This window comes from Lissotriton vulgaris, chromosome 3_1, assembly GCF_964263255.1.
Source record: "Lissotriton vulgaris chromosome 3_1, aLisVul1.2, whole genome shotgun sequence".
NCBI lineage: Eukaryota > Metazoa > Chordata > Amphibia > Caudata > Salamandridae > Lissotriton > Lissotriton vulgaris.
Genome location: NC_141689.1, coordinates 481,855,703 through 481,927,791, shown reverse-complemented (window position 1 = coordinate 481,927,791; position 72,089 = coordinate 481,855,703).

The following is a 72,089-nucleotide window of genomic DNA, read 5'->3' as shown; positions in this document are numbered from 1 at the left end:
GCCTTCGTCCTCATCCACCACAACTGCTCCACGTTAAGATAGGCAGAATTCAATTCTCGTGGCCCCTGTGTTGAACAGGGTGGTGCTCCTGGGTCTGCCACACAAAATGTTGGGGCTCATCAGAGCTTGGGAACATACAGGGCGGCAGTTAAGAAAGTGCATTGAGGACTTAGAACTTCAACACCCATAATGCTGCGTGCATGTATGGCTCAATTATTAGCATATGGGAATGTTTGCACGTGATCTTCGTCATCAATGCCTCCCGCAATGAACAACAGCGAGCATTGTGGGACATGCAGTCCTTGATTCCTGGACTGCATAAGAGGACCGCTTTACATCTGGGAGCGGAGCATGGTGAGCTCAACAGCGTTTAAGGCAGGACTATCCACATCGCAGCTGAGAAGCATTTTGAGGAGGGGCGCTGAGGAAGGCAGACATGCCGAAATGCATTTGCCATGGACATGTTTACAATAAAGTCCTTATTTAATCCTACCTTGGGGTTACTGCTCGTTCTTTGGAAGGAGGTGAAGGTCACAAATTAATGCGCTTCGCCAGTGCGCATTTCAGCGTTCCCCCGCTGTGCAAGTGGTACGAACATTCTGGCTGGCTCCTTGGAGCATTTCTTCATTTAATTGCGTTGGCAATATTGTTTGTGAACCCACCCCGACGCTGGGAAAAGACTGTGGTAAGTAGGTGATTCCACTTCCTTTTTGGGCAACCTGGATTCCTGTGCTGGCCCCCGTGTTATATTCCTGGCTGAAGGGTTGCGGCGGTGACAAGGTGGAGTTGAGGGGGCACCGGACTGTTTACGTGCCTTACCTCCCAGGATGCTACTACACCTGCGCCTGTCCTTTACACCTACTCTGGATGTGTCACCCCGCGGAACATCTCTGCTCCCGAAATGAACAACAGCGAGCATTGTGGAACATGCAGTCCTTGATTCCTGGACTGCATAAGAGGGCCGCTTTACATCTGTGGGCGGAGCATGGTGAGCTCAACAGCGTTTAAGGCAGGACTATCCACATCGCAGCTGAGAAGCATTTTGAGGAGGGCGCTGAGGAAGACAGACACGCCGAAATGCATTTGCCATAGGCATGTTTACAATTGAGTGCTTCTTTAACCCTACCTTGGGGTTGCTGCTCGTTCTTTGGAAGGAGGTGAAGGTCATATATATATATATATATATATATATATATATATATATATATATATATATATATATATATATATATATATATATATATATATATATATATATATATATATATATATATATATATATATATATATATATATATATATATATATATATATATATATCCTTCACCTCCTTAAATCTAGCTGTATGTGGACCACTTTCTAGCACCCATGGTCACCACACTGAACTCCTATATTAAAGACAAAGGAGACTTTCCCAGACTTCTAGCAGGCACAGAATGGCAGAGTGGCTTATTACTTGTTACTATAGATTTAGTTTCACTTTACACCTCCATAAGCCACGAAGTGGGTCTTAAAGCCTTGAAGTATTGCTTGGCACAAAAACATCCAATGTCTCAGAAATTCAGATCTTCCAGTTTAAATTATTGATAAATATCCTGAACACCTCTAAAAGGAATCGTAATGTGCTCAGGAGTGTTTTTCAGGATGATTTATTGAAACGCCACCATCAAACTGATAGACAGGTTTCGGCCTCACTGGCCTTAATTAATGTCAGCGTCTTAGTTATCGTGTAACCATTTATTTGAAACAATCAGTCCCTTTCTGGCGGCATGAAAATAATAGCCACAAACAACAGGCTTCAGTTGATGGTACGTTCACTATGGGTACTACTGGCGCGACCATCATAACAGGGTCATTCTTGTTCTGTTAAATGTTTTGCTTATTGCGTGGACCATAAATTAGAAAGAGTATAGTTCCTATTAATGCATCCAACATTACCATAACAATAACACTGGTTATTTTCATACAATTCATGTATGAGACCAAAAACATCCAATTATTAACATCCATAATTAAGTTAACATCATGCAACTGATTTTGCCCTGTAAGGGAATATTTATGTTGCTATTGCCAACCTTATAGACATTAGATCTTATTGTTCTTATTAAATCTTTATACTGTAAAACAATATTCTTAGGTACTCTTATAAAACCTACCTGACGACAAAGGTTATAAATATGTTATTAAAAATGGAATCAGAGATGTAATGATTCAATTATAACAACCAAATATTGCACAATAATTATGCCCGCACTGGGCATTGATAAAGTGACATCGTGCTCACCTGGCCAAATATTGCACGAAAATTGCTCCCTGAATGGGCAATATATGAATAATACCCATGCAAAACCCCTTTGACCCTTTTTTTCACTTTGTCGATAAAGTATAGGATGGGATTAAATGGGAATTCAAGTTTTTGTTCTTATGATAAAACTGAAATGGTGGTCCCCAGGGGCTGGGCAGAAGAGCCGGATGCACTGATTATTTTCTAGGTTTTTTTTGTATGTCAGTCACCAAATTTCTGAGGCAGCGAGGATCTAATTGTTTCGAGATAGCTGACTGTTAGTCAGTATGAAACCGTTGTTAAACCTGTACTTCTTTTAGCCTTTCGGGTATCAATAGCGTGACGAAGGTAGCACACATTTCAGATGCAAAAGAAAAGCAATCTTGCTAGGAAGGGTACATTGTAAGAGTTATACCTACTTTTCTGATTGTATTAGATTTATAGTACTTTCATAATAATCCTCCATGTGTGCATTTATCCTATATCATTCACATATGATTATTCACCATGGCAATTGTTGCATAATGTTGCAATGCATGTTAAGAATCCCTTGCATAGGTTCTACCTAAAAGGATAAAACCTAAGGGATTTTGCCTCGATCACCATTATTTCAGTGAAAGGTTATGTTATGTTATGTTATGTTATGTTATGTTATGTTATGTTATGTTATGTTATGTTATGTTATAGGGGGGTTTTGTATAGCGCTCAGCTACTCCAAAGTAGTGTCCCGGCGCTTTCAGACCAACAGGTCAGCAGCTAACACACAACACAACAGGAAATAGGACCGGCAAAAAAGAAAACAAAAAAACTAAAGACAGAACAACCAGGTTTTAAGTCCCTTTCTAAAAGCAAGCAAATTGGCAGTGCTGCAGAGTGATAAGGGAAGAGTGTTCCAGAGCTGAGGAGCAAGCCGTTTGAAGGAGCGTCCACCAGTCCGGGCTTTCTTCACCGCTGGCACCACCGCAAGAGAGAGAGTTTCTGATCTCAGGGCCCTAGTAGGTTTGTAAAAGGCTAGCCTTTTCCGAATATAGGTTGCTCCCGTAGAATAGAGCGCCTTGTGGGCCAGAGTAAGGGTCTTAAAGGCAATGCGCTTTCTGACAGGGAGCCAGTGCAAGGTGGATAAAAGGTCAGAGGCACTGGCACGGCGGGGAAGACCATAAATGGCGCGGGCCGCCAAGTTCTGGACTACCTGAAGACGCTGCAGCAGGTAGTCGGGCAGACCCAGGTAGAGAACATTAGAGTAGTCCAGCCTCGAGCCAATGAGGGCATGGACGGTAATTTTGCGATGGTCAATTGAGAGCAGAGGGAGAAACCTCCGAAGCATCCTAAGCAGGCCAAAGCAAACGCCTACAAGGGCAAGAACTTGGGCTTTCATCGTCAGGCCGTTATCAATTTTGACCCCCAGATTTTTCGCCACGGTGGAGGAAGATACCGGTGGAAACATGTCATGTGGCCACCACTCCTGCCAACTCGGGTCAAATTGGCACCCAAAAAAGAGCACCTCAGATTTCCCAGGGTTACACTTAAGACTATTACCCTGAAACCATTCAAATACCGCTCCCAGGCAACCACGAATACTCTCTCCATCGAACTCAGCCCCCTTTGCACACGTGAAAAGGAGCTGGGTGTCGTCGGCGTATGATATTATCTGGGCCCCAAAGGACTCAGCCAGCACCGCCAAAGGGGTCAGAAAGATATTAAAGAGTGTGGGGCTCAACACGGAGCCCTGCGGTACTCCATCCTCCAGCGGCGGCACTTCGGCTGAGTAAGGGGGGCCCAGACCACCTGCCGGCGACCAGACAGGTAAGATTGAAGCCACCTCAACACCGTCCCACGCAGACCAATCTCATACAGTCTGCGGAGAAGACCTTCATGAGCGACGGTGTCGAAGGCGGCCGACAGATCGAGCATGACCAACATGGCCCTACCCCCTGAATCCAGCACATCCTTGATAGCCTCACTGACTTTGAGAAGCGCAGTTTCAGTGCTAACGTTGGTACGGAAGCCAGACTGGGTGGCATGCAGCAGGCTATGTGACTCATGAAGGGCAGAGAGGACCTTATGGACATGCTTCTCAACGATTTTGGCAAAAGCAGGTAGGAGAGAGATCGGGCGATAGTTAGCATGAAGGTCAGGATCAAGGCCCGGTTTTTTGAGAAGCGGAACCACCCTCGCCTCTTTCCAAACACCAGGAACAACGCCGCTGGTCAAGGAACAATTCAGCACAGGATTCACAAGAGGATTGACCACCACCGCCGTCCTTGCCAAAAACCTGGCAGGACACGGGTCAGCAGGTGAACCTGATTTAAGCTGAGAAAGCAAATCAAGCGACGCAGTGATCGATAAAGGTGGAAATTCAGACAAAGTACGCTCAGAATCTTCTGCCAAATTCCCGTGGATCTCCTGGCACAACCTAGTCCCGATGACAGGGGCTGGGAAAGAGTCCTGGATCAGCTTGATCTTATCATGAAAGAAGCTGGCCAATGCGGTCACCCACGGTTCAGAGAACTCGTGCTGAGATGCAATTGCTTTGGGTGACATAAACTCCTTCACAATGGCGAAGATCTCCTTACAGGAGCTAGAGGCTGACTCTATTCGGGCCGCGAAGTAGTGCCGTTTTTCCCGAAGAATGTCAGCATGATAGGCTTTTATAGCCATCTTGTATTCCGTCTTAGCCGCATCCTCGTACTTATGGCGCCACCGTCTTTCAGCACTCTTACAGGCGCGTCTGGAAGAGGCCAGAGCCTCGGTAAACCAAGGTGCAGAGGACCGCCTAGGGGTTTTACTAGGAGAGGACTCGGGAGCAAGTTCATTAGGTCGCTCCCTGATCCAAACTTGCAGCTGGACAAGGTCGGACTCCAGGTCTCCCGACAACCGGCAGGGATAGTCTAGGCAGGCCTGTCCTAAATCTTCAAGGGAGATCTTATGATAGGCTCGTCGGGGCTGCCTCGATGGACAAGTGGCGACACACACAGGCTTACCGACCGCAACAATTTGAAAGGATATCAAAAAGTGATCTGACCAGAGCACCGGGATCGGATGGGCCATGATGAGAGGCAAAGTGGAAAACACTTGGTCAAGAGTATGACCTCTATTGTGGGTCGGCACAGCCAAATAGGGAATAAGGCCAAGAGAGGCGGTGACTTCTAAGATTTTAATCGTGTCACCCTCATCTCCTTGGTCCATATGAATGTTTAGATCGCCCAAGACCAGACAATGTTTACCCTTCAAACATAACTCTATGGCCCTTGCCTGTAGATCCTCATGAAAAGAACCAAGGGGCCCCGGGGGGCGGTAAACAAGAAGCCCCGTAAAGGATTGGTGAGCAGAGAGAGTTATAGAGAAAGCTAAGGCCTCACAACCCGGAAGGGGCTCTATCGGGACTACAGCACAAGTGGCCGATCTCCGAACCACAATCGCCACACCACCACCTCTCCCTTTCACTCTATCTTGACGTAAGATGACATAATCGGAAGGGATGGCGGCTGCGAGATCTGGGTTAGATGTTGCCCTCAACCAGGTTTCAGTCAACATTGAACATAGCGGCCTCTCTGATACCAGGAGCTCAAAGATATTGGGCGCGTGCCTGCCCAAGGAACGTGTATTGAGAAGCAAGCACAGATGGTTATTAGTCACCTCAGGGGCCATAGGTGTCTCTACGCGAATATTACTTGGGAGCCAGCCGCAGCCAGGGCAGCGCCGTTTCCCACAGTGGCGACCCGGGAAAACAGGTCGACATGCTCCCCTCCGCGTCCTCATAGCCAGCAGCTCACCTGCCGTATATAATAACCTAGGGTCAGCGCCTCCCGCCGCCGCGGACGGGCGCAGACGGGCTTTCATCTGCACGCTAGCATATCTGAGGTTAAATAGTAAATAGCAGGGTCCCTAGAAAGACTGTACCACTAACCGGCAAGGCAGCTTGTGATGGGAATAATGTGCTTATAGCAATGAATGTAGCAGAATATGTATAGATTAAGGTGCACTGAACCAGATCTTAAATTACCCTGCAAAGTTTCAGATAAGCTCAAATGCGCAAGCACACAGGCGCACCCAAAGACACACACATACACACACGCTTTCTCTCCCTCTCTCTCACTCTCACTCTCTCTCTCGATGAGAAGTGGAATTATTTCCCTATTATCATATTTGCCACCATGGCTTTGTAAGATCTCTTCTGCAACATATTCCATTATACTAAACTATCATTGATTGCATTGTAGCTAAATTCAGGCCCACATTAAAATCAAATTCTATGACTATAAATGCACTCATTACGAAAATCATGAAAATATGGGTTTGGATGATAGAAAGAGTTACCAGCTGAATCAGAATTAGAAGTTGTGCAGTTCAAATCAACACACCCAATTTTCCCCTGTCATCTTTCACTAAGAAATACTTTCCATGTCTTCATTGGAAATAACTAAGAATTGAGGGAAACACCGATTACTGGGGTTAGTCCCCATTCTTAAAAGGCAAACTTGATAATTGTGCAGCACCTTAGAAATTACCTCACCCTATGGTATTAGGGTTTCAGGGTGTGATATCATAGATTGAGAGTATCCCTGTCAGGAAGGCCATAATCGTTTGAAATTGTAGCAACAATATCACCGATAAGCTCATGTCCTAATTACTGCTTTAACAGCTCTTGGTACTATATTAGTAGGTTCCTTGAAAGGTATTGTAGAACATAAGAGTAGATACCTTTCCTTGTCGTAATGTGTTAACATTTGCTGACTAGGTGAAGACTCACTGTTGAGGGTCATAAAGTTAATGGCAGATATGAGATCACCATAATTATGTAACCACACAAACTCCTTCTCCTAATAGATTTTATTGCAGCTCATCTAATTTCATAACCGATCCAATTAGATTACAGAACAAAAGTGATGCCAAGAAATACCCTGCCGCAGTTAACACAGAGTACTTGTGGAACACTTTGCTTTCAAAATCTTCCCTCTTATTGTTCAGTGCAGAGCGCCACTCATTTGCCAATCACTGGAGCTCAAGACAGCCAGAGGATTTAAAGGGATCAGCTGAGGAAAATCTTGCATTAATCCTCAAAGCTCATGAATCACAGCGGGCAACCTGAGGCCGAAGGGTCATCATCATTATAATGAAAAGAAGACGAGGCAAAAACAACCAAGCTTTCTTGCATTAAAGGAGTATATCTTCTTTCCATTTTCTGCATAATTGAATTACCCTAGTTCAGCTGCTGCCCCGCCCACCTCTTTGTCCCATAATTGCGTCTGTCTGGAAATAAGGTACTGAGTTCACATAGGGTTTGTAAAGCATTGTGACTGTGCAGGTGATGAAACATTTCTAGTGGATATAAGGTATTGAAATAGAACCTGGAAACATTTCACAAAAACTTAGGACTAGACTTACAAACACTTTACTCAAACCCGACACAAAGTGTATTGGTGGTTTTTACAATCCAACACAAGTTGCGATTTGCATTTCTTTATAACGGAAAGTAACACAAGGATGCACAGTGCACTGCCTTGCATTACTTTGCATCAAGGATGCATTCCATGGCTAGCACATGGTGTTCCCATGCAGCCACTCATGGGTTTGGTGCAAATCCCTATCTACAAAGAATGATATGCAGGGTTTTAAGTCAAAATCCTATGCCTCCTTAAGGCATGCATAAGGAGGAGAAGTGTTTGCATTTCTCTTCTCTTTTCCCTCTTTGCATGTGTGCTATATTCTAAAGCCCACATACAAGTGGGAAACACATGAAAGCATAGTTTCTGTACTGGAAGGGACCTCTTCCTGTTCAAAAACTATGCTTCCCAAAATGCATACTCCATTGCACTATGGGGCAATGATATCTACGTTGGCACAACACAGCCAACAGAGTGCCAACATAGGAAGAGAGCAGAACAGCTCTACATCTTATTAGATATGGTGCTGATCTGCTCTTTCCCATTCATGCAACACAATGTAGAAATTTTACTTGCTGCAGTAGGTGATTTTTTCTTAGTAAATCGGGGCTACAGTAGTGGGGCAAACAAACAGAACAAATCAATTCAAACCAGTGTTTTGCTTGTTTGCTTAGTTTTACAGTGTGGGTACAGCAAAGAGATCTTTCTCCAATCCATATCACAGAAGCATTATCACTCTGGGACAAAATGGAAAATGTTTATATTCAAACCATATGCAACACATCTAAATTATTTGAAGTGATTCATTGAGAGTGTTCATGATATAACTTAATCAAGAAATAACCTGCAGTAAAACCACTTATTTTGCAGTACTTTTGCTGCTCTTATGATAAAACAAAGAAAAAAATTATTACGTGACGGTGGGGAAATGTATTTTATCAAATAGAATGAAAAGTGAGAAGACTGCAGGCGGCAAAAGGCTGAAAGAACTAGTTTACAATCCTGAAGAGCTTTTTCTTGTTGTATTTTTTTATCATTGTGTCATTAAACAGATGTTTACACTTTTGGTGGCACACATCCTTTAGCTCATGGCTCTGAAGCAGCCTGTAAAGTTGAGGATGCCAGTGATCAATGAGTCTCTAAGATATATTTCATTGTTCTAAACATACTGACGGAGGGAGCAGGGTCAGCTTTAGCGCTGGTGGCACTTGGTGCAAACATCTTTTTTGCCAAACCCAATGGCAGCCTTCTTCACAAATTCCCTCATTACCACCCACAAAATTGCCCTTCTTCTCCCCTTAGTCCCTCTTTAGCATACATTTTATAATTTTATAGCGCTACTCATAGTTCTCTTACACTAATTTCTGTGATCTGCATCGTACATGTTCTTTGCAGCAGACGCATTAACCTTCTGCGCTACTTTATGATGAGTCAAAACTGCCACTAGACAAAACACCGATCTCTGTCCAGCAGGAACATGAATCACCAGAGTTACCTTGATATTTTTATTGTCACCTGAAAATTGCTAGACACCAGGAACCCGCTACTGGACGCATTGAACTCAGCCGCTAGGCTCATCACTGGATTGCGGTGATTCCACATCAGAACCTTGGACCTCAGCCATTTAAATTGGCTCCCTTTTGAAGATAGATTCCAGCTGAAGATAGCGTGCATGACTCATAAGGCCCTTCACCATAACACACCTGTCAAACTGGCCCAAAAACTTGAACTATCTGGGGGTAATCGCTCCTCAAGAAGCTCTAAATCCCAACAGCTGAACCCACAGAAGTTGAAAAAAAAGAAGGTTTACAACCGCTCCTTCTCCAGTTTTGCCCCAAGAATATAGAACGCACTGCATCCGTCAACTAAGGGAAAAACCCTCCTGTACATTGTTAAAAAAATAAGTAAAAAAAGCTTCTGTTTAATGCTCTCCTCTACTAGCTATACTTTCTCACTGTCCTTGATCATTTACATGTGGACTCCTTTTGGATCATGGACCTACCAAGCCCCTAGGGTTTACTGTATCTGTTTAGGTCGAGCCTACAGCGCTTGTGCTGTTGCGATCTGTCATATGTACTTGTGGGGTCTGACTTCTCCCCCGCTTTTAGACTGGTTTTTGTGTGTGTTGCTTGAAAATCGGAGACTCCAGTTGACATTGACAGGCTCGGAGCCAGATGGCGTTTGTGAACCTCTCCTGCTGCTCACTGCTCCACTCCCACATCGATTGATAATTAGTTGGCTACAAAGCCTGAGCCGCACAAGGCTCTCAAATCGGAACCTGGTCTGATGGTGGAGAACCACAAAAACTGCTGTTGTGACTCTGGTCAGCCTGGAAATAACAGAAGCCGTATCCAAAAGCTGTGCATAAATCAAAGGGTTTACTTTACCTGGCCTCCGTGGTGACCCTAAAGCTGACTCGGTGGTTCTTTTGTCTTCTCTCCGACTTCGTGGCTCAGAGAGGAGGGCAGATCGAGGAGATGACAGGCAGAGAAACTAAAGCCGCAAAGTTGAGACCTCAGTCTGCAGCGGCCATTTCTGCGTCATCAACCGTGGCAGCCAAGCCACCTGTACCTGTCACAACGCAAGTCTCGAAGGGCCGCAACTTTAACAGAGAAGACAAAGGCAGAAAGAAGGGAGATGAAGGTCCGAGCAAAGGGAAGCCAGAGGCTGATACTGGGAAAAAGTCGACTCTGCGGCCAGCCCGTGGAATAAACTCTGCAGAGCCTGGACGAAGGGGGCATCCTTTGATAGTGGAATTGTTTTCTCTCACTAAAAGCAGAGGAGCAAAAATCTCCTATCCAGCCTTGGACATTCCTAAACCCACCCTCGACGGGGGCCAGATTACAATCCAGAAGAAGCTGAGAGATGAAAAGAATGGCAATACTTCAAGTATCTCATCCACAGCTGGTCAAGAACTGGTGGCCCACAAGGGCCTGTGGGGCAAGGGGCACCTTCTACCACATGCTATGGGATTGCTCCCATATTCAAAAGTACTGGAAAGAAATAACCCTGATAATGGTTCAGGTAGTGGGACAAGAAGTCCCTACGAATGCCAAATGGCAGATATTATGTGTGACAGGAGAAGATAGATGGCTTAAATATGTAACACTTTGGCTTAAAACAGTAGACAATATAGCCAAAAGGAACATAGCAAGGGCATGGGGAATGAACCAACCACCAACTGTGACTCTGTGGTCCGATCACCTGGACTGGTGCTGTGCAACCAAAAAAGTGGTGTTTCAGAGCAGAAGTTGCCCTAATAAATGGGATAAAATTTGGGGTTGTTGGACAAAGTTTAGAGAACACTGAGGCCTTTCTTTTTTATAATGCAAGAAGTGTGTCATGCTAAAGTCAGGAAACAGAGGAGTGCTGTGGATGACTTGAACTCGTTAATGCAATACTGTATTATAAATGTATTGAGAGAGAATGCTATCCCTATATATGTACGAAGACAGTAATCTGCTGTATGATATCTAAATGTATTGCCAAGTTTGTTAATAAAGATAATTTAAAAAAAAATAGATACCAAAGGTCCTAAATAAAAAAACATGTGGATAAAAAAAACCTGGTTGTTCCCGAAGTTTCATCAGAGGGAGTAACTTCATTGCAATCAGTGCATAACCTTGCACATCATGGTCAGGAGACTTGTCATCAGGGGTCTGTTCTGGCGGTACCCCCTGGAGAATGTAATCATCCTAAACCAGTGCACGGTAAGTCCAGGGGGAGAAAACAGAAACAATATTTTCTCCTGATATAGTGAGCGATAAATTTGTCTCACTGACAAGTCCCGCCTTTTCAGTCTCGAGCAATCTAATGGAGTAATCAGTATTATCAACATGTAGAAAAAGCTGTGAAGGAAAAATATCATCACCAAAAAAGAAAAAGAAAAGGAATGGGGAAAAAAGGAGTTCCCGACTAAATGAAATGGATCGAAGAGGCACTCCGAAATTGAGATGGGATTACTCCACAACACAGTTGAATAATCCAGAAGGGGAAAAAAACATTGAGAAAGGGGACAATGATGGTCAGCCACAATATGTATAGGAAAATAAAAGAGAGAGACCCCTTGTGAGAAGCAGCCACAATATGTAGCCAGTACAACAGGATCAGGATCAACTAATGAGGTAGAGCCTTCCTTTGCGTTAATTCTCTCATCCATCAAACAAATGCAAGAGGAGGTTCGAAATGGCAGTCATCTGGCTCGACAAGCATCAAAAAAGTTGAAAGGTAAGGTAAGGAATATAAATAAGACCTGTTCTGATATAGCAGAAAGGATGACAATGGTGGAAGCACAGACAGCGTCTCTTGAAATTGAGTTTGCAGCTTTAAAAACCCAGAAGGGAGTCCAATATCCTAAACTGATTGATATGATGTGGAAACTGGAAGACCAGGCAAAGGAAATAACCTGAGACTTCTGGAGATACCCAAAGGTAGCGATGGAGGAATGTTAGAGGATTCATGGTGAATGTCTTAAAGAGCGCATTTCTAGAACTTATTGAATAAGATTGAAAGAAAAAAATCCAAAGGGTGCATCGCTTCTCTCTAATGCTCAACATCAATTTGCAGGTAATTCAGTAAGGCTATGTGCAGTACTTTTGTATTTTGGTAACTTCCTGTTAAGACGTGTATTCAGGATCTGGTTCGCCAAATTCCAAAAGAGGACATGAGGGGGTTGCTTACTTTGCAAAACCTGATTTTGCCCACGCTACAGTGGAGCAGAGATAGCGTTTGCGTCAAAGGAATACTCCCTTTCAGAAATTAGGTGCCATCGGTATATTTAGAAAACTCAGCAAGACTCAAAGTTATATTTAAGGGGCGCACCTGCAGTTTTGTGTCTGAAAGTCAGGCCGAGGAGTATTTAAAAGAATTGGTGGGGGCATCAAGATGAAAAATGAAATGAAATGGATAAAAAAAGGATATATATATATACCATTGAAATTCGCATATATAGTTAGTTGCACTAACTATATATCGCGCACCCGCAATCCACTGCTGATCATGTCACATATTACATCATTCATGACATGGTCAGTGACATCACTGATGACATCACTGATGACATCTCAAATGACATCACTGATAACATCACTGATGACATCTCAAATGACATCACTGATGACATCGCTGATGACATCTCAAATGACATCACTGATGACATCTCATTTGACATTACTGATCACATCACTGATGACATCATTCATGTGATAATACGATGAACCTCTTCAGACTCTAATATAACCTTAGATACACTCGGTGTAAACAGACACTCACAGACTGTCACTCATCCATGGAGTTACTCACACACCTAGTCAGTCATGCAAAGAATCAATCACACCTCCATTTCCTCAACTATACAGTTATACACACCTTACTTATTCAAACATATACTAACACATATTTACTCTCTTATACAATCCCTGATACAAGGTCACAATGATCCATACAGCCACTCACACATTCACTGGCTCTTATGCACAGTTATTTATATATGTCAACTCTCACATGTACTGTGTTTTACATATGTACTTACTTTGACATGTAGCACTCAGATATCCATTCACTCACCAATACACTCATGCACACAGTCAACCGCCCATACAGCTGTTTCCACATGCACTTTTGAACCCATACATCTAGTGAATCAACTGCTCACACATCTATGCACAGAGTCATACACCGCCCAGCCACCCACACACACACTCAGTCTCCCATAAAAGTACTTGGGCAACCAATCAATAACCCATATAGTTACTCATATAGCTACTGATCCACACATGCAGCAGTTTACAGAACAACAGACATAATGATGCACAAATTAAGACAGTTTAGTCACTAACCCATGCACTCAGTGAGACATATTTAATCACTCACTAATACAGTCAGTCATGCACCTACTATATCCTTCATCCAGACACTTATACATCCACTCATTCTTCAATATGTAAGACATATTTTAACTTTACAGAAACATACAGTCACTGGATGTTGTCATCAGTGATGTCATCAGTGATGTCATTTGAGATGTCATCAGTGATGTCATCAGTGATGTCACTGACCATTTTTTTTAATTTTTTTTAAATTTTTTTAAATATATTTTTATTGCAGGAATCAGTAAAAAAATTACAAAGTGGACCAGCATTATAAGTTCAGACGAAAATAGTAGAACATATCCCATCCCCCCTCAGTAAGATATTCAGGTACACAGCCATTCAGCCCACAACCCGAGGGTCGGGCGGCGATTATCAGTGAGGGCCCAATAGGAGGTCGAGGCCGGTCCGGATGAACCACAGTCCGTCATCTGCTTTTCCAAACCATCCTACAAAAAAGAAGCGAAAGAAAAACCCCACCCAAAAACCCTATGAACTAAACAGAACCCTCCCCAACCCCGCCATCAGTGTATGGTAATAGATGTAGAAGGAGCCATGGGAGAATCCCCCGGGAATGCTACAGACATGTAAAGTACCATTGTCTATCGGGACTCGGGCCGAGCTGCATCCTCACTTTCAGAGTTGCTGGAAGCGCAATAATCCCTAAGGGCCTGCACCAATGTCTCCCATTCTAACGCTGCCTCCTGCGCCTTCTCGTTGTGTTGCCTCCTAGCCAACTGGTATCGCAGAGTGCTTTCCCCTGCCGCCCACTTCAAAAGTTCGCTGTGCCCCCGAACCCCCGTTGGACCAACCCTTGCCTTCCAGTTCCTGGTCACCTCCCGTTTAGCGAGGAGAAGCCCTAGATCGATGAATTTACTAGAGATTTTATTTTTGGGGGTATGCGGAAACCAGTGCAGGAGCCCCACTGCCGCATCAACCGATAAGGATCTCCCCGTCACCCTCTGCAGGGTGTCCCCCACTTCGAGCCAATAGGATGACAACCCCGGGCAAGACCACAGCATGTGGAGAAGGTCTGCTCCAGGCGCTCGGCACATGGGGCAGTCCGCAGAGTCCGTGGCAAAGTATTGCTGGATCTTCGCCGGGGTCAAATATGCTCTGTGGAGTACATAGAAGTGGACCAATTGAAAGCGGGCGTGGCGCGTACCCTTCCAGGCCCGCCTCATGAGTTGTGACCAGGTCGTCTCCGGAATCTCCTTCCCTACGTCCGCCTCCCAGCGGGATCTTAAGGCGGTGAGGGGGGTTAACCCCTCGTTGACCAGTCTGTTGTACAGGCATGTGACCGCCTTAACCGTGCCCGCGGACATCATAACATACTGGCACACCGGGGATGTAGGAGGTTCCTCCAGTCCGTTCTTCCAGTGCACCTGAATCGCTCGGACCAGGGCCGCGTGCAGAAGAAAGTCGCCACGAGGAACATCAAAGCGGTCAATGAGCTCCTGAAAGGGTAGTAACGCCCCATCCTTGTAGAGGTCGCCCACCAGCTGCAGGCCCGCGTCTTCCCAGTCCGCTAGTCGTGACCAGTCACCGCCGTGAGGCAGGGCCGTCAGCATACCTAGAGGTATTTCGGGTGCATACGGCAGCCGCAACTGTCCCCGGGCGTGGGCGCGGTTCCAGCATAAGCGAATGGTCTTTTCTTCGAGCGTCAGGTCCTGCAAGGCCAGACGTTGTCGCAACGCAATGAAGGAGATAACATGCCTAGCCATCCCTGTGCCCCTCCCGGTTTCTGGGCCTCGGAAATCTCTGGCGACCTCCTGAGTGAAGGTCTGTAGCTGCGCTGCCAAATAATACTTCTCAAAGTCCGGCACCGCAAGACCACCCTCAACTTTCGGCCTCATTAGGGTCTTGAGGGCCACTCTCCGGCGGCCCGAGCCCCAGAGGAATCCCACCACCATTGACCGCAGTAGACGAAAGGTGGCCGGCGGGACCCAAACCGGCAGCGCACGGAAATAGTACAGCAGCCGGGGGAGCGCCACCATTTTTAGCAGAGCGATTCGCCCCGCCACTGAGAGCGGCAGGGTAGCCCAGAACTCCATGCAACCACGCAGTGCGCAAGTGCTACGAGCTATGTTCCCATCCAGGAGGTCAGTCGGGTCGTGGTAGATGTATACCCCCAGGTACTTGAAGCAGTCAGGTTCCCATCTAATCTCTCTACTGATGTCGGGGCTGGGCGTTCCCCTGCGAACCGGGAACAGACAGGTCTTGGCCCAATTTACCCGAAGGCCGCAGACCTCCCCAAACGCCGTGAGCGCCGATGCAGCCCCATTCAAGGCGTCAAGCGGGTCCTCAAGGAAGAGCAACAGGTCATCAGCGTACAGCGAGACATGATGTGGGCCCGATGGTGTCCGCAAACCGTTAAAGTGGACCCCCGATCGGAGCAGCAGCGCCAGCGGCTCCACCGCTAGTGCGAAGAGAAGCAGGGACAGTGACCAACCCTGCCTCGTGCCTCTTTCCACCGGATATTGCGAGGAAATTAGCGGGCCTGCCCGTACCCTGGCCGATGCCGAGGCATACAATACCGTAGTCCACCTGACGAAGCCCTCTCCCAAGCCGAACCGCAGTAGTACACTACGCAGGTAATCCCATTCCAGGCTGTCAAAGGCCTTTTCCAAATCCACCGAAAGGACCACCGGGCACGGGGCGTCCAAGTGCGGTTCTCCCAGCAAACGGAACAGCCTACGAAGGGGAACCACCAAGGCCTCACACATCGAGCCGGGGAGTCGACCCAGCCGTTTCGCCTCTCTGTAAACTATTAGCAGCCTCGGTGCCAGGAGGTCAGCGTAGGCGGCGTAAAATTCAATCGGAAGGCCGTCTAGGCCCGGGGTCTTATTCCTCGCCATCCTTTTAATGGCGCTGCGGATTTCACCCAGTTCGATGTCGGAGCCCAGAGCTTTCGCTACGGCCGGCTCCATCGTTGGGAGCTCCAGGGGACGCAGGTAGTCCTCAATCAGGTCGGGGTCCCTGGGTGAGCAGCTGCGGTACAAGTGTTCATAGTAGCGCAGGTAACAACTCAAGATCTCAGGCTGAGTGTACACCTCGGCCCCCTCCGCCGTGCGCATGGACGTCGTTAGAGTGGTTTGGCGTGTGGGATTAGCTAACCACGCCAGCAATGCGCCCGATCTGTCACCCTCCGCGAGCGATCTAGCAGGATAGGCCTTGTAGTCGAAACAGCGCAACCGCTTGACCTCCGCCGCCACCGCCTTCTTCGCCGCTGCTATGCGCTCCTGGAGTTCAGGACGCCCGGGGCGGCGGAGTTCCAACTCACGGAGCCTCCGATCAGCCGCAGCCAAGTCATCAAGGATGATTCGCCGCATGCCCACCTTTTTAGAAATGCAGTAGCCCCTGACCACCACCTTAAAAGCGTCCTATTCCAGCGCCCTCGATCCCGCAGTACCCCCATTGGACGCGAAATAGTCCGAGATTTTATCCTCCAGGTCTGCCTTAAAGACCATGTCCTCCAAGATCTCCGGGCGCATTTTCCAGGTGGGCACAGCGGCAACCCCGGGAAACCAGGGAAGGTCCAGCAGGAGAGGGTTATGATCTGAAATAGTCCTGGTCAGATATTCAGACCGGATCGCTGCTGAAGCCAGCTCCGCCGAGCCCAGAAACCCGTCCAGTCGGACGTGCAACTCGTGCAGGCCCGAGAAGTAGGAGTAGTCCCTAGTGTCGGGGTGTTGTGCCCTCCAGATGTCCATGAGCCCCCAGTGCGTCTGCCATTTCCTCCTACCTTTAGCCACACGGCGAACCAGAGAGTCAGGGAGGGGGGGGTGCGAGCGGTCGCCCCTCTACGTCCACTATTGAATTAAAGTCCCCTCCAACTAGGAGGGGCCCAGAGAAGAAGTGGACCAATGAGCCCGACAACCTGGAAAGGAAGGCTAGCTGGTCCACATTGGGCGCATAAACACAGCAAACGCTTAGGTCCCTCCCCCCCAGTGTGCCTGAGATGGCTACGTAGCGACCCTCCGGATCCACCACTGATTTCGTAACCTGGAATGGAACCCCAGCTCTGATCCAAATCAGCGCCCCCCTGGCATACGCTGAGTACGAAGTATAGAAGACCTGCCCTCTCCACCTACGCTGTAGCGCCGCCCCTTCCGCCTTGTTAAGATGGGTCTCCTGCAGCAGCGCCATTTGCACCCCTCTACGCACTAAATAACCGTGGACTTTGTGGCGTCTAGACATAGTGTGAAGTCTCCGTACGTTCCAAGTAATGCATTTCAAATTAGTAACATCAGCCATTGTCCCATAACGTTCGTTCCGGGTCTCCCCACCCTGGTCCCGACAAAGAAAGAGCAACAATCAACCCAACACTGATGGCGGCCATTTTCCCCAACGACTCCCGTTCGGAACAAACCCCTGCCCACTCTCCCCAGAACAGGACCCAAATAGTACCATCTAGTTCCCATCCAAACCATACCCCCAACAATCCCACAATCCCGGACTAATCCTGCGGTCGCCACCGCAGGAAGGCCTTAAGGGCTAGGTGTGGGCCGGGCGCCGGTAATGGGCCCTCGACTCTCGAGCTGCTGAGACTAAAGTGAGCCCAAAACACAAAGCTATGTCACGAGCAGGGCACCCCTCCCCTATTTTTACCGGAGTTCATGGGCAATCGCCTACCCCTGCTACCCTCGCTGCAGACCCCCACCCAAACAGAAGCAGCTCACCCCGTCATCCCTGTCCATACAAAAGGTCCTCAACCGAATTCGGAGTGATCACCGGCATGTGGGCACTGTCGGTCACCGATACGTCCGAGTCCGTTGGTGCCCCCTCGTCTCCAGGGTCCGTTTCCTCGGCAATGGGGCCCTCTCGCGAACCAGACAGCGTAGACAATACCTCTAACACTCCCTTCCGTTCCGCCGATGTCTCCACGGTAGAAGGCCTGCCTGCCTGGCCACGGCGACCCCGAAGCCTGTTGGACCGCCGTCGCTGTCCAGGGTCTGCTGCCAACTGGGATGACGAGCTGAAACCATCTTTACCAGCCCTGTAGAGTTCGAGCCAGTTACAGACTTCCTCCGGGGAATCAAAGAACTGGGTCTTGTCGTCCACGAATATGCAGAGCCTTGCGGGAAAAAGGAGCGAGTATTGGATGCCCTCGCTCCGGAGTTCGCGCTTGATCGCCAGGAATGAGGACCGTTTGCGCTGGGTCTCATACGTGTAGTCCGGGAAGATGTTTACCTGGCTATTCTCCACCTTGTAAGGGCCATTGTGTCTGGCGGCATTAAGGACGAGGTCTCTGTCTCTGAAATGCAACAAACGTGCCACCACCGGCCGTGGGGCACGGCCCTGCTGCGGCGGCCTCGCTGGCACCCTGTGTGCATGCTCCAGGGTGTAGAAGGAGGACAGGCCTTCCGGGGCCACCGTGTCCCGGAGCCAGGCCTCCAAGTAGGCCACCATATCGCCATCTTCAATCTTTTCCGGCAGGCCCACCACTCGAATGTTGTTTCGCCTGTTACGTCCCTCCGCATCCTCCGCTCGCCGCTCCAGGGCCTCAATCCGGGATAGGGCATCCTTCATCGTCGCGGCTAGGGTCTTCTGCGCGGGCTCTAAGGTCTTTACTGAGCCCTCCACTTCCTTGACTCTATCCGAGAGCTTGCCATGGTCCGCTCTAAGGAGGCCCAAGCTCGTCACCACCTGGGCAATGTCCTGCTGAAGGGCCGAGCGCGTGGTCGCTATCGCCTCCAGGACCCGGTCAAATTGTTGTTGCAAGTGAGGACCACCAGAGCTCTCCGGGTCCCCACGATCATCTTTGTCCGGCGCCTCCGAATCCGAGGCGGCTGGGGTGGTCCCCTTAGGTCTTTTCGGTTTTCCCATGGCACTGGAGTCCCACGGTGGAAAGTCAGTCAGATGCACCACCGAGTGCGGGCGTCGACTATGTCCCTCCCGGTAGGTTGTCGTGGAGCCGAGGGTCGTCGAGCTCCGTCTCCAGGGCCCGTTGGTCTTCTGCAACCTCGGGCCGCGCCACCACCGTGTCGTCGGAGGGTGCTGAGGAGGAGGTGGGGACAATCGGCGCCAGGTCGGGTAGGCCCGCTTGGCCGATGAGGATCTGGAACGAGGGTCACCAACGCCGCCGGAGACTTTGTGGCGCCAAGGCGCCGTGCTGCCAATGGAGTTCAGTCGCTCGGCGGGGTGCAGCCGGGTGCGGCACAGGGGGTCGGCTCCACACCCAGGGCCGCCAGACGTCCGTGTTCCGAAGTCAACGATAGTTCGGTCCTCAGACGGTCCGGGATCAGTCACCGTGCTCAGATTCCGAGTAAAGCGACACCCAGGCCATCACATCATAGGGAGATAGGAGGTGGAGGGTGCGCCGTGCCCAACGATGCTCCTCTGGGTGAAGGGTCCCGGCCGAGGAGTCGAGAAGGTCCGGGCGCCATCTTGGGTCGCACTCCGCGGGTCCTCAAACTTCGATTTTCCGTCGGATCAATCGGTTTTCGAGTTTCACCGGGTGTCTCAACAGATCCCAATCATTCCGATCATCAGTTTGCGGGGGCTAGGGTGCCCCGCGGACTCCGATCTGCAGGATCAACGTGGGCTCAGTCCCGGAGCCGAGCTCTCAGGCGACCATCGCCATCGGCGTCCAAGCCACGCCCCATGATGTCACTGACCATGTCATGAATGATGTAATATGTGACATGATCAGCAGTGGATTGCGGGTGCGCGATATATAGTTGGTGCAACTAACTATATAAGCGAATTTCAATGGTTTTGTGTGAGTAAAATAAGGTTTTGTAAATGCTAATTCCTAACTATATATGGTCTATAACCTATGGTTTTTTCAGTGAATTTTCAAGGTTTTGTAAATGCTAATTCCTAACTATATATGGTCTATAACCTATGGTTTTTTCAGTGAATTTCAATGGTTTTTTAATAGCAAATATCAAAAGCTGTAAAATGTATTTTTCTTTTAAAGGAAAAATATATTTTATATGTATTTAATATTATTTTTTGATGTATATACATTTTTTGAGGGAACGAATTTATCAACTATCATGCTGAAGAAGAGTGTGGGGAAAAAAACCCAAAGAGGAGGACTAAGAGGAAAGAACAATCAGTTCAAAAATACAATTGCTTTAAAGCATGAAGTGCTTTTCCACACATTTACATTTAAATAACCCATATTAGAACATACAAAATATCTACAGAGGAGACGGTGTACATTGAATTTTAGACTCTTCATTGGTACCTACAAGTTGGTACTTACATCACCCACACAACACAACAGCTCTATTCAGAGCTACCCTACCTCAAAGCACTCTAAAATATTACTTTACTATTTCCCATGGTTTTCCCCTTGTTACGCTTTCCGGAACGCTACCCGGTGCGCGGACCGGGCCCTAACCGTGCGAAAATTTGAAAAAAAAAGTTTTTTGTTTTTTTTTACATATATGGGCCTCCTCAGCCACCCTCAGAAAACCTAAGGGGTCAGGATATGTCTCCCGTGCCCCCTTATACCCATTCCCAACATTGTTAATCCTCCATCTTGTGACTAAATTCATCCGAAACACAAGATGGCGGATCCAGTTACGCTACCGGTGAGCTACCCGGTTCGCGTACCGGGTAGCGCTTCCACCGCGAAAAATCGAAAAAAAATGTATTTTATTTTTTTGCCCCGCAGGGCCCTTTAATAGCCCCCACATCAATCCTAGGGGGTCAGGAGGGGTCTACCTTGCCCCTTTCATTCATTTCCCCCTTTGTTTATTTCCCCCTCTTGTCTCTCGATCCTACCGAGAGACAAGATGGCGGCTGCTCCGGAATGTTTAGAATGTTGAGAGTCACCGGAGAGCCAATCCGCTTCTCCTCGCGAAGTTCCGTTACGCGTCTGGTACGCGAACCGGGGCGCTAACCGGGACGCTGTCACAGATATATATATTTTTTTGAAAGTTAATTTCTTAAAATCCACTGCAGCACATATCTTGAGACCTAGCAAAGGCACATCGGGCAAACAGTCTCTACAATTTTGCCAAGTTTCATAGAAATCCATTCAGCCGTTCGAGCTAAAAGTGAGTCCAACCGCCCTATGGAAAACTCAATGTTAAAAACACGTTTTGGGACCCCCCTTTTTTCTCAGCCCCGCTTGACGAAACGCCCCCAAACTTTCAGGGGACGCTCAGAAACAAAATGTGCCATTTTCCTGAAAATGTCAGCCAATTCCGTCCATCAACGCCAAAGTTATTCAACAGAGAATTTTCAGAAATCCCTATTCAAAAAAATCCTAACTATATATACCTACTGGCGACCGCCAGTAGGTAATATATACATATATATATATATATATATATATGTATATATATATATATATATATATATATATATAAAAGAAAAAGCGGAGCCCACATCAATGGCAATGTTTCAAGCTGACACTTTTTGATTATGTCTGAATCACATGGCAGCTTTAGCAACTCATTTATACCTTACGCGTTTCGGCGCCCAGTGCCTTGTTCACAGGTGAGTTGAATCCAGTCCTAGTGGTCATGTGGCCATTCCTTTTAACCACAATACCCAAAATGCATCAGTATGCAGATTTTCCAAACCGGCTTCGACATCGTATCTTTTAAGCATCAGTAGCTTTTACATTTTGTCAAAATCCAGCATTTTCCTTATTAAATGCAATGCTTTCAGGAAAAGTATTTTCAAAAGCACAGAGCACCTTGTTGCGACGTTCTAAATTGGTGCTTGAAAGAAAACACGAAGACTGCTAGAAGGAGGACAAAACCTCCTTCTCTCCCTTTTTCTCCAGCTTTCACAAATAGTCACAGCAATCCATTTTTGACTGCTAGGCTGGAAAGCGAGCTCCGTTTAATGCACAAACATTCCTTCACTTTACCGGGGGCCTCCAACTCTGCAGGGCAGGCTCACATAGAGCAGGAATGGAGAATCCCGCTCATCAAACCACAAGAAAAAGAGGAGCCCACAGCAACGGCAATGTTTCAAGCTGACATTTTTTTATTATGTCTGAATCACGTGGCAGCTTTAGCAACTCATTTATACTTTACGCATTTCAGCGCCCAGCGCCTTGTTCACAGGTGAGCTGAATCCAGTCCTAGTGGTCATGTGGCCATTCCTTTTAACCACAATACCCAAATTGCACCGGGGCACGCTCCAGCGCGCTATGCGAGTTCGGGAGCGGAAAGCTGATTGGCTCTCGGGTGTCTGTCAACATTCCAAACAGTCCGGAGCGGCCGCCACTTTGTGTCTCGATAGGATCGAGACACAAGAGGTGGCAAAAACAAAGGGGGAAATGACCAAAAGAGGGCAGGGTAGACCCCCCTTGACCTCTTAGGTTTGATGTGGGGGCCATAAAAGGGACCCGCAGGGCAAAACATTTTTTTTTTCCATTTGCGCGGGGGAGCGCTCGGTACGCGCACCGGGGAGCGTACCGGGGAGCGTACCATGGGGAAAAAAGAATGACAGTTTTTTAAAAATGTAGCATTTTTTATAAATTGGAGGTAGTTCTAAAAAGAACTGTTTTTTTAATTCTTTTTGTTGTTTTATATTTTTTTATTGTTTTTTGGAAAATGTGTTACTTTTTTGGCTTTTATGAAAAATTTTATATTTTTTTTGTAAAAACAGGGAATCGCAAATGGCTCAACTGGAGCAAAAAAAAACAGGAAAAAATTAAGGTTTGTTTTTGCACTTGTGGTTGTCTCCAGCACGGTTATTAAGTTTAATGCTTTACTCTCCATAGCAAATTGTCCTTCTACAAAATTTGCAAACTATTTTGAAATCTCTAAACTGGGTTTGGATGTTTGGGACCATCTCACTTGTCTCTGGACCAGATGGAGTGGGTTGCTTACTTTGGGAGGTGCTGGGAGAAGATTGGGGTGGGTTTCTGGTCACTTCTCTGACCTCTCCCGCAGCAAAGTTGTTTGGGTGCCGGCGTTGCATGTGGCGAATCATGGTGTTGTTGCCAAAAGAATACTTTTTGGCAGGGTTCCCCCTGGAAAGTACAGTGCCACAGATCATACAAGTAACCTTTGGCGCATTACATTTCTTGAGGCCCCTTGGGATTTTAAAAAACTCCCAGACAATGTGCTCCTTTGGCTTATAGGTGGTAGTATCTTTAGGTAGGTACCACCTCTCCTCCTCCTCCTCCTCCTCTTCTTCTTCTCCACCACTGTGGTGTTGTGGAGGTCCTTGTGGTTTTGGTGGTGGTGGTGGTGGTTGAGATGCTCCTGCTGCTACTGTAGCCATTTCTCAAGTAGGTCTGCAAACAGGTCTTCCTCAGTCAAAGTAAAAAGTGAGAATGAGGAAAAAAGGAGGGGGCTTTCATCATTTGGAAAACAAAACTGTCCTGAAAAATTAAAAGTGTTATTTTCAGGTCACATGACCCGGGCTTTCATCATTTGGAAACCAAAACTGCCTTGAACCAATGAAAAGTGTTATTTTTAGGTCACATGACCCGACGCGCTTAAGTAAGGTGTGTGTGTTACTGTATAGTTGAGGAAATGGAAATGTGATTGATTCTTTGCATGACTGACCAGGTGTGTGAGTAACTCCATGGATGAGTGGCAGTGTGTGAGTGTCTGTATAGGTGTATGAGTGCATATGATAGTGTTGTATTGATGAGTGACTGTATGTATGAGTGATTCTATGGGTGAATGAGTGAATGTGTGTGTAGACCTAGTAATCAGTGAGTGCGTATGTTGTAGGACCACCAAGTGCAAAAAATATTATAATTTTTTTTTAATCGCGGGGTACGCGCACGGTACACGTACCGTACGCGTACAGTGCATGTAACCCGTGATTTTTTAATTTCTTTTGCCCTTGGGGGCCCTTTTGGGACCCCCTGAGAAGGGCTAGAGGGTTGGGGGTCTCTACCCTGCCCCCTTTTCATGTTTTCTACTCTTGTTTTGGGCTCTCTTGTGCCTCAGTTCTCCTGAAAAACAAGATGGTGGCCAACACTTCCTGGTTTGGACAGTTTGGAATGTTGACAGTCGACTGCCAGCCAATCAGAAACTCGCTCGCGCACGTAAGGATACGCGCACGTACGCGTATGGTGCCCGTACGGTGAGCGCATATAGATATATAATTTGCTCAAATTCAATTTTCTCAACAACTACTGGAGGGATTTTCACCAAATATAGAAAAGGCACTACTGCATACCTGTCCCTACCATTTTGCCAAGTTTGGTGTAATTCCGTTCAGCCGTTCGGGCTGTAGCCGCGTCTAAAGGTCCCATAGAAAATGCCATTTGAAAAATTTCAAATTCAATATTCTCAAGAACTACTGGAGAGATTTTCACCAAACATAGCAAAGGCACCTCTGCATACCAGTCCCTACCATTTTGCCAAGTTTGGTGTAATTCCATTCAGCTGTTCGGGCTGTAGCCGTGTCTAAAGGTCCCTATGGAAATTAACATGGGGAAAACATGTTTTGGGACCCCCCTTTCGGCCCCCGCTTGACTAATCCCCCCGAAACTTTCAGGGAAGGAGCGGAGCTGGCCAAAATTCTGGAAAATTACACACAGATTCCTCAATCGGCGCCAAAGTTATTCCCAATAGAATGTTGAGCGCATATACTCCTACTCCCAAGACGGAAGTTAAGAGTCTGGGAGTATGGTTAGAGAAAGATCTCACCTTCAGAACACAGGCAAGAAAAACGGCCGGCATTTGCTATGGCTTGCTAAGATCATGCAGAAAGGTGCTACCCCTACTCCCATTCCAGTCCCGTCTTCTGCTGATCCAAGGCCTAATTATGTCCAGGCTGGACTACAGCAATGCCATTTACCTGGGTGCCCCGGAAACCACTCTCCAAATATTGCAGAAAACCCAAAACGCCGCAGCCCGACTGCTCACGAATACTCCAGCCAGAACATCAGCCAAACCTGCACTGAAAAAAATTACACTGGCTTCCGATCAGGGAAAGAGTGGTTTTCAAGGCCCTCTGCCTTGCCCACAAGGTACTGCATAACGCAGGTCCACCAATCCTCAACAACTGGATTACACCCTACAGACCCACGAGAGCGCTTCGGTCAGACCATGGAAACCTTATCATGGTTCCCAGGGTGAAGAAGGCCCGCACAGGGGGCCGCCGCTTCTCAGTCAACACAGCGAAAAAATGGAACGCGCTACCCTTGAGTCTCAGAACTGAACCTAATCTCCTACGATTCAGGAAGTCTCTCAAAACCCTTCTCTTCCCTTAAATCCCCGTCATCCCCTACTTCAGCCATCAGGAACCTGAGGTTTAGCGCTGGGATACTCTTGGGTGACTACGCGCTCTAGAAAAACCTAAAATTAAAATAAATAAATATATAAATATAGATATATAATTTGCACAGATTCAATTTTCTCAACAACTACTGGAAGGATTTTCACCAAATGTAGAAAAGACACTACTGCATACCTGTCCCTACCATTTTGCCAAGTTTGGTGTAATTCCGTTCAGCCGTTCGGGCTGTAGCCGTGTCTAAAGGTCCCATAGAAAATTCCATTTGAAAAAGGTCAAATTCAATTTTCTCAAGAACTACTGAAGGGATTTACACTAAACATACAAAAGGCACATCTGCATACCAGTCCCTAACATTTTGCCAAATCTGGTGTAATTCCATTCAGCCGTTCGAGCTGTAGCCTTGTCAGAATGTCCCTATGGAAATTAACATGGGGAAAACACGTTTTGGGACCCCCTTTTTTCTCGGCACCCGCTTGACGAATCCCCCCGATACTTTCAGGGAAGGAGCGGAGCGCAACGAGGCAAATTTAAGGAAAATTACAGTTAGATTCCTCAATCAGTGCTAAAGTTATTCCCAATATAATGTTCGGAATTTCCTATGGTAACTAGGAGGTCCTAACTATGTATACCTACTGACGACCGCCAGTAGGTAATATATGTATATATATATATATATCCACAATGTGTTCACAAGGAAGGTCACTTAGGTGGGGGGCAGGGTGGTGAGTCTGCTACTACAGGCGTCCTCACACAAGCTAGGCCTTATGCTCAATTTTTGGGAGAGGGTGGGGGTAAAGGAATAGGAGGAAAGGTTTTTTCTTTTTAGGGCTTTATCTGGGAGGGTACAAAGAGGTGAGGGAGGGGTAGGGGTCCTATATGCTTACAAAAGAAAAGTTTGGAATAAGGACATTTCTAAAGGCCAAAAAGGCAGTGAGCTGCATCTCAATAGCTGCTGGTTCCTGGAGACAGGGATTGAATTGTAAGACACTATAATGGGAGATCAAATGAAGGTGAGCATAGCCTCTATTGATATCTGTGGCCAGAATGACCCTGAGATAAGAGCCAGAGTCTTAATGGAATTCCAGACATTGAAGGCTGATATTATTTGTCTTCAAGAGACACATATCAAAGGGTCACGGAGGGATGTCTTCAATTCACTTTGATATAGACTGATTGGGGGCACATCACAAGGGGCACGGCTCAGCGGGGGCAATTTTAGCCCGAGGTAGTAATTTGCAGTTTTCTCAAGTACAGACTGATAAACAAGGTAGATAGGACATAGTGCATTATTATACGACAAACAGGGCGGAATTTACTCTGTGTTCTGTCTAAGGGAGTATACTAGATGAGTCCTATGGCCCACATGCATCAACAATGCCATTTGCGATTCCTTATTAGTGAAAAATAAGGATTCGCTACTAAGGAATAGCAAAAAGCTATGCATAAAGAAATCACTAATAAAATTGCAATTTCTTAATATCCCCTAGAGGCCCATAGGAATGAATGGGAAGACATTCTCAATTTGCGAATCGCAATTAGCGAATCGCAAATTGAGAATGCAATTTCAAGGGTGCAGGGGTGTCCAAAGGACACCCTGTTGCACCCCTGAAATTGATCTGTGCACATATGGTGCGCACACACATGCCCTTAGGGAATGTGTGTGCACAACATGAAACTTTGAAAAATGCACAAAAGTGCATTTTTTAAAGTTTTTGCAAATTACCATGAAGTTGAACTTCATGGTATTTTGCTACTCCTATTAGCGAAATCGCAAATTTTTTAACTTTAATGCATTGCATTTAAGGAATCTCAATTTGGGATTCCTTAAATGCAATCACAATTTAAGGAATCTCAATTTAGAGATTCCTTAAATTGCAATTTTTGCATTTGGGATGATGCATCCCAAAAGCAAAAATACCGGTCGCAAAGGGGCATATTCTGAGAATCTGCCAGTTTGCGACCAGTTTTTGCTTTGATGCATGTGGGCTGGCTCTCCAATAAATTGACACAGCAGTCCTTGCTAATTGTCCTATGCTGGGATTATAATATCAACCTTCCTGGCAACTGGGTTATGGGGGATCAGCTAAAATACACAATTCGGAAACCTAAAGTGTATTGAGCTCTTGAAGGTATTAGCGAAGACCACAGTTTAATTGATGTATGGAGCAAGAAGAGACCTTTAGAGCATGGGAATACATATTATTCAGCGCCGCATCAATCACATGCTCGATTGGACTATTTTTTTAAATCTCGAACGTACTCATATCTAACTGTAAGATTGAACGATACCCTCAGTATATATCAGATAATAGTCCTCTAATTCTAGAAGTTCAGGGGTTGGGACAGAAATGAAAACTTCATGGAGTTTTGAGCAAGCCCTAATGGCAAACAAGGATTACTGTAGTCACATGAGAAATTGGACCCCCATATTTTTTAAAGCGAATATTGGAAGCGATCCAATCAGTGTTGTATGGGACACACTGAAGGCTTGCATACGGGGGGAAACACTGTGGTTCTCAGTGAACTGAGGGAAGGAAGAGAAAAAAGGTATTCAAGTGAAACAGCATAGCTTAGCTGCAGCAGAAGAAAATCTGGTTAGTGAAGTTCAACAGGGAGGTGAAATTAGAGATGCCCATTTAAAAGTAACATCACCAAGGGCAGTGGTAAATGACATCTTTGCAAATAAGGTAGAAGATATGCTAACGATATAGAAAGAAAAACATACGAATGCAGTGAACAAGTAAGGCACCATTTGGCTTTGAGAGCAAGGCAGAAAAGTATGGCTTATGATGTGCGAGAAGTTAGAGACCCCATTTAGGGGCTAGTCTCCGACCCCAGTGAGATGAGGACTGCCGTTCAGAGGTATTATCAACATCTATACTCTGAAAGCATTACTTGTAATCAGGAACAAATTCATGACTTTTTAAAGCCAATCCAACTAAAGAAATTGACTAAAGAGGAGATACACCCTTTAAGAGACACTTCAATGGGATGACATGTATTCTGCTTTGATGAGCCTCCCCTCTGGCAAGGCAGCAGATACTGATTCGATCCAGACGGAATTTTATAGAATATTCGCACCACAACTGAAAGAACATATGACAATATTATTTAATTAAATTTTCTGTGGTGTCTCCCCTCCCAACTCATGGTCAACTGCCAAGAAAGAGGCCTTTTAAATAATTAAATAAACCTGTTGTAGAACTTTGATCATATCGCCTGATAACATTAATTAAGGGAGACTCTAAAATGTATTCTAAAGTCTTAGCCACACAGTTGGTGCGGGTGATTCCAAAGTTAACTTCTAGCCGACAACATGTTTTTATTTCCAAAAGGGCCACCACAAATCATACTAGGAGAGTTATTTCCGTTTTCGACGCAGCGCAGATGTCAGGGGACCCTATGGCCCTTATTCTGCTTGACCCAAAGAGGCATTTGATAGTGTCTCCTAGCACTTTCTCTGGGAGATGATGTAAATGAACGGCTTTGGCCAGGGTTTATACAGGCAATAAAAGCTCTCTATTATAAACTTGTAGCAAATATCTTTGTTTCAGGCAATATTTTGAGATCTCGCGGGGAACACGACAAGGCTGTCTTTGCTCTCCGCTCCTATTTTCAATATATATTTGCCCGTTTATTCAAAAATTATAATTAAAATGATTATTTTTCAGAAAATATTATATTTTTTCAGAGCCATTCAGTTAGAATTCTCAACCTATTGGTTTGAGACATTTGATGTTATATTTACAAGCTTTCTTTGGATACATTGTAAACCCAGGAGGGCACTGACATGTAATATGGCCGAGATACCCGCCACCCCCTCTCAACACAATCCCCGAAAGGAGGGAAACCGGAAACAGTTCTTGAAGTTTTTTGGAAGTGGGATGGATTGACCATCCCGGCCGTATTTATTAAAACAAAATTAAAAACATTAAACGTTTTATGTTATGTACAATTTCATTACCATATTGCGATGTTTGGCTAACCATAACAGATTCTCTAATACAGAGGTTCTCCTAGCCGAACTAGCATCCTACAAAACATTTCTTGACATATTGAAATTGTACATCCTAACGTTTAAGGGCCAACGGCAAGGTCATAACCGGTGTCAAGATCCCTAACCAGACTTACCCCTCCCACTTGGGATGGGCGACAGCACGGAGGCGTACCTCAAGTGCAACTACTACCAATTTCCCTTGACTTGACGGGGGCACCTAAAGACTCGACGCCAGTTAAAGGTCGTTCGAATACTCGTGTGAGGTATCTATAAGGTATCGTAGACCTTATCCCAACCCCACACAACTTACCGCATCTGCCGTCGCAGATGTCACTGGCCCCGGGAAATTCCCCAGGAGGGGGCTGTAACCCCTCCTACAAAGGAAGGGGCCTTGACCGCCTTTCCTTTACTTCCGGCGACCCATCCTTAGAAGGGACCGCCTCCCCATTGAGGGGCCAATGGCCACCTCTCCCGAGCGCTCCCATCCGTGTTGGGTGACGCCCACTCATAGGGATCTACTAATTAGTGCTCACCGATCATGACCTTACCGCCTACCAAAATAAATACGACAGTGCTAACTAAACCTGAGAATACATTAGCCACTACGACCGAAAGAGCATGCATAAAATTCAACACTAAATCTGAATCTCTTTAATGGCAAAACGTACTCAAACCGATCATTCTTTATTAAACTCAACATCAACATGACACTACGACCTGCAAACGAAAAACAGAAGCAAAATTAATCAACTTTATTACAAACAACTGGCTGTCTTCAGGGGCTGGTGGGTGGGTCAAAATTGGCTCTTCGTTCTGTCCCGAGCTCACGTGTAGCGAGGAGGTGCAGCTTCAGAGCACAAGAACAAGAGGATGTCTTCTGGTCTTGCGTCCCTTTTTATCCGTCTTCAGGGCGGGCGTATACCCGCCCCTGCCTGCCCCGAGGGCGTGGCTGGCTGCGTCAGTGTCTAGGCCAGCCCACTCTAGGGCGGGAACGGGCGCGCCCCAGCTACGCCGCTTCGGGCATACCAGCCGAGACGCGCCTCCCGCCCAAAAATGGCTTCCCGGGGGGATCGAGGCACTCTGCCATACGTTCGGGGGGACCGAGTTGGTCGCCCCTTTCCATATGGCCGAGATACCCGCCACCCCCTCTCAACACAATCCCCGAAAGGAGGGAAACCGGAAACAGTTCTTGAAGTTTTTTGGAAGTGGGATGGAGTGACCATCCCGGCCGTATTTATTAAAACAAAATTAAAAACATTAAACGTTTCATGTTATGTACAATTTCATTACCATATTGCGATGTTTGGCTAACCATAACAGATTCTCTAATACAGAGGTTCTCCTAGCCGAACTAGCATCCTACAAAACATTTCTTGACATATTGAAATTGTACATCCTAACGTTTAAGGGCCAACGGCAAGGTCATAACCGGTGTCAAGATCCCTAACCAGACTTACCCCTCCCACTTGGGATGGGCGACAGCACGGAGGCGTACCTCAAGTGCAACTACTACCAATTTCCCTTGACTTGACGGGGGCACCTAAAGACTCGACGCCAGTTAAAGGTCGTTCGAATACTCGTGTGAGGTATCTATAAGGTATCGTAGACCTTATCCCAACCCCACACAACTTACCGCATCTGCCGTCGCAGATGTCACTGGCCCCGGGAAATTCCCCAGGAGGGGGCTGTAACCCCTCCTACAAAGGAAGGGGCCTTGACCGCCTTTCCTTTACTTCCGGCGACCCATCCTTAGAAGGGACCGCCTCCCCATTGAGGGGCCAATGGCCACCTCTCCCGAGCGCTCCCATCCGTGTTGGGTGACGCCCACTCATAGGGATCTACTAATTAGTGCTCACCGATCATGACCTTACCGCCACAGGCCCGGATAGTTGACCGGCTATCCGGGCCCCCCACAAAAGTCCTACCTAAAGGTCATGCTTCAACGTTTTTCAACCATGCTAAGAAGTCTCCTATGAGTAACTCATTCCCCACCCGAGACAAATGCACACCGTCCCCCAAATACATACTGTCATCATTGATACAACCATGCGAGATAGAATGCAATGTCTTGGAACGGAACAACCTACTCATTTTGTTATTAAGTTTTCTAACAGAATGGTTCAAAGCAGGAATCGAGATAGCCCCCCGCCACACTTTTCGTGGGATCATATGAGACCACGCGATTATGCACCCCGGAACTTTCCTCGCCAACCAACTTACAGTGGAAAGCATTGCCTCTAGGAGAAGTCGTCTACCGGTGGTGACCAAATCATTGCCCCCCAAATGTACTATGACTATAGACGGCGGTGACCTCGTCCGCGCTAACAAACCCTCAAAGAATGCTTGAAACTGGTCAATACAGAGACCGCCCCTTCCGTAGAAGGACACCCTGTACCCGTATTCCCAGGCTACGTGAATCATGTCACCTGCTTCGAATACGTCTGCGGCACGCCTCACGTATGAGTGGCCCACGACCCACACCTCCTTTTTCACAGCCGGTGATGTCTGACCGCTGGCCCGGTGTTGGGTCGACTGCATAGTCCGCCCTGCCTCGTAGGCTTGCGCAACTGAAAACCAAACAAAAACAAGAGGCGTGAGTACATCATTACAGCTTTACAACATGTGCAATCGTACATACCTCTTATAGCAATTGGAGGACCAACGCCCCACTCGTTTTACTTGCTCAACATTAAGACCCCTGGCTGTAGCTTCAGTGGCAGCCCCTATCCGAAAGGAATGGGTCCCGAACTCGCCCGGGTCCAAGCCCGCTGCGGTAATTGACATCGCAAGCACCCGCTGAAACTGAAACTTCGTCAGTGGGGTGGCGTCCGCGTGTCTCAACAAAGTCCCCGCCCATGATGCCACCCTTCGTGCTAGGTAATCTTCTAAACACTTTACCGGACACATGGAGGACCCAGGAACCCTGCGAATGATTATGCAGTCACCCGTCCCATCTTGATCGGTCTTGGACCTGACAAAGGAGACAGTCATTGTCTCGCCCCTGATCTGAACGTGTTCTAGACACAACCCCCCCACCACATCCTGTTTGTTCCTCGCTACTAATTCACTTATCCTCATTGCCCCGTGAAATGCAAGCGTAAAAGCAGCTCGGAACAAAAACGTCTCAAACTGAGACAAGCATGTGGCAGGGAGTGCGTCCAGCAACTGGGACAACCTATCCAGACCTATCGGGCGCCTCTCATCTACTCTGCGACCCTCAAGGCGTTGCCACCCACGCAGCGCTTTTTGTACCACGAAAGACGCTGTCGGGTCCTGGATATTGTGTGCCCTGGCAACAAAGGAAATGGCAGCACGATGCCTTTGGGCCGTAGCCACTGACTTCCCAGCCCTACGCAAGAACATCAGAAAATGTACTACCCATTCCTCATAGCCCCAAAGCCCCTCTCTCTCAGTCCCTAACAAGGCTAAATAAGCCCTAAACGCCCCTTCATATGCCTTCCTCGTCCTTGGTGCTAGACTTTCTCCCACGAGGTGACGAAGTTCGGAGCACCGAGAGACCAAAGAGCTTCGGGAAAAGGTGCCGGTTCTGGGTCCGCTGAGGGAAGAAAACCCGAGAAAGCCTGCATTTGAAAACGAGACAGTGCATCAGCTGCCTGATTCAACACCCCTGGGACATGTTTCGCTCTGAATATCACGTTCAGTTGCATACACAGTAAGACAATTTCTTTGAGCAGCCTTAACATCCTTTTACAACGTGCTGCCTGACTGTTGATGCATTCTACAACGGTCATATTGTCTGACCAAAATATGACAGAATGATCTTTGAACCCTTCGGGCCAGGTTCTGAGGGCCACCAAAATGGGAAACAATTCAAGGAAAGCAATATTACTCGTCAGCCCCTCTTCATGCCACCATGTCGGCCATCTTTGTGCCGACCATTTTGTGCCGAAAATGGCGCCGAAGCCTATGCTTCCTGCTGAATCTGTCCATAGACCAAGCTCATCAGAGGACACGGCTGGTTTGTTCCAGACGACTCGACCATTGAAGTCCGCCAGAAATGCTAACCAAATACGCATGTCCTGGCGGACCTCAGCCGATAGTCTCGTGCGATGATGACCCTCCTTAAGGCCGACCATCGCTTGAGCAATTGAGCGGGAAAAGGGGCGGGCCATTGGGATCACCCTCAGGGCAAAATTCAACTTCCCCACCAGTTGCTGCAATTGATGCAGCGTAACTTTAGATGCATTTATACATACTTGCAGGGCTGCCCTGAATTTCAACACTTTGGCAGCTGGTAAACGAAAACAACCTTCACTAGAGTCCAACTCAATCCCCAGAAACTCGAGGCAAGTCGTGGGACCCACAGTTTTACCTGGTGCCAATGGCACTCCAAATTGACCCATTAACACACAAAAGTCAGCCAAGGCCTGGCCGCATTCGTCATCCCCGGCGGCCCCAAGGAACAAAAAGTCATCAAGGTAATGCATTACATGCCTGAAACCCGTTTTCTTCGTGAAGACCCATTGCAGAAAACTACTGAAAGTTTCGAAATATGCACACGATATAGAGCACCCCATCGGCATACACTTATCCATGTAATATGAACCTTGAAACATGAATCCCAGGAGACACTGGTCGTCTGGGTGTACCGGGAGCAATCGGAACGCTGACTCGATATCTGATTTCGCCATCAGCGTCCCGGGCCCCAGGCGATTCAAAATGGCTACGGCCTCATCGAATGATGCGTACCGCACCGAACATACCTCTGGATCAATTGCATCGTTTACAGAAAGACCATGAGGAGCTGATAAATTATGAATCAATCGAAACTCACCTGGGTCCTTCTTGGGGACCACCCCTAAAGGAGAACAGACAAAATTCTGTACCGGGGGTACACTAAACGGGCCGGCGACCCGACCTCGGGCCACCTCTTTCTGGATCTTATCTTGCACTACAGTCGTATGTTGCAAGACGGAAAGTTGATTTTTGCACGTCCCGACACCCTGAAAGTCCCCTACCGGGATGCGGAAACCATATGAAAAACCGTTCCGCAGCACCCCAGCAGAAGTACGATCCGGGTATTCACTGAGCCAGGGAATCATCGCCAAGGTATCAATCGGGGTTGGTAAAGGCGCCCCTCGGACTACATTAGACCTGTTTGGCGCCTCCTCTACCCCCATTCTCACCCGTTCTGGCTCTGCACGAGGACTCAGGATGGGGCGACCCGCAACCACTACATTCATGCTTGAACTTGCACGATCCCTGAGGCCTAGTACATTTACCTTTGTTAAAATTGAAACAGAAACCCCTTTTCCCTGTATTGCCGGCAGGTCTCGAGTAATCATCGGTACCCGCCCCTGACCGAAAGGGCGTCCCTGCATAATGGCGGGAGGACTCGCCAACATTACCCCCCACTAACGGTATTTTCAACATTCCTGATTCTTTCATCTTATCCCATGTTAAAGAATCATAACAGTCCCACGTTAAACTTTTGTTATGCTCCATCGCTTTCCTGAAAAGGTTATCATAACAGAACCACTGGTTACCTTGGTGTGATGTCGAGTACCCCATAATTCGTGACTGATAAACAGGAAACTCGGGAAGCAATTCAGGCCTACGTTCCCCCAAAATCGACGTAAAAATTCCCCATGCATTGCCCCAGTTGCCAATATTCTCATTCACTTTAAAGGCGGCCATTTTTGCGCGCCAAACACTCGGATGCATTAGATCCTTCTGACCCTTAACAGTTTCCACCTCATAATGATCGACAAGCAGGGAGAAAATATTCACATATTCCCCCGCCCAAATCTTTTCCTTTATTGTCAAAGGAACATGTTGCCCCAATTTTTCTCTACGGGAGGGTGCTGACTCATCCCTCGCGATCGGCAATGGCCGCTTACCTGCACCGGACGCTGCTTCCGCCACTCGTGGCTTGTCTATCCCCCCAGCCGGCGCGGGCACCTTGGCTGCATCTCGTTTCTCACGTAACTGTTTCATCAGCGCTTGTGCCTCGGCAGCCGTGGCGCCCTCGCTACTGTCGCCCAACCACGCTGCTAGCTGTGCCGCCAACTCGGGAGGCATCTCCTCGGCGGATGTCGGAATCGGATTCCCCTCCCTCGGTACCGGGGCTGGCGCCTCGAGCGGGGCACTGGGAACCGGGACGTCTCCCCCGGCTGGTCCCCTTTTTGGCCTCTTGGGCTTCCCTCCAGGAACTGCCCCAGCCGATGGACGCCCCGATCCCTCCTCCCCGTCTCGCTCCGCCAACCGCTTCTTTATTTCGGACATCTCTTTAACGAGGACCCGAACCATCTGGTCAGTCGTCATTCCCTTTGAGCCTTTCTTGGGCATCTCTCCGACAAAGTATCTGGAAGACAAAAAGAAAGATCAAAACGCTCAAAATTGGCTCTTCGTTCTGTCCCGAGCTCACGTGTAGCGAGGAGGTGCAGCTTCAGAGCACAAGAACAAGAGGATGTCTTCTGGTCTTGCGTCCCTTTTTATCCGTCTTCAGGGCGGGCGTATACCCGCCCCTGCCTGCCCCGAGGGCGTGGCTGGCTGCGTCAGTGTCTAGGCCAGCCCACTCTAGGGCGGGAACGGGCGCGCCCCAGCTACGCCGCTTCGGGCATACCAGCCGAGACGCGCCTCCTGCCCAAAAATGGCTTCCCGGGGGGATCGAGGCACTCTGCCATACGTTCGGGGGGACCGAGTTGGTCGCCCCTTTCCATTCGCTCCCCAATGAAAGTGGTGGGTGGGCCTTACCGAACCTTAGGCTGTATATTCGGGCTACAATGTTATAGAATAGTACCATTTTACTTCAGGAGCCACCTGCAATGAGGAATAAGAAGGTATTCCCACTACATACGAGCTATAGATTGGTAGGGCAGCTTGGGCTGTCTTTGTAGTCACATGGAACTTAGTTGCTGTAAAAAAAAGTATGTTTTAAGTGCCTTCTGGGGGCTTATAAGGTATGGCCATCGGTGCATAGACTGATGGGACTAGGAAGACTGAACTTCTATATCCACTTGAGGAGAATCTGAATCTACCGGAGATTTTCAGGGATCAGTGTATTCAAAGGTGGTACAGAGTTGGGATATCTAGAATAGATTCTTTTTATCTGATGGTATTGCAACATTTGATGATCTTAGTTTGGAGTTAGGCATAGAGAATTCTTAAAGTACCTCCAAGTAATTGATTATTTACAACATAAAGGGGGCGGTCCTGCTGGTTTTTAGATATATGAAGTAATAGAGAAATTAACAATGCAGAACAGAAACAACATTGTGACATTATATCATATATTGAATTCCAATTGATGGAAGACAATCTTGTAAAGAATTCTCTGAAATGGAAACAAACATTAACAATAACAGAATCATATTTTTACAGAGCTTTTACTTTATCTCAAACTTTTTTATTGTCGGTTAATCTGCAAGCACAGTTTTATAACACCTTCTTTCTACTTTATTATACTCCATCTAGGATTGTGATGTGGTGGGTGGCAATGGGACCAGGTGTCCCCTGTGTGTTTTGCTGTGCGATGATATAGTTCATATGTTTGCCACATGTAACACCCCTACCCCATTGAAGAATGAAATCACAAGCTTTTTGGATTCCTATCTAGAGGTAAAGGTGGCAATGACTCCAAATTTTATTTTGCCTTGAATCCAAAAAGAAAAAGAAGAACAAGAGGCAGACTACTTTCGTAGTGTCTCGATAGCTGTTTTTAGATTAACAATTGTTTCTAAATGGATTGATCCTAACCCTCCTTCGTTGCAACAATGGCTGGCCTTGTTGTTAACTACCTATAACCTCGAAAAAGCAATGTATGCCGGAAAAGTCAATCAAGCTAGAAAGAAAGGATCGAACATCTGGGCACCCTTAACCAACTGGCCGCGATGATCCTTTCTGCAGCAGTCTTTCTTTCCCCTCGAGGTAGTTTCCGACTCTTAGTATTTTGGCACTAAGCACTTTAATGTACAAGGAAACAGGGATCACTTGATTGTTTGATTTTCCGAGATGTATGATGTAAAGTATTTTCATGAAATCAAAACTCCTTTTGTGTAAAGCGTGTGGGGTGGGGCGGGTGGTAGGCTTATTTTGTATGTATTTTAGAAAATGTGCAATGAAAAAATATATTAAACAAAAGAATAATTTGTAGACTCCAACTGGCTAATGGTGGATGTATATCCCATATTTAAATAAAAGTTAACTCCCATGGAGTATTGCCACAGGAGCGAACAGCGGCGTCACTCTGCCATGTACAGTGAACATGCCCACTCTCCAAGGCTTCCACTGTCCCATGCAGGTGAAGTTGAGCAAAGATTGGAGGCTGGGGGATCCCGCACCATCAAAAAAGAGTAGGGTGGTAAAGTCAGAGGATAGTGAACCTTACTCTGCACTCCAGAGTTCGCTAAAATCCCATACTGCAGACAGTGTGTGAGAGATAGAGGAGTAGCCACTCTGTCAACCGAGCTGTACTGTGCAGATGACATCAAGCTCCCCTACAACTGCAATGGTAAGAGTCAGTGCACCACCAAACAACCCCGGATAGTCAGCGTGAGCGGCTTTTCCTTGGCCTACGGCGTTACAGTTTGGGGGAAGTTTTGAAGTTATGGAGCAGGCAATGAGCTACACAAATCCTGTAGTAGAATAGGAGAGACATGTGATGGCTGTACCAGGTAACACATTGCTACATTTGATAGGATGCATTGGGCTGCTAGGGTATGGAGGCTTTTAATATGTTATCAGTGTGCGTCACCATATGTATATCGAGAAATTTGGGAAAAATAGGTGCTCTGCAATGATTGCTCCTGGGTCGGTTTGTAACATGTTTCATCAAAAATTCCCTAGAGCCCTCCCTGCCCCTATAAGAAGCTGTGTGTTCCAGTTACTTTGCTACAAAATATATGTGATGCACTAATAGAGGATGTGGCACTAGCCCCAGAGATGCCGACTTTCATGCTGGGGAACCAGGTTCAATCCTCAGTGATAGCTCAAACAACTTGTAATTCTGGATAAATCACTAAATCACCTGAGCCGACCACAAAACAAGCATTGCAGTATAAGAGGTCTTGCATTTGTGAGAGTTTGACCTATTGGCATTGTAAATGACATAGCCTTTCATTTATGTGTTGGTTTAGAAAACAGATATATTAAAGGCAATGGGCCAGATGTCCGACCATTCTAAATTGCGACTCGCAATTTCCGCTCAATTGCGAGCCACAAATTGTGAGTCGCAATTTGGAATGTACAACAGTGTCAGAGACACTGATTGCGATTCCCAATGGGGTTGCAAAATGCCAGGCTCATGAATATTGATAAGCCACTCGCAATTTGCGACCTCATTGGGAATGGCTGGCCCTCCCAGGGATGGTGGCCTGCTGGGGTCAGCAGACCTCCATATCTTGGACTGCTTGTAAATAAAGCAGTTAAAAAAATTGCAGCCTATTTCCCTTAAAGAAAAATGGGATGCATTTAAAAAAATACAAAAATAAACGTTTTCATTAGATTTTTTAAGGGCAGGTAGTGGTCCCTGGGACCACTGCTTGCCCTTAAAGAGTATTTTTGGAGCCAGTGACAAGGGGGAACAGGTCTCCTGGGGACACGTTCCCATATGCAACTCCATTACCACCTTCTTGAAGAGGGCGGTAAATTGCAAGTGTTATGCGACCACAATTGTGGTCACAAAACATTCATACATGGCTAGAGTCGCTATTAGGAAGGGAACGCCCCTTGCTAATAGCGAGTCCCAAAAGACTATTTTGCGAGTCACCATTTTTTGAGAGTTCCAAAACAGTGTTTGTACATGGCCATGTAGGTTTTTGCGTGAGCAAACAGGTCGCAAACCCGTTTGCACACGCAAAAACTGGTCGTACATCTGGCCCATTATCATTTACAATGCCACTAGCTAAAATTCTCGCAAATATGAGACCTATTGGATTGCTAATGCTTGTTTTATGTTTGCCTTGATCACTACGCTTGTTTTTTTTCCTGCACTAACCGTCCTGCATTTTTCCCATGTATGGCTGAGGGGTTGGCGGAGGTGTTGCAGCTAGGGTGGGATTTGTTAGTGAGGGCACAGTGAGACTCACTGTTGCTGTCTACCCAGGCTGACCAGATGTACCAGGAGGTCATCCAAATTCACATCTCCAAGAGTGTTGTCATAACTGAGGGCCTCATCCGGGGGTGGAGTGGGAGTCTGTTCGGTGGCTAAGCTTGACTAGGGGCTGTGCCAGATTAACCTGTTGAGAAATAGAGAACTTTGTTATTGGTGGAATTGTGGTATCTACATCCAAATGTTTTGTGTCACAGTAAGTAGAGACCTAGGAAAAACTAAATTGTTAGAGATTACTATTGTGATATATTTCCATGGTATAGAACTTGTTAACTCGTTGACCGTGGTGCAAATTCTGCCATGGTGAGGGCATTCTAATACCCACACTCCTACCATCATGTGGCGGGGCCGGGGGCAGTCCGCAGCACCGAAGGGGTTAAGACATTTGGAGACATTCAAATACATGTATTAGAATTGAGCTGCTCATTAGATGTACAGATATGTTGCGTTTTGGATTTGGGAATCATCATAACATCTCCCAAACATTTAGGGCAACACAGTGGAGAAGTAGCATGAGTATTTGACCATTCCAAGGTCTTATTGTGTACAATACATGTAAACACACAACTTGGGCGTGTATTTTGCCTTAGTCATCATGTGAGCAGAGCAGAGTCAGTGGGTCACCTGCCACTTCTTATGACTAAATTACCTTAATGCTCTACAATTATTTGAGGTACACACTTGGTATGGTGTCACTCATGCCATCAATAGTTTCAGTTGAGAAGTGGAAATCAGTCATAACATGTGGGACAAATGAAAACGGGCAATATTGCATCTAGTTTTGAGTTAGAGGAACAGGGCCTCATGATAGTTGTAGTCATTTCCACCTCGACTTGCCAACACTTAACAACCGGTTAGTATAACATACCTGTTGCCAAAATGCCGTTGGGCATGACCATACATCTACATATTGACACATATCATGGGTCCTGAGATGCTGATTTCCCTGTAATACACTTACAGACAGTGCTGCAACATGTGGCATACAATGAAGATTGATACATGTGGTCTTATATGCAATAATACACATTCAAACATCTCTGATACTTTGAGTATTTCATGTTTAGGAAAGTAGATAGAGAACACAATAACAAAAGCTGAGATGAGAGAAAACAGGACATTGACGTCTTGTGGCAGTTAATGAGGTGTAACTTACCAGACTCCACTCCCCTAGCAATTCCTGTTAAGCCTTCAGAATGCAGGATGGTGTAGACCTTCTCCTATAACTAAAAACAAGAGGGGACCGGGGGCAAAAAGATCCAGCAAACAAGCCATTGGCAATGAACTGTTAAAATAGGAGGTACGCTGTTGCTATAATCGGAAGGGAGGTGCAGTCCTAACCAGAAAGGAGCATGCATGGAGTTCTCCAAATAGGAGCAAGAACCATCACACACCCCGAAGGATGTCATGCTTCATCATCGGGCAGCTCCTCGTTGGGCTGGCACTGCAATGCCCAACGGACCCCGTGAGGGGGCTCTTGCAGTAGATTTTTTACCTATGATCTTGGCTGATGATGAGGATGTGTGTGGTATGTGTAGTGTATATAAGGGTGAGTAGAGTGCAGTCTACTCATCCTTTTATACACCACACATAAAACACATACCACACAGATAAAAGATCTCAGGCACAATGAGGAGCTGCCCGATGATGAAGCATGACATCCTTTAGGCAGTGTGAGGGCTCTTGCTCCTATTAGGAGCACACCCTGCATGTGGCCCTCTGGTTAGGACCTCACCACCCTTACCATTATAGGAACAGCATACCTCCTATTCTCACAGCAGAGCTTCTCCTCCAATGGAATTCTTGTAATGGGGGGCTGGGAGGCCCATCACCAGTCTTCTGGGCTTCCAGGTTGTGCTTGGAGGCCACGTAATGGACCTTTGCCCTCAGTTCATGCCACCTATTCCTAATTACCTCCTTTGTGCATAGGGCAGTACCTACAGCAATCACTTTGTCAACAATCCTGTCCCACATTTCCCTTTTCCTGCTGAGATGAGTATATTGGATTTGGACTCCAAACAATTGTGGCCCTATTCTTATTATTTCATCGACCATGATTGCCAACTCAGCCTCTAAAAAACGTGGATGTTTTGGGCGTAACATAACTAGAAATTAAAGTAAGTGGCAATGACTAACAAAAAACACCAAGGGATATTAGTAAAAAAGGAAAAAAAGGTGTGTGGAGAGGGTTAAATGGAATAGAGAAAAAAGGAAAGCCTTACATGATACAAATTGTTGCTCAGAGTTGCTGTGTTTCTTGGTAGAGGCAAAGGATCATGGTCTGGGATGAGGTGTGTTTTAGGGTGTGATTTGCAAGTTTGTCCATTTGGCCAATATATATAAGCTGTGTAGTTTTTTCATCCATCCAATGGGCACTGTGCGGGAGCTTTGCTGACAGTGTACCCTATCAGCCTACTGCCTTCTGGGAACCGCTGCACAGCACAACTATATTATTGTAATCTGGTTGATGGAAAAATGTGGCCCTGACAGCGTTGAAGTACGAATCGCCAACATTGCAGTCCGCAATGGCCCAGGCAGGTGCCACTCTAACAACAGCGGTTGGTTGTTCAGGCTTAATGCATCGTATTACGGCAGGCGGAAGACCACCAACTCAGCAGTCATTTTGTTACTGCCAAAAAAGTGGTACGATGGTAAGACCCTCAAACACATAAATGAACCCTTAGGCACCAAATAGCTAAGGCATGAAATGGCAACTTTCTAAAAGTGCCATTTTCAAAATTGGAACTTAAAATCTAACTTTACCATTAAGAATGATTTTAAATTACAATTTCTCAGACATGAGTTCCCTACCTGTTCCCAATCAAACGTTTGCACTTATTAAATGAAATACAGCAACCCAAAGTTATTCTATGGGGCAGGTAGGCCTCACAGTATTGAAAAACTAATTTGTGATTTTTTTCACTACCAGGACACGGAAAACTTAAAAGTACATGGCCAACCTTTTAATTACAATGCACCCTGTCCAATGGGTTGTCTAGGGTCAGTTTTATGTACAAAATTGGAGTTTTAGGCTTTGGCAAGGGGGTCATATTGCCAAGCTGAATTGGCAGTTTTATACTGCATTCAGGCTGCAATGGCAGACCTGGGATATGTTTATACGGACAACTTAAGTGGGTGGCAAAAACAAATTCTGAAAATAGGAGGGTGCAGTCAAAAGGATTAGGGGAAGACCACCCTAATACTGGCCTGCCTAATACATAAAAAAATGACTTACGAGTAAATTCATTTATCCAATCAGGTGAGATGAGATTAGTCCACAGATAGCTTCTTGAACCTCCAAATGTCTACTGCTGCACATTTGCATTGAAGATGAACACCTGAATCTTCTAAACTTTTACTATTTTACGATTAAGGAGATATTAAGTTAGAGAACATTCTGTGGAAATAGCTATAGAAGGGACTTAAGATGGCATCTCTCGCACTAACTCGTTTTAGCCCTTTATAATATATATTGTGATAAATGACAAAAAAGTTATACATGCCCTTACATGTTTTATCTAGTTAGTTTTGAATTTAGATTAACACATCAAGGCTCAATTACCTCAGATTGCTTCAAAAGGCTTTAAGATGAACATCTATTCAGAAACACTGTGTCCATTTAGTCATGAATACAGAATGTTAGCACTCTTGTTGGTAATTAGAATGTGTAATGAAGATACAGTAGATCATCAGGGAATCAACTTACAGACTGCTGTTGTTGAAATTATGTTTTAAACAGCCTACCAGATTAATTTATGACAAGGCTAAGGGAAGTATTTTAGAACTCAAATAAAATGATTAATCATTTTAGTATAAAGAGCACTAACTCTAATTTCTATAGCAAAATGAAACACTCTAATTGGAAAATACTTTAGTTCTACAGCTCTGTTTGAGCAACATATTGCCACACGTTTTGTCTGGAAATTAGCTGTCACACTGCTCCTTTGTTTGGACAGCCCAGGCCCGCTGAACAGAGGAAGGCCAGACATTTGGAACCAATACAGGAGGGCTCCTCTTTGAAGTTTTGGTGGGAAAGTATTTGGCAATGATAGAAGCTGGAAGTCGATTTGAGGTCCTCAGAGTAGCCATTAACAGCATAAACATGATGGCGCTATATTGGATAGCCCCAGAATGTTGTGTAGAAGGGTTGGAACAGGCATAGAGGGATGATGTGTCATCCTACAATTGGCCTGGGGTAGCAGCCATCTATAACTTTCTACCCACTCTTATAAACCCCTGCACAAGGGAGAGACAGGGTGCACGAACCTGGACCTGGTGAGTGAATGGGGAATACTTACTACAAAATGGGAGGGGTAGAAGGGAGGGCTAATTTGGAATTTCGGGACAGGCATGCAATTACAAATACCCACCAGCAAAAGAGAACAACTACTGCTAAAAGGTCCTGACACAGTAGTAAATGTACCAATTGATACATAGGCGTCACACAGGCAAGCTCTTCTTCATGCTTGCCTCAGGTACTCAGCTGCATCAACAGAAGAAGGCACCAGTTTATTACCAATGCCAAAATGGCTGGTTGGAAGGAAATTCTATGCCTTAGACCACTTCCCTCACGTCATTGATTGCAAGTCAGCCACCTTATCGACACACACACACACACACAAAGGTCAAAATGCACTCCAATTAATCTTAGTTCACTACCTATCCTAGAATTTAGGTTTGCAAATTCCTACCCTAATTTTGAATTAAAAATAAAACAAAATAGAAAAAATCCTTAAAAAAGCATTCTATGTATTTGATCGTGGTCTGTGTGTACAACAGCCAATCTTGATATGGGGTTCTTTGGTATCTCTGTTTCAGTACGTGCATTCTTATGTTTAGGATGAAAACCCTCACCCACCATGGGCTGGCATGCTTCATTATAGAGTTCCTTATCATGTCACTTGCGGAAGCTTATGGACTACACCACCACCTCAGCAAAAGGAGCTTTTCAAGAGACAAACCAAAACTGGTCATCTTGGTGGACAAACACAATCATATTGTGTCCCCTGGGGGATAGGATTAAAACTAAGCCACCTCACCATAAGGAACATCTTTTCTGCAGCAGGCATCACAGTCACCGTATCAACATGCAAGCTGACTGAAAGTCAAAGGCTGCTTCACTGATGTGTATGCTGCCTTTCCGGGAAGCATACACAAGGCCATCTTGCATGGCCCTGAGTGGCTTGATAAATCCACAGTAACGTAATGCGGTGCAAATCGCTGCATTGCTTTACTCTGTCTTGGGAACGCGTTCCATGGGTGGAGCATGGGTGTTCCACCCATGGATTCTGAAGCATTCCCAGATTTAACAATACTGGTAGACATGGGAATGTGTCACAATGCCACACCTTACCAGGGGAGGCGTTATAAATATCTTTATTTCTCCTCTTTATTTCCTCTTTCTATGTGTGCTGCATTCTTTGGCACACATAGAAAGAGGGACATGCCTCAAGGGAAGGATTTTGTGCAGGAAGATGTCCCTTGCTACATACGGAAAAAATCCTGCTTACAATGCAGGCACCCTTGCACCATGGTGTACATTGTGTGGCAGCGATGGGAAATGACAAGAATGTGCCGTATTATGTGAAATATGACATATTCCTGCCCCTTCCCTGTCAATCAGTGCAACACAGCAAGGTGACTTGCTGCACTTCTTGACATTGTGGTAAATATGGCCCTTACTTTGCTTCATCTTTTGATATTTGACATTGTTAGGATATAACTTTCGAGCTCTACTTCCCAACAAAATAGTACATCTGAAAAGCCACAAGAAGGTTTGCAATGAAAACTATCAGGTATATTTTTCGAGACTAAGGGCCAGATGTAGGTAGGTTCCATTTACCGATTCTAAAATACAGAATTTTACTGATTCAGTATTTCAGAATCGGTAAATGGTATGTAGGTAAGTATTCAGTAAAGTTTACCGAATCGGTAATATTCGGTAATTACCGATTCGGTAAATACCGAATTGGTAATTCCCATTTATTCCTATGGGCCGGGAGGCCCGTCGGAATGAATGGGAATTACTGAATTGGTAAATACCGATTCGGTAATGGGGGAACACATTCAAGGATGGCAGGGTGTCATATTGACACCCTGTTTTACCCCTGAATAGTGCATGGGTGCACATGTGGCACACATACATGCCCTAAGGGCATGTATGTCTGCCACATGGCACTTTTGAAAAAGCACAAATTTGCTTTTTGAAAGGTTTTCGATATTTACCACCAACTTTTATTTGGTGGTAACTACCGAATCCTTAACCATGCAATGCACTCATTTGAGTGCTCCCTACATTTCAGATTCTCTAATTTACCGATTCGGTATTTTAAGGAATCAGTAATTTACCGATTCCTTAAATTACAGAGTCGGTAAATTACCGAATCTGAAATGTAGCCACCTACATCTCAATAGCCTAATACCAGTCGGTAACTGCCGAAATTCTGTAATTTCGGCCGTTACCGACCGGTATTGGGCTACCTACATCTGTCCTTAATTTATTAATCTTCCTTTTTCTAAATATTTTTGATAACGAGATATTAATTAGAATTAAAAATACAACAGATGAAGCACACATTCTTTTTAAGTTTCCTTGATCTGGGTCTAATGCAATATATCTTTGCAGTGGAACATAACAAATACTCAAATGAACACAACTTAGTCCATTAAATGCTTGTTACCTGAATACCATTTCTTCCTGTGAGTGCCATAATCAAATCATCAGATGCCTTATTAGCACAGTGGCAGTTTTTAAAGTTTAATGGCTGCAGACGTCTCTCACTCAGCGATATGTGATACTGGTAATTTCACTTTTCCAGACATATCTTCAAAAATATTCTTATGAGTTCATGCTGCAAATGCCAATAATAAGTATCCAACGCATGGTAACATTTAGTAAAAAGGAGTTTCTTGCTGCTGGGGATTTTCATGGTCACCACAATAACTGTTTATGATTTGTTGACTGCCTTTGACTCTTCATCACCCATTAGAAATCCCATTTATTTTAGCATTCTTGTGGCTCTCAGCATATGATTATTTTGAGAAGAAGTGGTAATAATAGTATACTTATAGGTTAATATTATAAGCATACAATCTATTGCATGTACATATGCAAGTCTACAAAACCTTTTATAAAAGCAAGTCTGTATGTTTTTATTACAGTCTAGTTGTGCCATACCTAGTTACTTGTAGGAAGAAAATGGCATAGCTATTATTAAACATAATTTAGATGGGTAACAGGGAATAAGGGGATGGTTTTCACGAGTGGAACTGAGTGAGATCAAAAAGATACCAAGAGAAAAGCTCCAGTTCTCTATGATGTCATTCAGAACCCTGAGGTGAAAAAAACATTAATCACGGTTTGTCCTTTTGAAAATTTGTTATGTATGCTACCGGGAGGCAGGGATAATGTGGTTTCTAATCACCCGAATGAGGGTGGGGCCTACAACGTAATCTCTTAGTCAAGTCGCTAAAACATATTCCCCAGTGGTCATAAGGACCTTTGAAGGTTGACTGAAGCACTGATAGGGAGAAGGCATTAACAATATATTTCTAACTTGTGAATCCAAAGTGACTCCATAATAAAGACCAAGGAATCGATGAATATAGTTAAAGTTTGCATTTTGTATTATCAATCAATCAAGTAAATATGCAAACAAAAAAAGTTTAGTAAATACAGTAATACAGCAGATACGCTGAAATATCTCAATAGGTTGAGTTGCCATAAGATGAGAAACAGAATTGTGAGAGCCGCAACAATAAAAAAACAAATTAAAGCAAAGAGGTATTCCATAAATAAACTTCCCTTCTCTATTCTGAACATAGATCAGTTATAGAGATATCTACTAAGGGTTTCTAATTCAGGAGCATAGAAGATGTCAACATGATCCGACTTCGGTAGAAGTCTGGGAAAAGGGAAAGTGTTTAGCATAAAGCTTCACACTTGCAAGAATAGGGAAAGCAAGGAGATCTGTCCCGCTCAAAGTCAAAAGGGAATCTCTACATCATTTAACTATGAGAACACCAATATAAAAGTAACAAGAGATTCAGAACCATCCTTATCTTCTTTCACATTACCAAGAATGAACCAAATCATTACTCAAGTACAATATTGCTCCAGTTTCCTATCACATCGAACTGGGACTACAGTTCTGAATCTTGCACATCTTTCCGTCCTAGTACATGATAAACAGAAACACTCTTTCGACCATTGATTTTCCATGTTCACTGCCAAGTGCTTTCCTCCAGGCCTCTCGATCAGAAGGCTAATACAAACAATAAGCCTTTCTTTAACTAACAAAAATCAATACCTGCAAAGAAAGAGAAAACATGCTGGCAAAACAATGTGCATTTCATTTGAGGCTTATAGTCAGGTTAATTTAGCTAAGCATTTAATATGCACTGTGAATCCATGGATATGCATGCACACATGTAGCTTTTTATTTATTTATTTTTATTATAAAGGTTTTATATAGCGCTGGCTAGACCCGCAGGTATCAGAGCGCTTTACATGAGCATCAGATCGTAGTTACAAGTTACATTGTTACAAAGGTTACACAGTTATTAGAGCATGGCAACATAGTTACTTGTAAGGTCAAGATAAACAATAAGCACAAATACGAAAGGGGAAAAGCAAGCAAGGAGAAAGATTCAGGGGAGTGGGAAGGAGCTGGGAAAGTAGATAGGTAATGAAGGCGGGAAAGAGGAGGGGAGTGTGAAGGACAACGCAAGGAAGGAGGAGGGGAAGGGAGAAAGAGTACTAAATGGGAATGAATTTAATTAATGAGTTATTATATAGCGCTGGCTAGACCAGATGGAATCAGAGCTCCTACATGAGGGACAATAATGTTGCAAATTACATCAGGTAAAAGTTACATAAGTATCAACAAAAGCATTAAAAGAACATAGGGGAAGAAGGTGAATGGAGCAGGAAGGGTAAGGGGATAGGGTAAAGGGGTAGGAGGAAGACAGGACGTAGAGACGAGGGGAAAATAGTTACAAAAGATGGCAGAAAAAATTGTTTTAGGAGCATAGAAGAAAAGGAAAAATGAGGTGAGGAATGGAAAGGGGGTGAGGGCAAAAGGGTTAGTGTATAGATACAGCAGAGAGACAAAGGGAAAGGTCCGACTGGGTAGGTGACAGCTGAGGGGGAATCCTCGGTCCATCTCCTCTTCAGCTATCAGGTAGGTCCTCCGAGCATTGGTCAAATGGCTAGGTCTCAACAGTAAAACCATTAAAGGGGAAGAGGGCAAGAAGAAGGGAGAGTAGAGGGGAAGGGGTGGGGTGAAAGAGTAGGAGGGGGAAATGACAGAGAGACGAAGGAAAGTCTGCCCAAAATCCGGCTGGGAGAATCCACAACCCATCGCCTCTTCAGCTAACAGGTAGCTCCACCGGACATCGGACAAATAGCAGGGTCTCGACGGCCGAGGGAAGGTTCAGAGTACATGTCCAGGAGGGAGAGCAGGATCAAGGTCAGGTGAGGGATGTGGTTAAGCTCAGGACGTTGACCAGTTCTGTTGTCCGGGAATGTTAGAGCATCGTTGAGAGACCGATTGAGGCTGCCAACTTGAGGTTGATACCTTGGTATTAAATTCAGTCGTTCCCCAAAATTCCCAAAGCATAGGGGGTGTAATCTATACCGTGAAGAGGCAGGAGGGCAGGGCCAGTGTCTGCATGTCTTCAGAGGGGGTGAGTGGCAGGTCTGGCGTGGCCTCTCCAGAGTCATTCTGCAATAATCAGGGAGCCCTCCTGTTCTGCTGCCCCATCGAGCATACAAGCTCCTCGCGTACATAATTACATCAAAGAACAGGCACAGTAGCACATAAGGCGAGAACTCTATTCTGCACTAACCTCATAAGCCTAAATCTAATAGACCACAACTCCTAAACATTACTTGCATTAGGAAACAGAATTAAACTTAGTAACAATACCTGCAGTAGGGAATAAAACAAATCTAGACCACAGTAGAAAAAATAAAACATATTAAGCATAAAAGCACATCTATAAGCATAAATCAAAGTGCATAAATCACACTACAAACATTACATTTCCTAGCGCCTATAAAAAGTACACTAGGGCCTTGCGCCCTACAAACCTAATAGTCCGCTGGGCAAAATGGCCATCTATAAGGGGGTCAAATGATCTCTGTCCAAAAAGTCAGGGGATGCTGCCAATGCAGCGACGGTCACAGGGGGTGCACTTGGCGCAAATCTAAATGTGGCAGCTGCCCACTGCTAGCTGGGCAGCTGGGAATCTTCAATGAAGGGCCTAAACGTTGCAGCTGTACAGACCAAGGTAGGGATGTGCAAAAGAGTGTGTCTCACTCCTGGAGTAATAAGACATGTCCCCTGAAATAAAGAAGAACCTAAACGGTGCAGCTGCCCACTACTTGCTGGGCAGCTGTGAAAGTGAAAATGCAGCATGGGCTCTCACTCTCACTGGCCCTCAGGACTAATGTGTCCCTTTTGTTGGAGCCACTCGGAAAATAATTATTAAAACACTGGAGCCAAATGTGCCCAGACTCGCAAGTCTTCCTCGACCGGACCCTGCACCTCCCAGGTGGCCCCCACGCTTCAGAAATCTCAGCGCCCATGTGGCAGGGAAGCGTGTGGAGAAGCCCAGGTCCGTTCGAACAGGGAGTCGAATCCGGGCCCGGTAGTGTCACAGGCTAAAGAGCGGTCTACCACAGGGCACACTTGCAGCTTGCGGCCCCCCTCTCCCTTATCAGCTCAGCTCTCCCACCAGCCAAGGCAACAGGCTCAGTCTATACCCTCTGTCAGCAGCGGGGGCCAGGGTGGGGGGTGGGTGAAGCCTCAATGATCATTTGGGGCTCTATCTAAACTCAATGCCGGGCTAGCGAAGCAGCCGCTGTGAAGCTGGGTCCTCTGTCTGGGTCAGGGTCGTTAATGGCAGACAGACCCCCACTCACCGGGGACTCAGATGTCCAATGCGGCGCTCACCAGGAGATCAGCAGCTGTGGTGGGTGACAACTCCTGCACTGGGACAGACAGTCCACTGGTCCGGCCGCTCTTGTGCCCCGTGAAGTGGTTCTAGCAGGTCCCAGGCCTAGCGACCTCCAGAGCACGGGCCCGGCCAGAGCAGGGATGGACACAAAATGGCAGGTGATCTATAGGCCTGAAGCGCTCCCCAGGAGGACTGCAGCTGTGCTGGGCACCAACTCCTGTGCCGGGTCAGACAGTCCGGGTCAGACAGTCCACTAGTCCGGCTGCTCCCTTGTGCCCTGTAAAGTGGTTCTAGCAGGTCCCAGCCTAGCGACCTCCAGAGCATGGGCCCGGCCAGAGCAGGGAAGGAGACAAAATGGTGGGTGATCTTCAGGATCCCAGCAAAGCAGTCACTGCATCCCCGCACCTCTCCAGAAGCTCTCCAGCTGCTGGCTGTTTCAATCCCTCTGGGCACAACTCATACCGTGCACTGGCTCGGGGGCTCATCCATGCAGCACCATCGTGGGGAACTCCAGGGCCCATCCAGGAGCGCGGCCACAGCCACCACCATTACAGCTTCAGGGCCCTTGCAGTCCGGCCAGGTATTGGGTCAGAGAGCCGCCAGAAGCCTCCGCACCGGAGGAAGCGCGACTAAAGTCCGGTCCTCATATGGCTAATTGGGGGCCAAGGATGGGGCAAAAACATGGCTATGAAGCGGCCTCAAAAGTGGTGCCTCCAGTTAGAACAGCAAGTAGAAAAGGCACGAATTAAGCTTGAAGAATAAATGTAAAACATGAGTAAAAGAGTACATGTTAAAGTATGCATATAAGTGTAAGTGCACAACGTGAGTGAAGAATACATGCTAAACATCAGTGCACATGTGTATAAATCTCTAGTCTCTGCAATGTTTCATTTATACGTTTAAATGTTTCACACACATTAATGAAGTTAAGGCACATTCACAGAATTGTACTTCTGTGACGTGAAAGGGTGGAACCTAATTTGTTCAGCTCTAATCCCCCATCTGATGGTGATGTTAGCCATCACAATCAACATATGAATCATATCAGATACGGTCAGGTCAAAACCCTGATGTTTTCAACATTTTCCATCTAGAGTTTTCCAGGTATTTCATTTCATCATAAAATCTACACTGATTCTTCTCTAGTTCCATATCCTTTCTTTTTCTTGTTATTTCTCTCGTATTCTGCTCCTTTCCTTTCCATTTCATTCGCTTGTACCCCATAAAGATACCAATTGGATAGATTATCTATTACAGGGGGTCTCAAAATGGAGCCAGATATTCTATTTCCAAGTTTTCAAACAACTTGCCTACTGCAGCAAATCCATTTCAATTGCTTCTCAAGCACCTGTAGCTTCCAACTCCTTCGAATCTCCCTTTAATTCTGCAATGTTCATAATGTATCTCTTCACCCCTTCACTCTTGTCAGGTATGTATGAACAGCATTGCTGAACCTTCAACATTTTGCAGACTCCTACAGATCGAATCAATGCAACAAATATATCTCCCATTATTTCAGAACCACTACTGCTTCTTTTTGCTCTAACTTGCAATCTCCATACAGAATCATCTAAAGATTCTACATGATAAATCTTCTGTAAGACTATTGCCAAGTAACATATGCTATACCAAGCTTGAGGTACATTAAAATATGTATGATCTCCAAAACATAATGAACTCCAGGAATAGCAGGATCCTGACCCCCCATGAATAATGGCTCAATTTCCTCCATATTTGAAAAAAAATTAATCACAATCACTCTTTTCCATAAATTTAGTGTGCACTCCGGATTTACCTCTAAGAACAAAAACCTTTTCCTTGTATTTCGAATCTAAAGTTAGTGCAATCATAATTCCTGATTCTTAATGTTGCAATTCCTTATTAGTCCATTTACTTCTATACTGTTGATCCTTTCCTTATTTTTCAATCTAGTATCCATTGCTCTTCTCCTCTCTTCTACGTAATCTGGAAATTTCTTTTCAAAATCAGTTTAGGAGCAAGTCAAATTGTTCCTATGAGCATAAACAGTATTTAATGTTACTACGGGTTTAAAGACACAAACAGCTGTGTCTATCTCTTTGGCATTTGGTGGCGATTCAAATGCTTAAACATGGGAACTTCAGAAAGCACTAAATCGTAATTCCAGAAATATTCCTGGAAATGACCCTTTCCATATAAAAGACTCATTAAAAGGCTACATGTAATTACATACGTAAGAGGAACATGATGATAGGTAACCCCTACCTGCATACAGATGTAGCAGTCGCTAGCATATATATTGTATTCATAAAGAAATTTTAAGTAAGCGTTTGAGGAGAAGTCTCCTCTCAATAAATCTACATGTAATGTCTTAAAATGAAATATATACAAACTACTGTCAGTAAGACTCAGGGTTATAAGGGTAGTCCTAGATTTAATCTCAACTGATTTGGGAAGTGTAGGTGAATATAATCCTAAAAGCAAAACAGCAAGCCTTACAATTACAGCTATTGATACACCTGCTAATATAATCCTATGTCTATTAGTGTTACTAGCTTCCATGATTAGACCATTGATTAGAAAATAGCAGCAAATAGATTTCTTCAGTACCTTCCTACTTGAGCAAATGACAAAACAAAGTCTGTATTATGAGGAATTTATTTCCAAAGCCTACCCTACTCTGTCTACTAAATAACACTCTTATGCTGCTTCTGCAGCTTCAGGTTTAGCGAATCTTCTTAATTCCTTTTAACAAAGTTCACTGAATGGTCTCTAGTAAAAGCACAGATGAAAGTTCAGATTAGAGATTATGCCTGTGACAAATTGAGTCAATCTATTCATTGGTGAAGCAAATTCAAAGCGCAGTTCAGCCACAAGCTTAAGTTTACTGAGGTTCAATTGGAATTGCACTGTAATCCTTCAAAACCCCAAATCACGTCTGACTGTCATTTGCTGTAAAGTATGTCCAGTCGGGATGAGTCTCTCTGGCAGGGTACTCTAGCTCTTTTTGATCTCCTGAATGCAGATTGTTCGTCTCTACAGTCACTTAGACCAGAATCCACAGTGTCCTCTGGAATAGTGTGGGGCACACACTCTGCAGGCAGGCTTAGTCTCTCTCTCTCCCCTTCCTTCTCAGCCAACTGTCTCTAGTTACTACTCAGCTTGCCACAGCACTAGACCCTTCATCTGAATCTGGCTCAGCCATCACTACAGGAGAAGACTCTCCTGTCTCAACCACAGATGTCAATTTATCAAGAACCCTCAGGCCGAGGATGTGCTGATTCAGATTCTTGCTGATTTCGTGTAACTCGTTCAACCTCTTCCTGCGGACACTGAACTCTGCGAGTGTGAGCAGCATGGTTCTAGTTGGGGAATCCTTCCCACTTAGCAGCGGTCTTTGTTACTAGGATGAACTCGAATGGTCTTTGCCATTGAGGTTCCAGACACGTTTTCCAAACATGTTTCTTCATTTCTTCACCAAGATCCAGTTGCCTAGTTGCGGGGATAGAGGTCATGGCACTGATTTTGATGTGGTGGGGTGGTAGGAGCTCCAACCTAGGGAGACTCAGAATGCACCACATCAGCTAATACTTTGCATTAATTAAAGATCATGTTATCTGTTGTGTTCAAAAGCACATTTGCAGGCACTGCTGGCAGTCTCATTGCTCGATCCATGGTGATTTAATGTGGGGACAGTCCTGTCCTCCAATCAAGAATGCTGTAAATACTCATTAGCACAAGAGGCACAGCATCAGGCCATTTCAGAAACCCTGTAGCACACACTTTGGCCAACTGGATTTCAACGTTCCATTCACCTGCTCGGCTGTACCTGAACCCTCAGACAGATAACTGTAACGCAGTCTTTGCTCCGCTTGCAATGTTGCACACAACATTTTCAGGACCTCATTATTGAAATGAGTGCCTTGGTATGACTCCAGTGAACTTAGGAAACCGAACCTGGGGGCAAGTTCCCTCAACAACAATTTAGCTACTGTGAGGCGATCATTTCTCTTGTTCGAGTATGCTTCAACTCAACGCAGAAAGATACACACAATCACTAAGAAATATTTCAGCTCGTTGCACACAGGCATCGTGATGAAGTCCAGCTGCATCCTGTTGGATGGCCCTCCTGATCTTCCTATATGGCTTAATGTCACTTTGGTTCTGTTTCCTAAGTTTTTCTGCTGGCACACAACACATCTATTTCTCAATCATTCAGCCATCAATCAGAATTGGGGGTTACATTAGTCCAGTTGAAATATTCTGACCATAGCATCCCTTCCAACATGTGCGCCACCATGAAAATGTCTAGCCATTGGGGACAGCAAGCTATCTGGCAATACAGTTCTTTCATCAGCGGAAACCAAAATGTCATCCTCTCTTTTAACACAACCTGTTCTGACCCAACTCTGCTGTTCTACATCTGCCAAGTCCTCCTGCAATCTTTTTACTTCTTCCCAAGTGTCAGCTAGCTATTGTCAACAAAAGGTTGTAATTAGTCTCATCTTCAGAATCATTTACATGTACACCATGTTTGGGCTCCATGAGGACAGTAATGTACAATCTCATCAGCATATTAGTTGCCATCTGTCACATAGTTATCTACACTTCGATGGCCGAACACTTGACAACAACAATTTGAGAAGGCAATTGCAGTGCCTCCAACAATCTCATGATGTGCTTCATTGCGTATAGGGGATTCTGATGTCATCATGAGTCCCTCTGTGACTATAATGGACCAAAAACATGAACAACACCAAAGCCATACTGACTGTCAGAAAAAATCATTACTTTCAGTTGTTCAGAAACACAGAAAGCTCCAGTATGAATGATTAGATCAGCCACTTGGGCAGGAGACATCCCTCAAAGCCAGGAGGCTACCTCTATTCCTGTGACTGTAAAGACTGTCTAAGCAGCTCTTAGGGTTCCTTCATAATCTCTCAAGCACGACCCATCAACAAACAATATGAGATCAGACTCAGTCGGTGGCTCATCTTATATATCTGGTCTTGGTTTGGTGCATAGTTCAGTGACATCGTAACAGTCATGCTTTTTTTCTCCTTCATCATTTTCAATTTTAGGCAAAGGTGACAGTGTAGCAGGATTCAAAGAAGAACAATGCTTGAGACTATATTCTCTGCAGCAAGTATAATCTGTTCGTAATTGGACAACCGACTGTTGGTCAAATGTCGAGTGCTTGTCCGCATCAACACAATGTCTACAGAATCAGGAACGAACACAATAAGGGGATGCCGCATGATAATATGTTCATATCATTCTATGCTGACACCTAATGCCGCTACAGCTTTAAGGCATCCGGGCTGTCCTGCGGCTACAGTATCTAGAGCAGCAGTAAAATAAGACACTAGCATTTGTGCAGTTCCATGCATCTCAGTAAGCACTGAAAGAGCACAACCCTCACTCTGATTGCAAAAAGGCACAAAAGCTTTGCTATAATCAGGCATTGCCATTGCACAACAGAGACTATTTCTCAACTCTTGGAAGATAACCAAGCAATTGTTATCCCATGGAACCAGATCCAACACATCCTTGTGTGTCAGCCGATGTAAAGGCTTAGCCATTAGCGAAAAGATGGGTATATACTTTCTATAGTAGTCCACCATTCCCAGAAATGTCCTTACTTTTCTCTGGGTGATTGGGGGATTTATTTTCAAAATAGCAGATATTCTTTCTTGTGACACCTTCTTCGCTCCCTTCCAAAGGTACACAATTTCTCTTAAACAATACTTCAACTTACGTGGGGATACTTTATGTAATTTCTCAGTCAAGTGATTTAACAGTGCAATGGTGTCTTGTATACATTATTCAGCATAGCTCTACCCCTACCCGCCGAGTGCTACTGCCCTGAACACTTACAGTTGGATACCCGCCACGAGGAAGGGCTGCCATACTCCTGCTGGCTCAGGATTCCTCACCTCTTCGGAGTTTTCCAGCTGCTCTCTGGAGTTCCCGCAGAGCAGTTGGTGATCGCCATGACCTTCCCGGGGCCGTCCGGATCGCGGTGATGACCCATTCGCACCGGAGCCTTATCCGCTCCCCTGGACGTGCCTGAGCCACTTTGTGTTGTGCTGAGAGCCACAGAGACTGCTCTCAGGAGGTACGTGGGAGGCTGTCTGCTTGCTGGGCTATCGTACCGAGGCCCCGGTGTGAATTTTATTGACGGCTGTGGCTGCTCTGAGAGTGATGCACTCTCTGCCCTCTCCGCTCTGACTGACTGATTTTGCCAGAGTCGTGCTGATCGGCGATTGCTTGGCTTGCCCCAATCCATTTAGATTGCATAGTGAGGGGGAAGCCATGACTCTTCAGGTGACTCACTCACACTGACTTGGCAGCTGGGGGTATCAAGAAGTGTGTCCCATGGTGGGTTCACTGTTGGGGGACGATGGCCATCTTGGTGCCCGGGGACAGAAGCAGCATCCGACTGCCACCCTATGCTAGTGCCCTTGCTAATGACCTTTTGCGACAATTAGAAATTCAGAGATGGGTAGAGCCTACACAGTGTTTAGCTGGATTTCGGAGCACTTTTTGTATTGCTCCCATTCAACACACTACACTCACCGCAGGCCACTGTTTTTAACTCTGCCCTCGGCCTCACCACCTCCATGCATTCAAAACTAACAAAGGACTAAGGAAGTCTTGGAGCTACTATATTTCCCATTCTCACAGGCCACTGACCCTTACCTCACCACTTTGATCATCACTTCGCTACACTCACAGTACACTTTAAGACAGCAATGACAGAGGTGTTAGGTCAAGTAGCGCCACTCAAACTAAAACAATTGAGATATATCAAATCAAAATCTTAGCTCAAAGCTGATCTTAATAACGAAAGACAACTCAGACATGCGGAAAGGACATGGATACAAAACCCCTCGACAATGCACCTCGCTCTACTTAAAATTGCACGTTGTCATATAAAAAAAAGAAAATTGTGAAAAGGCCACTTTGTTTTTGCAACCAACTAGACCATGCTAAGAATACACCCAGGGACCTCTTCAACATTGTTAAAAGACAAACTTACTGCACATCCCTACAAGAAATAATAGCCACCAATGAACACTGCGAAGAAATCTCCAGCTTCTTCACAGATAAAGTCACATAAATTGATCAATCCTTCATCCAAGTCTCAAATCCACTTACCCTCTTGACCTGCCCCACTATGCTCACCTATGGCCAAATATAACTAAATTATACCAAGGATAACCAGGTCCGCACCTAACTGAAAAACGATGTCAATTGGTCGGACTTCAAACTCATGTCTGAAAAAGCAGTCTTCAATAAAATTGCGCGCTTAATGCCTACTTCCCACTCCACTGACCCCCTCGAATCCACAATAGTACAAAATCTCAACCACATCATTGCTCCTTTCTGAGAAAAAATAATGAACTCCTCTCTCATCTCAGGCTGTTCACCAGAGTCCCTCCAAATCACACCAATAATCAAAAAAACGAGCAGACCCTAACAATCTCAACAACCTCAGACCTATCTCCAATCTCCCATCCCTAGCTAAAAGTTTGGAGAAGTGCGTTCTCCAACAACTTAACAAACATATAGAAGATTTCAACCTCCTCGATACCTTTCAACAGGATTCAGAAAAGGCTGTAGCACTGAAACAGCCATGCTCAATATTTCAGATGATATCCACAGAGCCTTAGATGAAGGTGAAGCATGTCTTCTCATCCTTATTGACCTATCAGAAGCTTTTGACACAAAAAATTATGCAGCTTCACTTGAAACTTTGAAGATGCGCTCTGGCATTAATGGCATAGTACGAAAATGGTTCACTTCTTAGCTTCAACACCGATTGCACCAAATTAAAATCAACTCCTGTCTCTCTAAACCCACACGAGTCATGCTTGGTGTCCCCCAAGGCTCGATCCTCTCCCTATCCATATTCAATCTCTTCATGGAACCCTTTACAATCATTCAGAAGCAAGCAGGAGTCAAATATCACATTTATGCAGATGACATGCAACTCTACTACAAAATAAAATCACCCATCGACATCTGACACTTCATTGCCACACTAACCAAGATACAAACCTGGTTTAATTAGAACCATTTGAAGTTGAACATGGACAAAACCGAATTTATACTGTTCTCTCCGAGAAGTAACCACCTACCAATCCAAGACTGGCGCTCAAGAACCTGAATGCCCTGAATTGCTCCCTCGTACTGCCCAACTCAGTAAAGACCCTGTACAAGAACTTGTCAATGAAGAATCGCCTCAAAAACTCTGCCAAAGGAGCGCTTTACTCACTAAAACACCTCAAGAAAATTAAACTTTTCATCCTCCAGGTTGATTTCAAGACAATAGGACAATCAATAGTCCTCTCTAAACTGGACTGTGGCAACGCCATCCTGGCTGGGATGCCAAAAACTCACCTAGCCCGACTAAGGTCAGTCCTAAACATGGCAGCCTGGCACATGACAGGTGTTAAATGGTTTGGACACATCACCCCATCCTTCAAATGTCTCAACTGGCTTCCCATTGAAGGTAGAGGTATTTACAAGTCTGCCTGCATCACACACAAAACCCTTCACATACATTCCCCCAACAACCTAAACAGCAAACTTGTGAAAGCAGAAAAATCCAGAACTCTAAGAAGCTCCAACTCACTTCTTCTCATTCCTCTAAAATTGAAAATGAAAACCACTTGGTGTCAATCTTTTTTTCGTAATATACCCAGGATGTGGAATGCACTCCCTAGAGACCTCAGATGCAACCCCTCCTTCTCCTGTTTCAAAAGAGACCTGAAACTCCTTCTCCTCAACAAAAACTTTATCGCCCAAGCAAACTGATCTAGGCTTCGATAGCTGACAATGATAGGTGATTATTTGATTGTTTCTACCTCCTAAGTTATCTTTCACCCCTTTAATTTATGCTGTCTTAAAATGTTATACTTATCTATTTACGCATCCTTATGTCATACTAAACCATGTTATTTTCTTTCTTGTATTTAAAGAGCTCTGATACCCACAGGTCTAGCTAGTGCTATATAAAACTTATAAAATAAAATAAAGATAATGCTTCCTGGACATCTGATGCAATTAACCAGTCATCTATATACTGCACTGGGGCATAATTACAGGGCATCATTAGGGACTTGAGGATCTTTTTATGGATCTGATTAAAGATCAAGAGACTTTCTGTATACCCCTGTGGGATTCAGCACCTTGCCAAAACATGGTTCTGGAATCAGAAGGCATAAACCTACTGACTGTCCTCATGCAAGGGTATTGAGAAAAAGGCCTGGCACAAATCGATCACAGTAAACCACTCAGCCTCACATGGAATTTGAAATTACATCACAGCTGGATTCAATACCACAGGCCAACAGGGAACAACAATGTTATTAATCTTTGTCAGTTCCTGTATTATGCAGTATTTACTGCTCAGCTTTTGCAGGCCTATGATGGGTGAGTGGGTGAGTTACATGGACTTCCATTATCTCTTTCAAAATCACTTATTAAATCATTGCCTCAATCACTGCTGTAATCCCAGCAATCATTTCAGGAGTTAAACTCTACTGAGAAGTTCTTGGGAACTCAGCACTAGGTTTAACATTGATAGACAGCTAAACTCCTTTCTTGATATCTATGTCCTCTCTTGAGAAGTCCCAGACTCCAGGATTCAACGTATCTCTGAGATCCGGTGATACATCATCATTTGTTATCAAAGGGTACAGTCCAATATTTGGCCCTTGGCTTGCCAATTTGAAAGCAACAGCTTCATCATGAGTATGAAACGCCACACCTTTTAAAATGCAATAAATGGTACAATTTAGCTTTCACTGAAGATCACGTCCTAAAAGATTCACAGGACTTAGGCCATTGATTTACTATTAAATGTTCGGAGGGGACACCACTGCACTGCAATGTTATGATTATTGATGCGCTTTGTTTAGTAATTATGCAGATATGGTGTACTAAGGTTACTGGACCTGTCTTACAGTGCTGATTTCTGTGTACTTTGACTGAAACAACAAGTATGCTATGTCTCTGTTTTGATTTATGTTTGCAATAAAAAATGTATAAATAATAATAAAAAAGATTCACAGGACTAGAATCACATACCAGAAACTGGTGGCTCCCTTCAAAGGACCCTACTTTTACAGGCACTTCCTGTGTTTCTGGGTTTGACATCTGTTTATTTGCAACTCTTACAAGTTGGATTATTTTTTCTGAGACGAATAGGCTCTAAGACCGCTGCAAGCACTAAATCTTCCTCCTCCACCCTCAGGCCCCTTCATTGTATCAGATATGAACCGTAAACCTCTAGTGTGTTAAACACAGAAAGCTGTTGGAACAAGTTTTGGTTCTGGAAGGAATTCTGATTAAACATGTCTCCTGACTTTTTTTAATCTGGGACCATTTGCATTTGGTTGTGTAATCAAGGCTTCAGGAACTTGCATCACTGGAACATGTTGTACATCAGGACCTTGTTTCCTTGGTCTCTGCACATTTTGTGGTGGTATGGGGTTGTTAATCTGTGTCAGCGCAAACCCTGAATTTTGTAAATGATTCTCGTTCATTACTCTATTGGTATTAAGATGACATTCCCTCTTCAAATACCCTAACTCGTTATTATATTGACATAGATTCAATTTCTTTAATGTGACCAAATCAATTCCAGGACTGAAATCAATCAAGACACCATGCTCACTACCCTGTTGCAGATAACCATTTTCACCTTGCATCACAGGAACTTCCTGCTGATACACACCTTGCATAGTGTAACTTTCATTCGTGCCAACATCAACTTCTCCTTCAACCACTTCTGTTTCATTTACAATTCATCACTACAATATTTTACATACCTAAATATCTCATTTAACTTATTCTGCCAACAATTTAAATGCTGTTCACTCGTCATGCTAAACTTGAGTCTCAATCCTGTCATAAGCCGAGACACTCAAATTCCCATATCCTTGGATTCAAGAATAACAATTCCACTGTGCTATTTAAACACTTGCAACCATCACTCATAAAAACCATCCATATATTATTTGTGCTTGTAAGTTGTTTTTTCAGCCTTAACCCAATGAATGTCCTTCGTCGGTATCTTCCCTTTCAGAAAGGCAATCACCTTTTGATACCTTTTAATTAGGGGTGGGCGGCAAATTCCGTTCCGCAAGTGGAACTTGCGAAAGTTCAGCATTTTCTCGTTCCGTGCGGACCGCGAAAATGTCGAAACCTCCGGGATCCGCGGCGGCACAGAATTTGCCACCTACCCCTAGCTTTAACTGAGGTTTGTCAGCTCTGAATATACAGTAACAGCGTCATCTGTCGTTGGAACACTTGGAAGCAGGAGCGATGATGTATAAGGCGCTCTAAAAAAACGCTTATCAGTAAGACCCACACTTTCTGTTAATTTCATAGCTATCTCGCGTCCTTGGAAATGGGACACACACAACGTCACCTCATACGCAACCATATTAGCAACATTGAGGCAGTTTGTTTCCCTAAAGATTCATTCCGATGTTTACTTAGCCGTATATTTTCACCTGGTTTCTGAATCCCTAAAAACAGGCACCCTGCCATTTTTCCAAGCCAATGACCATAGCCGCGGTGTATGGAGCTGGGCCAAGCGTCAGGCGGCACATGAAGGACTTCCCATAAAGGTGAAACAGCCAAATGTGGGGCCGAGCAATTAGCATTATCGGCGCCTTTTCCTAGGTAGATAGCTGCTGTGTAGATAGTCAGACAGGCACACAAGAAGCAGAGATACACAAACCCCTCGCCGCATAGAGCCCGCCTAAAATGCACCTTTTTGTGGATTGGGACAGTGAGATGCTAATTTTGCAATTGTAAGTGCAAGACATTTTAGAGGGATTATACTGGGAAACAAGGGGAGTATTTTTTTCTTTGCTAAACGACAAAAAACGACCCCACTTTGAAGAAAGTCGTGGCAGTCAAGTGCAGCAAGTCATCTGCTGCCCCCCAGCTCTCCCCTCCAACACTGCCCGGCAGCTCACCAAAAGCGGGCTCAGGACAGGCTGAGCCAGGGCCCGAGGACGAAAGAGGGGACCTCTGAGGGTAAAGCAGCACAGCCGCGCAAAAGAGCGCTACCTCTAAATTAAATCTTCCCAAGAAAAAAGAAAATTTCCACCAAGCACCAACGGGATCAGATTATCAGCACCAGGGGCACTTAAGCAGCACAAGAAGGCACTGGTGCCAGCAAGTATTTAAGGGAGCAATGCCTTGTGCTCTGTACTTTACTCAGATCTGGTTGTAGAGTACTAGAACATACTCCACCTGAGTAGAGGAATTGCACAAAACGGTCGCATCATCTTGGATAAATACGGGCGCTACAAATTCTCCATGAGCACGCGAAATTCCGCGTGCACGCAGAGATTTTGTGCCACTTTGCGGAATTTTGCATAAGGCAAACCCTCAAATTCCGCCCACCCCTACTTTTAATCACCAAAGGCAACGGGGCATGAAATATGGGATTTCTCTGTGGCTCCTTCTCTGGCCACGGTATAGCCGCTTTACATTATGCACACAAATCACTTGGTACCACAATGACAAAAAGAGTATTCAAATCTATCCACAATACCTGTGAAAGCTTTACAAATCGATCAACCTGGGTGTATCACTCCACTGGCTTATCTCTCAACTTGAGGAAATCATTCATAACTGACGAAAGATCACTCACTTCCGGGTACAAGAATGTAACCTCCACCGGGCACTTCTCTCAATGGGAAAATTCTCAAAGATGGAGGCTGCTTTCCTCTTGCTTTCTTTTGATCTTTCTTCTTGGTGCATCTGCCTTTCCACTTGTCTAACTCACTTCATTTCTGGATGCTACCAAGTAACTACCTAATTTGCATTTTCCTTTCTGACAGGTGATTTCATTTTCATTAAAACATACACAGTGCCACTTTTGTAAGGATTTAGTCCCACTTTAATCTACATCTTACACACAAGCTAATTCAGACAGCTTATCCTGCACATTTAGTAACATGCTTGCACATGTACATAAGTTAATTCTCTGAATAGGTATCTATTTGGAAAAGATCAAGATTTCCTGAGATCATCTTATCCAATTCTAATTCTAATTTGACCACATCCACTGCATTCGTCCTTTCCAGGGACTGAAGTTCTCTGCTCAATCCTGAACCCTTACCTTCTCTTGGGTACCCATTTGAAAAGTCATCCAAATCTTGTGAATTATAACTATTTTGGACTCCATAAATATTGAGCATAATCTCTTTCTGTGGACTACTGCCTGAAATACACTGAGGTGAATTCCAAATGGACAGATGAGAAATTTGCAAACTCAGACCTTGTTCCTCCACAGGGGTGAGTCCTGTCTGATTTAGTGTTGATAGTACAAGAGGGACATATGGTGAAGTCACCATATTCAGGACGAAAGGAGCTCTTCCTGTGCTGCCCCATCTGGGTACAACAGGAAGGCATGTATTGTGGGTCAGGACGACTAAGATTTGTACAAGGGAACTGTGGAACCCATTGTAACCAGACAGTTATTGTGCCTGGGGCATTAGACTCAGTAGAGTTAACAGGGGCATGTATCCCTGAACTTTCTCCCATAAGGTTCTGACTTGTATTCACTGGTGCGGTGGCACTCTCAGAGTCTTCACCGGTAACAACACCACTTATTCCTTTAGGTTGGGTCACATTTTAAAGCGGTGGGCGAGTTGACAACAACACATCGAGAAAATTATCACTAGAATCACTATCACTATCTTTGCCTGATTCTCTGCACTCTCTACTTTATCCTCTTTTTCTTTGTCTTCTCTTTCTGAGGTTCCTCACTCAGGAATGCAGGGTAACCGTATAACCTTGTTCCCTCATTTATGTCAGCTGTCCATTTTTGTTGCTCCACATCCCACCTATCTGCAGCATGAATACATATTGCCTTTCAGACCTTACCCTGATACTTCTCTTTTTCTTTTACATGAGCTTCATGCTCTGAGGCATTAAATACCATAGACTGTGCGGGTCTAGGAGGTGGATTCATCTCTTACATTACCCCTCCTAGATTTTCAATAATTTTCAAAGCAAATGTGCCATAGCATGGAAACATCAAAGCACCTTCTTTTTCAGTGATCTTATGCCACTGATTAAACCAAATGCACTTGTGGTACCCCACATTTCTGGCCATAAAATTATGACCTGCTGTGCCTACTGGTTGCGCCTTTTCTCCTTCTTGATCAGGGACTCTCACATCTCCCCTAATCAAATCTCAGATAGCCCTGAAACATTTCATTTTTTAGCAATAATATCAACAATCAGAAATAGATTTTTCGTTTCAAACCAAGAAATCATTCTTTTCACCACAAGTCTCATTGGGCGTTAACCACCAATCTTAGCCTGACTCTCTGTGACGTAGTCAACCAATAACAGTGTGGCACTAAAACCAACCGTCCAATATCAGTGCGGCACACTAAGGGATACTTCTCATTTCTCTCAGTGGTTCACCCTTCTTTACATATTATGAGCAAACCCCTTCTCAGCACTAAACAAGCATAAAACAAAACACTAAGCAATTTCCACAAATATCTTTTGGTCTGCTCCACTAAAGAAATCAAAGTATTCAATAGGAAATGGTCTGGAGCTACACTTTCCGATGTACTCACACACTTGAGTGAAACCTCGACCAGGTTATCACCCGTATCAGTGGAGTCGCTCCTTTGCACAACAGGATCCACAACACCAACCACACCTTACTCTCGCATGAAGGTATGTGTCCATATCTCAATTGTACAGCTGATGGCAAATCATGGCTAACACCACAAAACCTAGTACAGAAATTACAACACAGTGTATTCCACACTTCTGTATCTATCCTATGGATATTAGACTAAACCAGCTTGATAACAACTTTAACCGCTCAGTAATAAGTGCATTAATATCTGTACCATAACTAAAACATTACTGCACAACGTAATCTCAGCAGAATTCCACAAGCTTGACATACACAATTACAACACCAACCCCATTACTACTCACTCCTCCACTGTTATAACTTTGTACTGAACCGCTGGAACTCTGCAGATCCTCTGGATTGAGACATGGTCTCTAAGGGCTGGAACTGGGTTTTAGGCAAAACAAGAATTTCTACCAGGGATACTCTGACTCCCTTTGCTTCAGTAACCAACTATTCACCACCATCTGAAAGAACACTGGGTCTTGCAACATAATCCCTTGGTCAAGTTGTTAAAGATTTTTCTCACCTGGTTGTATGGTCTTTGTAGTTTGACATGAAGCACTGAAGGGGAGAAGAAAGCAACGATGCATTTCTAACTTCTGAATGCAATGTGACTCCACAATAAAAGCCATGAATCTCTGAATATAGTTAAAGGTATTATTTTGGATTACAAATCAGTCCAGTGTATATGCAAACCTATAATAAGTTCAGTAAATACCGCAGTACAGCAGATAAGCTCAAAATATCTCAATAGCTTGAGTCGCAATAAGATGAGATACAGAATTGTGATAGCCACAACAACAATAAAGAAACAAATTAAAGCAAACAGGTGTTCCATGAAAGAAACTTCTCTTCTCTAAACATAGATCAGTTATAGAGTCATCTACTAAGGGTTTCTAATTCAGAAGCATAGACAGTGTCAGCATGATCAGACTTCAGTAGAAGTCTTGGAAAAGGAAATTAATATTTAGCATAAAACTTCACACTTGCAAGAATAGGGTACGCAAAGAGGTCTGTATCTCTTGATATCTAAAGGGAATCTCTGCATCATCCCACTGTAAGAACGCCAATACAAAAGTTACAGGATATTCAGAACCATCCTTATCTCCTTTCACACTACTAGGGACCAATCAAATCCTTATTCAAGTGCATCTACAACATCACTTCAGTTTTCCATCGCCTAAAACCGCGACTGCAGTTCTCAAGCACGTATAACTTTCCGTCCTGGTACATGATGAACAGAAGACCTCTTTCAACCACTGATTTTCCACGTTTACTGCCAAGGTCTTCCTTCCTGGCCTCTCTATCTCCTGCTGTTGCCTAATACAGACAATAAGCCTTTCTCTAACTAGTGAAAATCATTATAATACATGCAAAGAAAAAGAAAACATGCTGGCAAAATTATATGCATTTCAATTGAGGCCTGTGGTTAGGCTAATTTAGCTAAGCTTTTAATATGCACTGCAAATACATGGTTATACATGCACACGTGCAACTTGAAGAATAAATGTAAAACCATGAGTAAAACAGTACATGTTTAAATATGCAAATATAACTTGAATTAGAACATTGGAATGTGGAGAACTCCATTAAATACAGTGGGTTGCTCTGGGCTTCTATGGGCTGGTAGAAGCCCTCAGAGCAAAATTACATTGGTGGTTTTGTTCACAGCTGTTGCTGTTCACAAAGGCCTCTCAGACCCTGGGGATTTATACCTCCTCAGGCTCTGAGAGGCTTTTGTTTTTAGTAATTAGAACATTCTGCCCTATAGGGGTGGAATGTGCTTATAGCCTTAAAGTCCTCCTAGTGTGCTCTACCGATAATTAAAGTACTGCTCCCTTTAACGCTGCAGCAGGCCGTTATTTGGCCAGTAGAGCCCACTAGGTCGGTCTATAAGGCTATTGTGTAAGTGTAAAAACTTGAATGAAGAATATATACATTAAATTAAATAAAAATGTATAATAAACGCGCTCTATTATCCTGAGTTGTCTAGGCGCGCAAGCTAGCAAAACTTGACTGTGCCAGGTATGAGGCCAAGGGCTAAAGGCTACTAGAGATAAAAAAAAGCCATGTTTTTAGTTTTTTCCTAAAGCAGAGGTCTGGTTCCTTTTTCAGGAATAAAGGGTGACTGTTCCAGAGATGGAAGGTACTCCAGAAAAATTTCTCCTGTCCCATTTTCATTTTTTTACTCTGGGAACAATGATGTTACAAGCTGTTTCCAAGCAAAGGGATCATGGCAGGAGGTACCATTGAAACCACTGCTTAAAAACATGTGGGCCTTCTCCATGGACAGCCCTGAAAGCAATGCATAGGGCCTTAAACTGCTTCTCAATAGGTAACCAATGGAAAAGTGGAAGGGCACTTGAGACTGATTCTCTTTTGGGTATATCTAATAACAGGCGAGTCGCTGAGTTCTGTAGGATCTGTAGTTTGTTTAGACCTTTTTTCTTACACTTACAAAAAGAGCATTTGTGTAGTCAATCCTCTGAAGTATCAAGACAGAGACTACTTTTTTTTGCAGGTCCTTTGGACTCAAAAGAAAGATTTTCTGTAAGAGTTTCATTGTAAAAAAGGCAGCAGACGTGATAGTATTCACATGCCCTTCGAAGTTTACCCTTGTTACTGGCGGCAGAAGTTGTCCAAGTTCAGGAGGCCACCAGTCTTGGGACCAGAAGGAAGTGTCCTTCCCAAAGAGCATCACCTCAGTCTTGCCTGAGTTCAGCTTTAAGCAATTTAGGGCCATCCATTTTCCAATCTCTTGCATACAGTTGTAAAAGCGCTTTTCTGTCTCTGAGATATTAGATGATAGAGAGATCACTAGTTCTTTGTCATCTGCATAGTTAACTGCCGAGAACCCAAATGCTCAAATTAGCTTTGCCAAAGGGGCCAGGTAGATATAAAAAAGGGTCGGACTGAGAGACGAACATTGGGGGACACCGCAATGGAGAGAGAAGGACGGGGATTTGAAGTCATCAGCTGCCACAAGATGGATTCTGTCTGACAGAAATGATTTGACTAATGCAAGGGCGTTATCCTTTACCCCAATATCCCCCTAGTCTCTTCAGCAGGATTTGGTGGTTTACGATGTCAAATGCCGCTGAGAGATCCAGCCGGACCAGCACTGCACTGCCCCTGAATACAGTGTTCATCTAATCTGTTCTGAGGCACTTATCAAGGCCAATTCAGTGCTATGATGCTTCCTAAATCTGAATTGGCAAGGATATAAATTACTCTGGTCCTCGATGAAAGATGACAGCTCTAGGTTAAGAGATTTCTCAATTATTTTCGACAGTAGGGTCAATCTGGAATAGGACGATAATTCCCCGGATCTATCAGGTTTAGGTTGGCTTTTTTGATTAAAGGGACAATATGCACTATCTTCCAGACATTAGGGTATTTTCCTGGCCTAACCATAACATTACAAATATCTGCTAGGTTGTCTTAAATAGTGTCAGCCACTAAATGAGTGGGCATGGATCCTGTGGAGAGCTTGATTTAGTTTGCAGGAGGATGGTTTTAATTTTGTCCTCGGAGAGATCAGAAAAAGAGGTTACATGGGACTTGCATTCGTTATTGATGGTTTGGGAGTAAACGTGACATTCAATGGCCATATTTCGGGAGTCGTTATGATCATCCAAAGGATTGGAGGAAAAAAGATCAAAGACCGACTTTACCTTGTCTTGAAAAAAAGAGGCCAGTGAATTACAAAAAGTTTGATCCATTCCCTGAAACCCCTTTACAGGAGGTTTAGATAGCTGTTTGACAGTTGCAAAAAGTTATTTTGTGGAGATTTTGGCTGCTTCTATCGTCTGAGTGAAGAATTTGGATTTTTCTTTAAAAATCAAATTCTTAGATGAGGCTAAAATAAGCTTATAACTAATTGTTTCTGAGACATCACAATGGCGCCTCCATTTCCTTACCTGCCTGCGACATGCTTGTTTAAGCAGTCTTAGGCTTTCTGTGAACCAAGTTTCAGAGGGGATGTCCCAGTTTCTCCTACAGGGTTTGATCAGTGCCATTTTATCTGTGGCATTCTCCAGCCAACCCTGATATAGGTTAGCTGCTTTGTTAGACTAAACATGTGTGCACACTTGTATAAATATCTAGTTTCTACAGTGAATACATGTCATTAATATGTGTAAATGTTTCAAACACATTCATGAAGTTAAGGCACAGGATGAATATAATGTCTATGGCTAATACATACTTGCATTCCGTGAGGTGTAAGGGTGGAGCCCACATTGCGGTACTCCGTGCCCTTCCAAATACTGACAATAAGGGCTGGTCTCCTACTCCCCACCCTGACTATCCCTGACTATCCCCTGCATTTCCCCTGCAGTCTGCCAAAACTGAAATGTAACCTAGTGTAATTCCATCTAACTGTATCATCCTCTCTTTAATCCAATCACTTCTTCTCTCCTGTAACCCACTTCACCACTCTCTGCGCCGTCTCTCTCCCTCCCTACCCAGAGAGCCGGCACTACTTTGACAGTTATTTGTGAGAAATGCTGTTCACTGTGGTGTGATTTCCTCTGTCAATCCGCGCCTTCAGAGACCCACCCTGATAGGGAAAAGTGATGAATGGAGAAGGCAGTGTGCCATCCGCATTCTCCCACCTCCCTCAGGTCTGTGCAGACCCAAAACGGCAAAAGAAGGAAGGTAAGTAAGACTGCCATCTGCCATGTCGGGGTAAGATGGCACTTCCCCCAGGGTGACGTCGTAACAGTGGGAAACAATCTTTGCTTCACACTGTATTCATGTCCTAGCAGTAAATAACTGCATTTTGAGCCTGTTAATTTTTTAATAATATTATCACTTAATATATAACGTAGCATCTCTTCACAAACAATTTGACCGCTTTCAGGCATATATCAAACAGAGCTTTTTTGAAATCATTGAAAATGCTGTTAAGGAAAACAATGGAGACGTCGACTATACTAGTGCCTTCAGGTAAGGGCCACAGATTTCGTGGAATAAATAATCTCTTCCTGGAATGTGATGGTGTAATTTCTGCAGAAGAGTAAGGGATGAGAACTCTACCACCCAATTACAGAATTAATTACTGAGGTTGGCTTCCGAGAAAACTAGATAATGTTAGAGCTTTTATGAGCCATTTCTTTTTGAACAGTGTTGAATGTGAAGCGATCATTAAAAATAAAAATGAAAGGTAATAGTTTAATTTCACCGTTTAAGACAAGTGAAGCCTTTTCAGAGACGCCCTTCAAACGTGCTGCAGGTTACCAGTGTGCGAGCAAAGTTCGCGTGAGAGGTCTTTCATCGCCAACACAAAGAGTTGTTTATTAGATTCAGTGCGTGCATTTTCAAGAGAGTCAAACAGATGCAAAATAGGATTGTTTTTTCTGAATATATATTTATGTCAAGCATGAGCTGATCTTTCAAATGCATACAATGTAGGAAGACTTGAATGTATGTGGGATCTGGATTCCAAGTTATATATCGATCCTTTTATTAACCCTAATGATTCTTTAGGAAAGACATACAGAGCCAATAGAATGATATATAGCTAATAGTGAATAAAAAGGATGTTCTTCACAGCACATTTCTGAGTCACATATAAAAATTGAGTTATCCACGATCTAGCTCAGAGCCCAAAGGTGAAAGACATCTTCGTTATTGACTTCTACCCAGCTCTAATTTTTATGTCATGTATGCCACCCAAGTCACGTGCCCATGCTTTTAACATCTATGCAGGGAGGAGGGGAATAGAAGGGAAGCCACACAAAAGGTAGCTTCCCCCTCCAAAAATATAAAAACACACGGCTCATTGCCACCCTCTCGATCCCCTAAAACTGAAAAAAACACATCTAGGCTTTTGCTACCCATCTTCACCCCGTCTAAATTTACACCCCATCTTTTCGCCCAAAATATTTTTAAAAAATAGCCTCCTGCCTGCTACCCCAACCACGCTCTGCACCTTTCTTCCTTTTCCCAAGCAGAAATATCAGCTCTGACATGAGCCAGTGCCATACTGACTGCGGATCTTTTGAGAGCCACTGGATATCTGCTTTGTTTTCCCCTGTCAGCATGGATCTCTGGAGACCCGCTCTGACAGGGAAATTTGGGGGCATATTATCAAGCAGGGCGTTAAAATTATTTCAGTTTTAGCTGCAGAAAACTGCCGCTAAAGCGGCTATAATGGGCTTGATAATATGCCCTGGAGAATTCCAAAGAAGCTTATGTTCTCACCAGAACATGGATTTCTATTGGAATTCAGAAGGCCATATTATCAAGCCTATTATCGCCTCTTTAGTGGCAGTTTTCTGTCGCTAAAACAGTGATAATTTTAACGCCCTGCTTGATAGTATTCCCCTTGGTTTTAGGCACAGTCTCTCCTGTCGCCACCATACAGCCACCTTTATCGCGTCTACCAGACCCAATGAGATGGGAAAAGACAGGGGAAGCAAGCACTTACTACTGTTACTACGTCACAACAATGAATTACCAGATTTGCACAAATGGAACCATGCATAACTTTGTAATACCCAGTGTCATACCCTGTGCCCTCTAATGAAGAGGCAGTAAAATGCCAGACCAATAATACTGCAGGGGTGCTACCTATTAGATGATGGGCCCATTTTTCAAATTGCGTCAATATAAAGCAAAGGTGAAGATCGCAGTCAAGGAGAAATGAGGATAGAATAA